Raw genomic sequence first — 72,089 nt, forward strand, 5'->3', positions numbered from 1 at the left:
TAAATGCAGTATAATACATTCACACTATCTATCCATCTTTGATTTTAATATTGGGCTTAGTTGTTTTAATTTATGACTCTTTTGGCTTTAGAACAACTAACTGCTCATATTTATGTTTAACTCTCAACTTCTGGTCTTTTTTTTAATCAGTCCATTTTTACATTATTTGGAAACATAAGTAATTATAGAGGCATGCAAAAGTATTCAGTCCCCTTAAAATTCATCATAATCGTCAGCACACGGGCCGGCTTCGGAAGTGTCATCAGCACAGGGGCCGGCTCCGGAAGTGATGTCTTCTGAGGCACTGGAACCTTGCAGGATTTCCTGGGAAAAGTCTGTAGGGATCTGAGAAAGACAGTCAGCGCACTTCGCCGCCCCCTGGTCAGATGTTTTATTAGAATTATTCAGACCTTTTAGCTGCCTCCTACTGGCACGTGTGTGACAGTATTTAAATATCTGTGCTTTGGAAGCTCTAGGTTTACACAAATGACAAATGATTCACAAATGACACAAAGGTGACAGTCATTTGACTATAATTAAACATAATTAGTTACTATTTGAGGGTCCTTTATAAGTCGCTGGATATAAAAAGGGCCATAGTCTTTGTTGGAAAATCACTGAAAAAAATAAGACAAAGGAGCATTCTTCCGATGTGAGAAACAAAGTCATTGAAACGCAACAGGCAGGAAATGGCTACACAAAATACTGAAGAGATTGAATGTCCTGTTAAGCACTGTTGGTTCCATCATCAGAAAATGGAAGGTTTATAACAGCACCCAGACTCTTACTAGAATAGGCCATCAAACTAGACATCAAAGCAAGATGTCATCTAGTGAGAGAGGTTACCAAAAATCCAACCATTCAGATCCATTCACTCTCAGAGGTCTAGAATGCTCTTTGGCTGAAACTGAAGTGAAGGCAAAGAGCCCTCCATAAAACAAAAAAAGCCTTTAGAAGTATAGAGGAATTTATTTATCTTACTGTTAAATAATATGTATTCAAAATGAGAAATAAGTATTATATTTTATTAAGCATGAGCACTGTACGAATTAAACTGGAAAGGCTTAGGCCTGTTATTTTTTATGTATCTGAAATAGCTATAGACCACCAATATATTATAGACTGAAGGTCAAGTGTGCATTGAAGGATGGGGAGAGTGAATTCCACTACTCCAGATAAAAGATATGAACTTAAGGTAATAAATAACAATATCTGATGACAATATTTTGTCATCATTTAACTCAGTTGGAATCATCATTAATTTTAATGAATCAGCCTGCAAACTCGGAGTTATCTTTGACTCTAGGATGTCATTTAAAGCGCATATTACAAAGTTGTCCAAATCATGTTTCTTCCATCTTAAAAATGTTGGGAAATTAAGGCGCTTTCTAAATAAACAGGATTCTGAGAAATTAATTCATGCATTTATTTCTAGTAGAATTGACTACTGCAATGCGGTGTTCACTGGATGTTCAAACTGTTCTTTATACAGCCTCTAGTTAATCCAAAATGCTGCTGCAAAATTATTGCAAGAACAAGAAAATATGATCACATAACTCCAGTTCTTAAATCCTTACACTGGCTCCCGGTTAAGTTTAGGGCAGATTTCAAAACCCTCCTATTAACATATAAAGGCCAAGGTCTGGCTTACTTGTCTGAACTTATCATGACTTACAACCCTGAGAGCACATTAAGACCTCAAGATGCCGGTCTACTTATGATTCCAAGGATTAATAAAATAACAGTGGGAAGTCAAGCTTTTAGTTACAGGGCACCTAAACTGTGGAATGGTCTTCCTGCTACTATAAGAGATGCCCCTTCAGTCTCAGCTTTTAAATCCTGGCTGAAGACTCACTACTTCAGTTTAGCATATCCTGACTAGAGCTGCTGATTAACTGTACAGACTGCATCTCTGTTGTTAGTCATTAGCACTAAAACATACGTAACATGACAGTTATAATTTGTTACTAACCCTCACCTATTCTCTTTCTCTTTGCGCTACTTAAATGTGTCACTTGGTGCTACGGCCAACCTGCCAAGTTGTTTTGCCTGTATACGGTAAAGTCATCCCTGATGGAGGATCACAAGAATTGTGGGGTAGAGGGATCCTTTCATCGGATTGGCTGGTCCAGCACTGTTTCAGCTGTGGAATGGCCAAATGGGGGAGGCAGCTTGATGGCTGAGGTCTCCAGGACTATAAACAAATCCAAATCATAAAATGTGATATCATCTACTGTTAAATTCTGCTCTGAACTTGTAAATATTTTATTTTTACACTGTATTAAGGATTTGTTCTGTTCTGTGTATTGTATTGTATTGACCCCCTTCTTTGTGACACCCACTGCACGCCCAACCTACCTGGTAAGGGGTCTCTTTTTGAACTGCCTTTCCCAAGGTTTCTTCCATTTTTTCCCTACAAGAGTTTTTTTTGGGAATTTTTCCTTGTCTTCTTAGTGAGACAAGGCTGGGGGGCTGTCAAGAGGCAGAGCATGTTAAAGCCCATTGCGGCACTTCTTGTGTGATTTTGGACTATACAAAAAAAAATTAAATTAAATAAAAAAATAATGTTGGTGGTAACAACTGGACCAGTACTAGGTGGGATTAGGCCCTGTCAAGCATATGTGATACATGGGAACAATGCTGCACCCAGTAAACTGGGAAATATTGGTGGAACCAGTTGGAAGCAGGATAGTGGGGAATAGAGTGTTAGGGAGTCAAATAACAGAGCAAATGTGTTGGGAGATAAGAATTGTAATAAAAGTATGGTTTGCCAATCCTTGGTCACTCATTTCACCTGATTTCAGTCCATGTATGCATCACGCAATAAAAGCTTGATTCTGCTGCCTTACTGAGACTCCATGTGCCTTCTCTCCATGGCCTCCGTGACCTCTGCCATGACAGAAGGTCCATATAAAAGCATGCATGGCATTTGCTACAAAGCATAAGAAAGACCCAGTTAAGATGTGGGAGAAGGTTTTACGGTCAGATGAGACTAGAATAGAACTTCTTAGCCAGATGTCAAAGGGCTATGTGTGGCCTAACACTAAAAGCCCATACTTCACGAAACATCACACCTATGGTGAAATATGCTGGTGACAGTATCATGCTTTAGGGATGCTTGTCATGTATTGGGATTGGGAACTTTGTCGGAGTTGAAGGGATAATTGATGAAAACAATTACAGCACAATATTGCAGGAGAACTTGTTCCAGTGTGTTATGAACCTATGGCTCGTGAGAGGTTTCATCTTTCAGCATGACAGTGGCCTTAAGCATAAGGCCAAAGCGACACAAGAATGGCTCAAAAACAGAAAAGTGAATGTTTTGGAATGGCCAAGTAAAAGCTCGGATCTTAAACCCATTCACAAACTGTGGTAATATTTGAAACCTTCTCTCCAGAGGTGCCATCCCACTAGCCTATATGTGGAAAGAGTCATATAGAGGATCTCTATAAATTCTGCCAAGATGAATGAGGAGGCATCACTCCTGAACAATGTGCAGAACTGGTACCTCATTACCCAAAAAGAATGAAGCCTCTTATTGCAGCAAAAGGGTTCTGGACAAAGTTTGAATGTGCAGGGCCTTAATACTTAGGCAAACAATAACTTTTGAGTTTTTCTTCTTTAATTAAACATCTGCAGAAAAATGTTTATTTGGACTTTGGAAATATATTGTTACAGCATAAGATTTCACATTACAAATGCTGAATGGATAAATATGTGTACAAACCTTTTGTCATACAGAAAAGTATGATGACTTTGAAAGTTATTGAATACTTTTGTACGCCACTGTATTCTCTGCCTCCCAAATTAATGTTTTGAACTTAGTCATTGTACTTAAGGGAGAACACTTTGCTACTGAAATTCTGAGCATTTTAAAATTTGCTTTAAACTGGTAATGCAGTTTTGTTTTACTACTCTTGTTTTAATGATGTGATAAAATTTTAGCTGTGAAAGAAACTCTGCCATTGTTAATATTCAGTTGTGAGAAGGGATGCTTAGCTTTCGTGATGACAGGGGGAACACAGAGCAGAGTTAACTCCCACAGGAAACCTACCAGGCCATTGAAAAACTGAGAAAGCAAGGGAGACGATGGCAGTAGGAAAGGTTTTGCACATGCCAGTGTGGAAAGGTAGGTTATGCTCTGTGTGTGTATGATGTGTGTCTTGTAAACACAATCAACAGGGACAGTAGCATGAGTGTAAGAGAGAGGTGGAAAATCACCCAGCAGTGGCCAGTTATACTTGACCTTGTCTTTGTAATAAGAAGGTTGACAGTTAGGAATAAACAGAGGTGACAGCATATCCTAGCTATATAAGGTCACACAATCCAATGAAAAGAGTGTGTGTGTGTGTGACTGTGCTACCTTTCTGACACAGGAGACAGCTGTTAAGAATATGATTACCAGAATCAGACTTATACAGGAACAACAGGAAATAAAGTACAGAAGGCTGAGGTAGTATCAAGGTCTGATAACAAGTTAGGGTCATGAGGCCAAAAGAAAAAAAAAACTATAAAGTTTGTCAAATGAAAACACAAAATTAAAGTCATAGTCATCAGAAAGAAATTTAAAGCCAGAAAATGCTACCTCTGACTTGGGTTCCTTTTTCCCTATCTAATGTTACAAAAAGACTTTGGAAAAATTTTGTTTCTTAATACAATACCCAGATATCAAAAGCTGAGTGCAGCCATGTTATATTGCTACCACTCTCCACCTGTATGTTACATTAGAGTAACATCTGTTTACAGTATGGCCATGACGAAGAAGAAAAAGTCACAAAATGGTGATGACCATCAAAAAACAGAACCTAAGATGTTCTCAACAGTCAGAAGCAATTACTTCATACATGATCTGTAACTCAGATTATGGTTATTTAAAGCCAACAGAAGGTTTGGAACTGCTAAATGTTTTGTCTTGGAGTGGGTTGCACATTCCACAAATCATTCTAGACCAAATATTTATGCTGTGCAAACTGCCAGTGGTCAGCCACAAACTCATAACATTTTGGCTACAAAGGACCTTTAAAGTTGCTCCTTTTACACTGTGAGCAATTGAAGAACTCCTACAGTGCTGTGTACTGTTACTACCTGTAAACACTGAAAACGGATTCATTCCTCCAGACATCAGCTAAGCTCTCACTCAGCCGCCACCTATTCTGCATAACACTGATGGACCAATCCAGAAACCAGCTACTATCAGACGAGGTTATAACCATGAAGGCAACCAGTTGCCCTACAAGTGGGTCTGGTTAGAAGGCACTCTAGAATTGCATTTAAAGTCATCTTGACAGTGCAGGCTGTTATGATCATATGAGAAGTGGCAGGTGATTGTGACAATTATTTTAAGTGGAGGAATAAAGGAAGATGGAAAATGTGAGGGTAATGACAGAAATACAGTATCCCCATTAAGTGCACACCAAATAGCAAAAAGGATTAAAGGCATTCAAAAGACCCACAAACCAGGCCTGCCTAAAGATAGGTCTCACCTATGGGCAGCCTGACTCCAAACTTCACAGGTAGGGTTCAGCTTGCACAGGCCCAAAATGGGAAGCTTGCTTTAAAAGTTCAACAAATACCTTAAATGTACCAAAATACATCAAAAATGTCTCTCTAGGGAAAGCATCCAAGCAAATAACCTTTAGAAATACAGGAATCTATTTAAATAACAAATAGAAGTGCAAAAAAGGTAAAAAAAGGGGCAAGGGTTTGCCTAAAAAGGTAATCCATAGCAAGAAAGTGATAATCTAAAATCCAAGAATTGAAAACCAAAAATAGAAAGAAAAAAAATCCAGAAACCAGAAAATCAGTACTCGCAATAATATACATTTTTCATAGATAATAAAACGCTGATGGTCCTACTCACAGTCAGAAATACAAAGGCTGAGGGCGGTCCTTTAGCGATTAGGACACAGTGGCCCCGTCTCATAAGGTTCCAAACATATAACACAAGGAAAGTATTCAAACACAAAAACAGCACAAAAGTACAAACAATAAACAAATACAGTAAACGTAACAGTGTTAACAGAAATAACATACATTAAAAACAAACAAATATATAAAAAAAATGCTCAAGAACAATTAAAAGAAAAAAGAAAACCTGCTTAAAACCTGGCTGAAACATAACACATTGTCAAAAACATAGCCTAAGTCTGAAAACCAAGTAATCTTCAAACGTGTCAATTATGGAAAACGCAGCAGTGTTTATCAAAAAATGGGTCGAGCTCAAAACAAATATTATTACTGCAAACTGCCTGCTACATAATTTGCATAATGCAGTAATACTTGCGACTGAAAAACTAGAAATTAGTGTTAAAATTGGTGTGCTCGAATTGTGTAGCTCTTTTAGCAGCTGAGCAAAATGAAACAACACAGCTAAAGTAATTATGTGACATTGTGGAAGCTGATCATTTCGATCTTTTATAGCATGGTGCGGCTAGATGGTTTTCTCTTTTTTGCCATTTGTTGACAAAATACTTAAGTGCTAGGAAATCCTAAAAACTTGTTTCCAAAGTCTAGATGAGAAGTGTTCCAAGGTACAGGAAGGGAATGCCTGTGATTTATCAGAGATCTAGTTATGTATTTTTCCACACTCTTAAATTGTTCTCAGACACTATTGAAGCAAAAGAAACCAAGTAATTCAGCATAATTTCAGTTCTTAATCTTTCTTTTACTGAAGTAAAAAAACAAACCTGAGGGAAGAGCAAAGGCATGTTTTTTTGCTTTGCAGTAAACACCAACTTAGCTTACTCCAAACGTGTCTACGGAATCTGAAGCAGCCTTCATTATTCTCTGTGAAACAGCCATAAAGTACATAAGCCACCGGTATGACTTCTTTGAAAACAGCTTTCATAACAAAGTGTCAAAACTGAGTTAATGTGATGCAGTCAATGCTTGTAACCTTCCAAATACAGATATGGATGTCTTATATGAAGACTATGGGATTATGGAGTCAATTATCAATACTTCTGAGATGGTAGATAGCCCTAGTGAGGAGCATTATCTGAAGCTGTCCAGTAAATGCAAGGTTCCTTTGACAGATCTGAAGAAGGTGAATCCCTAAATCTTTTTCAATCCATGCAGCAATACTCACACAGAATGTATTGTGTTTCCTGTGATGTTTTCATTGCGGGTTAAGTGTAGGTTGACAGATCTGCATTTTCCCAGATTCTCTAAAGATTGCAGTAGTTAAACTGATGCTCAAGAAAAATAATCTAGACTCCTCTGTCTTTGACAACTTTGATCACAGAGTGATAATAGTACACAAAATGTTTAAATTACTGCCTAAAGCATTCCTAACTCTATAGCACTGCATACATTAAACTCTCTAATGCAGTGAACGTGTCCCCAATGTTGCCATGCATATTCACTTGGGGATGTCTTTAAATAGCAGTTTTTCATGTGAAAAAACCCTTTAGGAATGTGCTGACTGTAAAAGGTGCTATATAATTACGACTCATTTGTGCCTCCTGCATGCATTTACAAGTAATTCGAAGAAGTCAAATTAATATGCCTCATGGTAAAACTCAAGAACTTTGGTATTAGGTAATATATAAGACCCTGATTTTGGTCAAGGCTCAATGACAAAGTAGCACATTATTCTGACATAGTTTGTAATTGCCTGTTCTGTTGGAAAATGCCATGATGCCATTAGATAAAGTTAGATTACTTTCCTAATGTTATGGCTATTCGGTTGCATTTCACACAGATCATTTAGGAAGTTATCTAAACATGTAACTTCACCCATCTAGCCATACAACTTGTTATATTTGTGGTTACTGGTTTTCATTCCATCTAAGCTGTTAATCAGAGGACAAGCTATGGTCTTATTTCTACTGTAGGTCCTTTGGATTCTTGCTGTGTAAAGATATAATTCCAGTCTATCAATGGTGTATTTCATTTATCTGATATTTGTCTTATATTGTACATTTCAACTGTTACATTTGTACAGTATTGTTGTGTCCGTGTGGGTTTCTCTGGGTGCTCCAGTTTCTTTCCACAGTCCAAAGACAGGCAGGTTGGGTGGACTGGCATTGCTAAATAGGCTCCTGATGTGTGTATGTGTGTGTGTTCACCTTGAGACGTACTGAAGCCCTCTCCAATGATTGATCCTGCCTTTTGACCACTGAATGCTGCAGTTGGCTCCATCTACCCCATGACTCTGCTCTGGATAAGTTGGTTAAGAAAATAGATACATGAATGGATGCAAACAAGTTAGCCCTGAAAAGTGCCTTGTGATGGTACATGTTCTGTAAAACAAAGGCAAATTGATTACTATTTTTAAGTCAGACTAAAAATACCAACCAGTCATAAAGGTTCAAATGTTCAATGTAGAGATCTAGATTGTGATTTTTTATTTAAAAAAAAAAAAAAGGAAATAGTGATTCTCTTTTATGTCCATCATCATTGTGGGTGCAATGAAAACAGACTAAAAGACGCTAGGCGATTTTTATACACTATGTTCTTTAGCACTTAATGGCCCTGCTCCACTCATAGACTTCCACCTCGTGGCTATGCTGCTTTTATAATTTGTTTTTTCTTTAATAATAGAGCTTACAATTGACTGGGTCCTATCTAACAGAGCAGAAATGTTACATTCTGACCTGCATCACTGGTGGCATCCTATGACAGTGCCACATTGAAGATATGACCTGCTCCACTGCCAATGCTTGTCAATGAAGATTTCATGGCAATGTTCTTCATTTAGTGTATCTGTTAACAATAGTAGTGGTCTGAAATACTTGAACTCAGTAATTTGGGGGCAGGGGGTTTGGGAGGGGTCGCGTCCATATACTGTTGACAATAGGCTATGCTTTCTTGATGTTATTTTAGAGAATCTAGAGGTCATTATTTAAACGTGTGAAACAACCATTCCTGCTAGAACTGTAGACTCTTGTTTTCATTCCAAATAATCTGTAAACCAGAAGGCAAATTTAGCCTAATGCAGCCATCTCTTTGTGCACATACTTATTTTTAAAAAGAATTAGAATTATCCATTGTGTTTTCTAAATAATTCATGTTTGTGATTTCCTCTTTTAATGTTCCACTTTATTTGAATGCCTAATTACACATAATATATGTAAAGATGGTGTTTTTCACACTTCAGTGTTACAGTTCCTCATTTTATAATTCTTCAAGCTTATTGTATAAAACTGGGCAGACTTGGAAAGAAGGTTTGAAGCACATTTTGGTTTGTCCCAGCTGTGTGGCTGGACTGAAACCACCCTTAGGTGTTGGTCCCTTTAAAAAAAGTGCGGCAGTCGGGGTTTCCCTGTTGAACTTCCAAAGGAACTCTTTTTTCTTTCCTTGTGCTGCACAGACTTTACAGTACGGTTATGAGTTAATGTGGGACAATCTGTAGGCGGAAATCCCCTCGTTAGGGTGGAGCTGAAAAGTGCTGCCTTTTGAGCAGGGAGTCCGCAAAGGGCTCAGTGTCGTCTGCGCTTCTTGCTGCAACCACGATCTAGCCATGGGCGTGCGCGTGCAATTCCCGCTGCTCCTTGTGCTGTTCTCTGCGGTCCCGCAGGTGAGTATTTGACAGATGACACTTTTCAAAGCGTATGATTGATCTGAGAATTACAGCAGGTATATACACGGTTTTGAAGTACATCCCAGAAGACGTGCAGCGCTGATGACTAAATGTGTAAGTGCGCGTAGCGATCAGGGTTCGTGCATGAGGGATGTAAAAATCGGCTGCGGCTCCTTGCGACACTATATGCAGTAGGAGGCATCGTACGCAGGAAATGTAGGAGGTGAATTGGACGTGGGCACTTTACGTATTTTACAAACTGGAAAAGCATAAGCACTTCAACAGAGCAATGGATCGACGCCCGTCGATTGAACATCTATCTATCTATCTATCTATCTATCTATCTATCTATCTATCTATCTATCTATCTATCTATACGCATTTCTGTTTTTTCTGCATTAAACATATTACGTTAGTCACGTTAGTTTCGGTTTCGCTTTTAACACCCTTTTTTCATGAGTAATGCCGCCCTGCTCCAGCAATAATAAATGATTGCCGCACTACCAGCCTGGAGTTGAGCCCGTTCAATCGGCTTCGCTTCCGATGCCACACATTCGTCTTCATTGTACGATGTAGCCATTGATATTGAAATCTTTCTGTAACTCTGCCCGGAGAAGACGGCCAGTTGGCTCTCTTGTGAAAGTGACAGGTGGTGGTGAGCTGTCAAGGCAGCAGCTGCTTGGAGAAGCGGGGTTTTCCAGCTATCGACTAGGTCTGTGATCAAATGGTTATTGGGCACAAAACGGTCCTAATTCTTGCCACTTTAAGACAGGGTTAGTAGTTTTCGCATTGTTTTCAGGTTAAGGTCAAGTTCAGGCTCTAATTCTCTCCTGCCGTTTTAAATCAAATATTACTCAAACACCGGCCTGCCTAGTAACCTCATAATCAGTCCGCCATTGCGACCTTCCAGCCTCCCCTGGAGCACTATTTGTTTAAAATATCACCTTTTTCTGTAAAACCCCAGGCATTAGCACACCCATTTAAAAGATGATCTCATTCCTATTATGTCTTTAGCACTGGGGCTTTCCCCTGATGTTTATTGTCCGTATAGTTCACCAAATGTTTACCTTTCCTCACATTTCTGCCATTCTAGACACTAGCATAATCATCCCCCCGCCAACATAACACATAATTCAGAATTTTTGGCTACCTACCCTACACCTGTCCAGTAGAAGATCTCCTTAGCTGCCATTGATGCAAACCTGGCATTTCCCTCTGCCTGGAAAGTTACCAGTGCCCTAACATTTACAGTTTAGTTCTTGAGCTCTCCACTTTAAGGATCAGTCTGCCATCCGGCAATGTTGTAAATAAGTGCACAACGTGAGCTGGTGAAGACTACTGAATGGGAATGTCTAACTTGCTGGCCTGCAATCTTGACACAGAAAACCAAAGACACATGGGATAAATTACCAAATACTGTGGTAGAGAGAAAGACTTTAGGAACCTTCAAAACTCAACTTGATGTTATTTTGGAGAAATTTATTGGATAGGATTGTTGAGCGTTATTAGGCTTTTCTAATAACATTTTTCTAATGTTCTAATATACAAACCTCTCGCTGGCACGGTCATGGACTCCTGCTGTTCTGTTTCCAGCTCTCTCCTATAATAATATTTGTAATTAGGGATGGAGTAGAAGGGGGGGGTCCTTCTTTCCTTTTTGTTTTCATATATAATGTGCAAACTTAATAGCTATTTTATTTCTACTCTATTCTACATTTATTTTACTCAATAAAAATGTGGCTGTAATAAAAGGTTTAGTTTATTGTGACAGTAAAATTCTCAACTAAATGTGTGAGCAGCATGTAACACGTCATCACTCCCTTGTGCTCTGATTAGCGAGTATTACTATTTAAACATCGACATCACCTCAAAACTAGTCAATTGCTACTTTTCCAAATTAAATTAAAAGTCAAAAGTTAACACGGTTCCACTGCAAAACTTATTCTCTGTTAATACGATTATTCCCAGGATCATTTCTTGGAATAAGCAAGCTTAGTGACTGCTTTATGCCCATGGTAAGCAGTGTCCACAACCCACACAGACGCAAAGGAGAGCTGCCTGAAAAGGGTGAGAAATGGCCCTGTTTTCTTGATTTGACAAATTACTGTTATTTTTTTATTTGACTTTTGATTTGATATACGGGGTTAATCCCCAGGGGAAATTGTCTGTTCACTTCACTTGAGTCTGCCATTGTACAGCACCCCTGGAGCAATTTTCAGGTTAAGGACCTTGGAGTAGCATCTCTTCTGGCAGTAACCTTCCACAATACTTTTAACAAACAGATAGAATGGTCACCAAGATCTCCAATATTTACTTGCATATCAAGTCTTTTTTACTCCACATATACATATCAAGATGTATTTACATGCAAAAGAAATCTTTAGTTTTCCATTGTAATCTTTGTTATGTTGTCAAATGTAGAAGTTATTTTATGTGCATTTTGCATCACAAAAGCTTAAAGAAACACATTTAAAAGCCATTGGACATGCTTGTAAAACTCCATTACATTCGAGTGAAGAATGCTTTACAGAAGTGAACTGAAATAAATTGAATTTCTTTGTAGGTTGGTACTTCGATAGGCAGAGTCTCCCAGCTTCTGGCTGTCTCCTCACACCGCATAGAACTTAGGCTCTGTTCTGATCCATTTTTATTTATTTAGAATCTATACATTCTCCTTGTATCCAGGTATTTCTGCTCCCAAATGGACATTATTTGAGATGACATCAATTAATTGTCATCTATAAACTGATGTCACATTATATGACTTCTAGTCGGTGGGGATATCAAACTTGGTGACTGCTGATGCTGATATTATCAACTGAGTATGCCAGTTTATCCACACATCCTTTATCCAACCCGCTATATCCTAACTACAGTGTCACGGGGGTCTGCTGGAGCCAATCCCAGCCAACACAGGGCACAAGGCAGGAAACAAACCCCGGACAGGGCGCCAGCTCACTGCAGGGCGTGTACACACACACACACACACACCAAGCACACACTAGAGACATTAGAATCGCCAGTGCACCTAACCTGCATGTCTTTGGGCTGTGGGAGGAAACTGGAGTACTCAGAGGAAACCCACGCAGACACAGGGAGAACATGCAAACTCCATGCAGGGAAGACCCAGGAAGCAAACCTGGGTCTCCTAACTGCAAGGCGGCAGCGCTTCCCACTGCGCCACCATGCCACCCATGCCAATTTATATGACAAGAAATTGTGGGGCATGTCAAATTGTGGATGATGACTTTTTAGCACGGTTTCACACCATCCAAGTGTGTATTTTCCCCTTTTTATGACAGCTAATAACATGCTGCCTGATGGAGCCGGTGGCCATCAAAGGGTTAATAGATACAGTGAGGTCAGCTTCAGTATTAAGTGAAAAGCAGTAATCGTTCTATCAAGAGGTCACACGTATTCTGCAAATTGTTTAGAGATTTGAGGAAAACTCATTTAGTGCAGAAGAAAAACGAATATAAACACAGTAAGAACATGCAGATTTCACACCAGTGGAGATCAAGCTGGGAGTTGAGTCCATTCTCTGGGAGGCCTGAGGCTGAGAGAATATTAACTACTGTAAATCTAAGGGAGCTTAGTCTGACATAGACAGTCACAAAGCTGAGCATGAGTACAATGCCATTTAGTGATACACTTATTATGTTTACATTTACGTAATAATTTATTTGACAAATTTAAATTGTCAATTAAACTGATACTTTTGGCTTTGGGATGTTCTAGGAAAAACAGAGATCACTGGGAAATTGTGCAGACCACATAAACAGTGACTGGGCTGGGAGTTAAACTAACCAACTGAGCCACCCTTTTACGATTCGGGCCACTTTGTAAATTAGTTTTTGCTTCAATCTAATTCATTTCTGCTGCTCCGTTGTAGTTTTTGGAAGTTTTACATATCAGGGAATGTTAATACATTGGTGTTTTTTATTACTAATTTAACTACAAGTTAATAGAATTTTTTTTTTATTTTTAAACCTCCTCATTTTGTAAACTTCAATACATAATATCTGCGTTTTCAAGACATTCTTGTCTTGTTAGTAGCGGCGTTACTAACAACAACCTTGATGCGCCATTACTGATGCTACTCTTTATAAACCCGCACCTCATTCAGTGCAGCGTCTGAGATTAAGGGTCCAGACCTTCAACAACTTCAGCGTGTGCTCTCAGTGGGGAACATCTTTAGAGTGTCGATTTATAGGAGTTCCCCCTTGCACCCTGTTAACAGTTTTGCATTGAGTTTTTGGTGAGAGCTTGTTTTTTGATTAATGACTCTTGGCAGATCACCTTTTGATATTATTGTTGGTTCTGTTGATTATGTGTCGTTTAGTAATGAAGTTCAGGCTATTCTCATTTTGACTTTGTCTATGGTTTATAACTTCTGCTTTGACAATAGTTTCTCTGACTTTTGATACTAACCCTGTGCACAAGGTGGGAAAATGCACTGAATAGAGTGCCAGTCCATCACCGTACCCACACCTTGCCTTGCTTACACTGGGGCCAGAAGAGCTTACATGGGAAGTAGTTTTATGTCATCGAGACTTATTCTTCAGGGTAATAATTCGACAGACAGACAGATAGATGTGAAAGGTACTATATTCGAAAGATAGATAGATAGATAGATAGATAGATAGATAGATAGATAGATAGATAGATAGATAGATAGATAGATAGATAGATAGATAGATAGATAGATAGATAGATAGATAGATACTGTATTAATCCCAAGGGGAAATTCACATAATCCAGCAGCAGTATACTGATACAAAAAAAAACAATATTAAATTAATTACAAATAAAAATGCATGTGAATAGATAGATAGATAGATAGATAGATAGATAGATAGATAGATAGATAGATAGATAGATAGATAGATAGATAATTTTGATGAGAACAGGTCATTGGGTCAACAATCTTGCCAATTAACATAATATTTTCAAAACAACAAATAATATATTTTCAAAAATAAAATAATTTCAAGTCAAGCTTTTAAGTCTCTAAAGCCACACTTTCTACCATACTGCTTGGTCACTGTCTGTATTCCATTTGTGTGTGGTTCCTCTAACCCTCCTGGGCAGTTGATAGAGGTGACTGCTCCTCTTACTCAATCTGACATATGGACCTTTGGCCTGTGAGTGCTCATCTTAACAGACTCACTTCGTTTGAGTCCTCATGTCCCTTGCTTTAACTCTTTTTGGGCGGATGTTGACTTTTGTCGAAAGTAAGGGTTGACGGTAGTAATCAACTCTAAATGGTGTCAAAACCCACTGTTATGTTTTAGTTGGACTCTCTTTGCTGGAAGGAATGTTAGCTTCATTGGTTTGACCAAGATTCCCTGCGAGCGTGTGAGTAGCAAGGAGCAAACAATGGCAAAAATGGCATCAACATCAGGCGAGAGGTTGGAACAAATGTATAAGGCAGTGGTTCTCAATCTGTGCGATGGGCCCCCCTAGGGGGGCGTGAAGTAACAAAAAGGGGGGTGCGAAGATGTGAAAAAAAGAAAGCAAGAATCAAAAATATGAAAAAAATATCTGTTGAAACCAAAACAAAGGAACTTAAACTACATTCTGATACTAGAACAATAAATATAGAGTTAGATAAATGTCGATAAAAGTTAAGTAGGTATAATAAAATATGCATCTACATTTTAAAAAAAATGTTAAGGAGGGCGCGATTAAAACTGTTATGAAAACTCGGGTCGCAAATACTTAAAGGTTGAGAAACGCTGGTGTAAGGCAAAATACTCTGTGGGTGACTTTTGCATATTATTGCTGATTTGGATTACAATTTTGACACAAGTGGTTGAAAACGAATGTGCGGTACTAGCATCAGCTGAACATGGTGCTGAACATGTTTGTGTAGCTGGTGTGCCAATGGCAACGTTCATCTAGGACAGCCATTTACAGTGACAAGAGGTACAAGCCAGATTGTGATGCACTGCGACTGCAACCACCGCTACCACCTGGCAGATGTTTTATGTGTATTTCTGTGTGAAACCATAGCTTTGTGTGCTTTTCAGAAAACAGAGTTAAACCAAAATGGCAGCACAGGCCACACGGTCTTGTGAGACAGGGTTTGGTTCATACAGATTATGCTTTTGTTTCCTCTCCTTGGACACAAACTTAGGGTTTGTCCTTCATGTGGGGGTGAAAAATAACAATCTTAGTCAGCAGAGGCAAAAGAACACCTGTTGACTATTCCGGCTTGTTTTCTGTAAGTGATAGGCTCACTTCCCTTAAATTGTGTTAAATGTGCTAACATTGAAATGATTGACTTAAGAAAACCCTTTAAAATTCAGGAAATGACAGACTAAACAGAAATATATTTAAAAACCATTATGTTTCAGTACATTGTTTCACTTGAACTAAAACATGTATAAATTTCCTAAAATTCATAGAGAAGTAAAACCTGTATTCTGACGTGTTAAAGAGAAGAAGGTTAGCAGCGATTCGGATGAAATATGAAAATGAACCAGTGACGAAGGAGTTAGTGCAGAAATCCCAAACCCAGGACAACTTCTGCTTTAGTGATTAGTACTAAAGCTGCTTGTCCAGATTGCTGAATGTGTAGGAGGCCTCTGAATTCCACTGCTGCATGTCTGTCATGGTGTGATTCCATGTGACTGCTGGGTAGCTAAGTGTTGTAATGGATTCCATAAGGACATTAAAGCAAACAATCTTTGTATAGGGCCTTTCATTGTGAATGAGCACCATTGTTAAATACCCAATTAGTTTAACTGAACACAGTGCATAATTATACCATTGGACTGTTTGGCAGAGTGAGTGAACATGCAGACTCTGACCTAGTAATCTTTTGGCTTCCAGCCCGACTTAGTCGGTATTGACATGGATTTTTATAACGCATATATATGCATCAATGAATTATCTAGCATACAAGTCTAAAGTCAACTGTACTATGATAGGCTTCATGATATGTAAATGCATAGAATCATCCATCCATCTGTTATGCCTTACAGGACTGGGACAAGCGTGTATAGAATCAGATACCCACAAAAATTCATATAACAAGCATTGCTTGCATCTTTAATTCATTCTTATTAACATTTACATGTACTTGCTTGGCGGATGCTTTTATGCAAAGTGGCGCACAAAAGAAGTTTATGATTAACAATGGTTTATACAGTACTACTTGTGATGGAAGCCATTCCACTGCTAGGGTAGAAGGGCTTTCTGGTATTTATTATGAGTTGCCCTTTTCTACAAAGACTGAGCTTATAGAAGAATTGTATGAATCCTTAATAAAAGTAAACAAACATGGAATAGAAAATGTTTATCAGATCCTGTACATAAATCAGAAATGTTTTAGACATATTGAACCTACTAATCCATTTTATACTCCAGTTTTGTGTTGTAAAAAGCTGGTGCCTACCTCAACAAGAGCAATCCTGGTGAGCTTATTAATCCATCGCAAGGTGCACTTAGAAGGATGGAATCAAACATATCTGTGGGAGAATTGAAGTACCTTCAAAAATATCTAACCTGGACTGACAGTAAGCAAGCTCCTGATTGGAGTAAACTGCCTACAGCCAAAACGTCTCCTAAAAAGAGCCATTTTTAACATTGAAATGTGTGTTACATGTGCATAAAGTACCTTGCACGTGTTAAAAATAAACAGAAGGAAAAAATCTTTCTTTAATATCTGTTTATACATTGGCATTCAGAGGTACTAGTGGTAAAAGCGAACAATGCGTAACTGTAGGTGCTGTGTGTGCTCTCTGTTGTTCAGTTCCGATAGTGTAGAAGTCAATGTGAGCTTGAAAGAATTGGCAGCTATTTTCATGAAAATATAAATTGGAAAATGTGCATGTGAAGTGAATGATCGTGGTCATTTCCCATCAAAGGATGGTTTAAAGGACTGTTGCTAAGAGAGTTGACAGTGAAGAGCCACAGGAGATGCAGATTTCAGTTCTCAACACTCCTGAAACAACAAATCTGTCTAACAACATCAGTAGAATCATCCAGCTTATGACTGCATGTTTAAACAAATAACTAAACATGCAGAATATAACTGCAGCGTTTTAACTATGAATATATCTGTAGACCACAATGCTTATCTAAACTTTATTTTCTGTTTTCATGCCATACAATGATGAAATACTCAAAATGAGAGAAATATGTCATACAGGCACAAGCTCTTCTGAAAAGCTTGGAGCCAAGCAGCGCTAATGGTGTGTGTGTGTGTGTGTGTGTGTGTGTGTGTACCTCTCTCTCTGTCTCTTCAGTTAATCATTAAGCTTCAGTTACCTTGTGCTCTTGAACTTGTGAATTGATGACAGCAGTTTTAGGCTTTTATTTTCAGGAAGGTTATTTATGCTCACTCACTACAAGCAGGCCCTTTCACATACAAGTGCATTTAGACTACAATCAATTGAAATACTAGACAAGTTAAAGTAATTCTGTGACTTTTAAAGTCAATTAGCTGCATCAATGATTATTTAGGTGTGCCATATTATAGAGAGTGCATAATGATGATTTTAGATATTATGTTGTTATATTTGTAATTATTTTAATTTTAGTCCACAGAAAAAGTGTCTTTCTGTTGATCAATTTCAGAAAAACCAAATTAAATCCACTGTGATGTTGTATAACAATTAAACATGAAAATTTCTAAATTGTTGAATACTTTTTATAAGCATTATATGTTAAGTGTGTAAAATTGAGCATTTTGAAAATCAATGATGTGCTGTTTGACTCAGAAATGTCACGCGGCTGGATGCATGCCTGCCGTCTTCTTAAGATGTTCTACATTTCTTCATTCAGTTTCTGGGGATTCCGCAACATATTTGTTGACCTTGTGCAGCTGCTTGGTCACTGGGGAGGCTGTGCTGTGTGGTTTCACTTTCTGTTCTGTTTGGGGCTATTAGGGACTTTCCACTGCACTGATGTAAAGAATCATTTTTTTATTTATTCATTCAGTTGAAACAACATTGCTTAACATGTCTACAGATTAAGAGCCTGTTGTAAATAGTATTTTGAATTACTCTGGATTAAAACCAAACAAAACTGATTGTAAAAAGGTCATCAGGCTAAAAAAAGGATGTGCCAGTAGCTTGATACCCAAGAGAATTGTCAGGAAGGGCTGTGCTACTGAGTTGTCAGCATATAAAACTTACAACTAACTAGAAAAGGAACTACTTTATTTTAGAATAAATTCTAGTTAATATTTCACAGTGTGTTGCCTTTAGCTCGAGCCTTTTTAAAAATAAACCTGGAAATACTCTACTATCTTTGTTGCAGTAATTTTTATATGTACAGTATATTACAGGAACTGATTGCTTTGTGCTAACCCTTATAGACAAGCGTCCCATCCTGGCCATGCAGTTACTTCTGGGGTCAAGGTGTCCATGCCTTTGCTCTAGAGAAACTAGGCTAAAACTCGCTCAAGCAGCTCTTAATTTCTCTTCACCGCTGTTCTTAAGGAGCTTTTCGTCCAGGGCAGCTTCCATTTTGCACTGGGACAACATGGTCCCATATATTCACTTTTGAGACTATGTGTCCTTTACCTGGCAAGAAGTGTTACCAACTTTGCTATTTCTTCCACAGTCTCACTGTCTTGGTTTGGGTCAGACATTAATGCCAGCAGTTGGGCTGCTTACCTCTTGTGTTTTTGGAAAGCATTACATGGTTCCATTCAGGCCACCTCTCTCTCTGCCCCTCCGGAGACACATATATAGGGCATACCACAGCTGATTACAGTACATTGTTCCTGCCATTGTTTGTCTCCTTATTGGATGGAGGTTTTATGTGATACCTAGATTCTGCAGTACTTAGAGTAGCCCTCTGCCATCCTGATGATACCCTAATTTCTAGCAGCTTCTTAACATGCATCCCCTTACATTGCACAGTGCTCTGAAATGTAATGCAATGCAGGGACATTATGCATACACTACATAATGCGCTAGGGCAGCCATATCTGGAATACTGTGCAGTTCTGGCTATAATCCTACAAAAAGACACTTGAAGCTGTGCAGAAGTGAGAAACCAAGTGATTCACAGGACTTCAGGACATGTCCTTCTCAAACTCAGACCTACTCAAAGAATTAAATCTGTTTAGTCTTGAGCAGAGGAGACTATGTGGGGACCTAATCCAGATCTTCAAACTTCTCAAAGGCATTGATAAAGCAGATCCATCAGAATTCTTTCAGCTTAAGGGTGAATCATGTATTGAAGAACAAGGTCTGGAAGCACTTCTTTATGCAAAGTGTTGTGGCATTCTGGGACAAACTACCGAGAAATGTAGTTGAAGCAGAAACCTTGACAAACATTAAAAAGTATGTGGATGAGATATTGGGACAGCTTATCTATTAGTTAAACAAACAAGCTTGATGGACCCAACACTCCAGCTGTAAACCCTTTATGAGGTGTGCAACTGAAAAGGAAAAAGCAGGTAACATATATATGAGGGGAAGGAGGGAAAAAGCTAGGGAAAATAAAAGCAGAAAAGGTGAGAGTAGGTGAGAAAAAGGTGCCATTATAGAAGATGAAGAGAACAATTAAAATGTTGCTGTAGTTGGTTTTTAAGATCTGGAGAAATATGTGATCCGAGGGTGAGAATGAACTTAGCTTCTTCTGTTTTTCTTTGCAACAATACAGAGATTGGATATCTTTCTGGTTATGATCAAGGGTTTGTGACGGTGCGGGTCGGCTCCACACTCCCACTCCTGTTTTGGGAGCCTCTTGAACCCGACACTGTTGATAACATAAGCGGCTGAGCTGTTACATGATGACTCAACACAAAGCAAGGCTGTATGTGCATAAACTGCAAAAGTGATTTTATTAAAACAAACGAATCCATTTTTGAAGTGTGCAGTGCAAATCCATAATAAATAATCGATAATCTATGTTTAGTTGAAGTAAAAAAAAACATTGAATAAATATTCCTTAAAAATGAGGTTTAAAACATGGCAGGAATCTATCCTTTACAATGCAGTCTCTGATACTTCTCCTTAAAATGGCCATCTCCACAGCTTAACCCCAAGAAGGTCCTTGCAGCTGGAGAGATGACTAATTAGCAGTTAAGCCCACCTTCTGTGCCTGCTCTTAGACACGGTCCCCTGCAGCCAACTGTGGCCCTGGCAGAGCACTATGCCAAGCCTATGACTTCCACTGCCAGGCTTGTGTCCTTGCGGTCCATGGCTCCCCCACAGGACACCTGCCTAAACCTTCGATTTCTCCTGTGGCCACGCTACCTCTCCATGGCCTTATGCTGCGAGTTGTTCCAACTGAGTAGCGCTACTGCCACTCCAGCTCTAAGGTCGCTCAACTGGAGTGGCCATCAGCCCACCAAGCACCAGCCACGCACTCTTCTAGGGGCTTTCTTCCCGGCTGCCTGTCTTCTCTGCCTTTCATTCGCTCACTTGCACTGGAATTCTCCGCCCCTGCCTTCCTCTACTTTTTTCTTAACCTCCTTCCTTTTTTCCATGTTCTTTTGTTTTTATTTGATCTGTCTTTTTCCTCTCTTTTCTTTGTTTTTCATTCTAACACTTGTGCTTGCTTTAATGTAGGGGTGAGGCAAAGCTGCGGTAATCAGCTCCAGCACTAATTAGGGTCACGGGTGATCCTGCAAGTGTGTACAAAATGCAGGTTTGCCTGGTCCCGCATCTCGCACTGAAGCCGCTCTTGCCATGCTACCACTCCCCACCTGAAGACACGAGTGTAAACGATTATTTATTTAAAATGGGCTCCTGATTCTTAAACTGTGGACCTGCCCTTCCAGAGGGTTGTGAATTGTTCTACAATAGGCTTTGTGAAGTCTTGATCTTAATGGCACAAACGTGCTCTCTGAAGCGGTCTGCTTGCAGTTTTGGTGTGGTAGTTGTTTAAGTGAACCACAGCCCCATTTTCGAGTGCCATCATTTATTTGGTGAATTGCTAGGATGCTCTGCACCAGCACTAAGGAATGCCTAACAACAGGTATTACCAGTGCCTGAAGTGGGCTGGTGCTTGCCAGTCCCCATTCTGACCTTATGAGTATTTAATTAATGTATACCAGTGTGCATGCACTCACCCCAAAACAAAAACATATTTAGAAAATCAATCTATCCTTTCACTGAGCTTTCACATTTTCAAGGGGAAACCCAGAACTCTGCAGTAGTGGTTTACATATATATATATATATATATGTGTGTGTGTGTGTAAAAATATCAGCACAAATTCATACCTCAAAGGCTACCCGTTAGCGGAAACAGTAATCTGTCAAAACAACATGACAGTACCGCAAATTCTCTGTTGCCACTTTGACCACCGGCCACTACATATCCTGCCACAAAGGCTCGGCTATAAAGCTCAGTGCAGCATTTCACCTCTCTTCCGAGATTATGGATTAAAATCTTGAACAGTTTTATTCTTGAGCTCATAGTGTCATGTATTCTGTTTAACAACCAATATTTTTCTGGGTTTATAGTCTTAGTGTTTTGATACTGGTCATATTCTTGTAATTGTTGTAACAAGTCTTGTTTTGACAGCACTTAGAGTTTAGCCCTCTGGATTTAGTATTTGTAACAGTACTTCAGTATTCAAATAAACTGTTTTTGTTCCTGTTTCTCAAAAACACACACATTTCTCAATCTGTATTTATCATATTTGTTGCTGCTCACAATTTACTGTACTAGAAGGCAAAATGGTGGGCTTGAATTAAATTAAAAAGAACAGACACAGCAAGACTGTGCTGCGGTCCAGCTGAACTGTTTTGAACATTCGCCACTGGTGTCGTAATTGTATGGTGAGGCTAAGGATGTCACAATACCAGAGTTTTTTTGTATTCAATGCCAGTACCAGTGAAAATGGACGATACTCGACACCTTTCAAAACCATGTCAGAAAGAGAAGTACCATTCAGTGGTTTTATTAAAGTACCTCCGTTTATTGAAGTGAACAATATTGTTCCTTATTCTGTAATGCAGTATAAATTTATAAATACTAACAGTAACAACGGCTTCAAAATACTGGTATATCCATCAAGCAGTTACCCAACTGTCACTTAAGTAAACTAGTATTGGCATTCATAAATATCAAAACACAATGCAAGACTTGAATTTTAATTAGTGGCAGAGATGGGGATCCCCACAGTGTAACAACAAATGGGGTTTATAATCTCGGGGAGATTTCAGCATTTGGTTTATCAAGAGTGACATATCATGCAGTACCTTATTTATCTTAACATGTGCGCATTCTCAATTTATTCTCTGACATTTTCTGTCCAGTAACTAAAAACTACTGTGTAAAATCTACTAAATATATAAAGCTGAAACATTACTATATATGTTCTGCTGACTGAGTAGATTTCAAGAAAATTCCAGATATTTATATTTAAATCAACTCTTTAAAGCTGTTTTTGTGACATCATGTTTTTAAAGACTGGTTTGTCAGTGAACCAATCAATTAGGTTTGTCCATCCATCCATTTTCCAACCCGTTGAATCCGAACACAGGGTCACGGAGGTCTGCTGGAGCCAATCCCAGCCATCACAGGGCGCAAGGCAGGAACCAATCCCGGGCAGGGCACCAACCCACACTACAGACAATTTAGAATCGCCAATCCACCTAACCTGCATGTCTTTGGACTGTGGGAGGAAACCGGAGTACCCAGAGGAAACCCACGCAGACACGGGGAGAACATGCAAACTCCACGCAGGGAGGACCCGGGAAGCGAACCCGGATCTCCTAACTGCGAGGCAGCAGCGCTACCACTGTGCCACCGTGCCGCCCCACTTAGGTTTGTAATATTTGTTATTGTAAGAATTATATTTGAATAATTAGGATGTTGAGGATAAAGCTGCTGGGGAAGTGGAAAAGAGGACGGCCTAAGAGGAGGTTTATGGATGTGGTGAGAGAGGACATGCAGATGATGGTGTAACAGAAAAAGATACAGGCGACAGAAAGATATGGAAGAAGATGATCCGCTGTGGCGACCCCTAACGGGAGCAGCCGGAAGAAGAAGATGAAGAAGCTGGTTATAAAAGTAAACTCATAGTGTTTTAATTTTCCAAATCTGTCACTCCTTTTTGTTTTTTTTTACATTAGCCCCCATTTTAAAGCTTCCTATGCGAAATCAGACCCATCGATTTTGCATTAATTCCTTTTTTTCAGAACTCCTGTTAAACAACCTTGCTGTTGGCAAAGTGGAGTGATCAGATGTTGGGATTTCTTATACGTGTGTTCATGTCCATAATTTTAAGATTAATTGGGCTGTCGTTACTTGCACTCTAAAAATGTGTAACTGTGAGGCGGCATTACATTCTTCAGTGTACCATTCAAATATATGATGTATGCTTTCACTTTCAGGTTATATTAATGAATGGTAGTTTGCCTTCAAAAGCCAAGTGAATTCTGTTTGGATTGTCCTACTACTGTGTTTTAGCAATTACATGTCTCTGTTAGTACAGTACAGTTGTATTAATAAAGAGATGCTTTGTCCTTCAAAGCATTTAAACTCTAAATGAAATTTATTTTGGTATTAGCGCATGGTGCTGCTCATGTCATTGCTGTTAAATACAAGCTAAATAGCCATTTCGGTTGAATCTTGCATCAGTGTTTACTTGCTACAGCTGTTGTTTGCACTGTCAGTCCTCCCACATCCCACAGTGCAGTAGGTGTAACTGTGGGCGCATGTAATTTGCACCAGAATGTGATCCTGAACCGTTCACTCCGATTAGGAAAAGGCCAGATGCTTGGACTAATGCACATCTGTAGAAGAGCTCATTACAATCAGAGAATGAATGCAAACCAGTGCTCTCTAGAACACTATTAAAAGCACCTAATCTTGTTATCTTTTCATCTCCTCTTACAAATGCGTGACAATACAAGTTAAACAATTACACCTCATTTGATCTGTAATGTTATTTTGCTCTCAAAGCAGGCAAAAGTCTGTTTCTGAATTGATTCCATGCGGTTGCATGTCCTCCCCGTGTCTGCGTGGGTTTCCTCCCACAGTCCAAAGACATGCAGGTTTGGTGCATTGACGATTCTGAATTGTCCCTTGTGTGTGTGTGTCCTGTGGTGCGCTGGCGTCCTGCCTGGGGTTTGTTTCCTGCCTTGTGCCCTGTGTTGGCTGGGATTGGCTCCAGCAGACCCCCGTGACCCTGTAGTTGGGATATAGAAGGTTGGATAATGGATGGATAGAATAAAAGTGGAAATAAGTCAAGCTTCTGGGTGTGTTTTGCTCTTTTTTCTTCCTCTTTTTTTTAAATAACAAATGCAATTTTCACGTGAATACCAAAGCATTTCCAGACATGACCTCTGCTGTTTTTTTTTAGACGTATGATGATGTGGTGCTGTTTTATCAACACAGTGAGCCATTTTATGACAGAGTGGACCATAGTTTGACAATGTGTCTTCACAGAATATGTGGAATCTCATGTACTTAAATATGGTAGTTCACAATTTCGGTCAGGCCAAGGAAAACCTAGGATTGTAAATAGTTACATGGTTGACACTTTAGCCACAAACAAACAATGCGGCATGAGGACCTAATGCAGATCGTCGAAATTCTCAAAAGACACCAATATGGTTGATCCAGCAGAAGTATTTTGATTAAGCAGTAAAGTGCACGCTCAAAGCCTCAAACTATAAGGCAATGTTCAATTAAGACTCAAGCCAGCAAGTACTTATTTGTAAAAAGACACGTGGGAGTTGGTAATAAATGACAGTTATATTATTGAATTGAAACAGACTACTTTTCAGAAGTACCTGGGTGAAATATTGGGGCAACTCAGCCTTTAGATAATGATAAGAACCTGATGGTCTGGTTTGCTCTCATTTGTTAAATATCTTATTTCTTATGTCACCTATTCTACTAACAGGTGTTTGTGTCAGGAACCATGAGGTATTCTAAGTAAAAAGCGGGATTTTTAATTTAGAAGTGGAATTCCCCATACATCTGAGTTACTGTATCTGATCTTGTCATGCTCGCGTGACCTTGCACATCAGTCCTCCTTTAGACTTAAAGCTTGCGCAGATCTGAGAATGGCTCACACTGGGAGCTGGCTGAAACTTTTAGAAAGCAAGAGGGAGTAGATTTAAAGTATCAGTCTGTCTGTAGCTGTCTAACCTCATAATTGAGGGGGGACAGACACAGGAAGTGGTTATAACTTTGGTTTTGCAAGTTGAAGCAGGACTGCACGTTCAATGTGTGAGTATTAGGTAGGACTCAGGTTGTTTCTATTCGGGTACTGCCATGAGTGGTATGAAACCTTTAGAAAGCAGGTGAGAGTCGTACTAAAAGACAAATCTCATGCAAGCCATAGGACATCTAGCTATAAACATAAATTGTTTTTCTTTTTCTGCTTTGTTGGAAGAAAAACACGTTCTTCTGAATTTCTAATGTTTGTCCATTAGCTTCTTATATTTTTCAGATGTTTGATTGTTGTGAAAAGTCATGTTCAGTATTAAAGCTGATCTCTCTGTTTGTTGTAACAGGTGATCAGCTGCTTTATTAAGTAATACTTTTTATCAGCTCTTGGTAGAAATGGGAAATCCCATGAGTGTTTAGACAAGGAAATCCCAGATACTTCTTGCAGTTCTGTGATACAGATGGAATTACTTAATACAAAAATGCACATCTAATTATTTCTTGCGGTGCCTTGGAATTTTCATAGTTGTTTGTAATTTCCTTAATTTTTTGATTCATTTTTAAACTAATTGTGTCTCTCAGCTGGCTTTTTACTGTATAAAGTGTCACATGTCCTGTCGTTACTTGGTTTTTCCCCAGATGCTTTTCATTGTCTTATGTATTTTGCTAAATACACCACTGTGTATTTTCTGTGCATATGGATTTAGAAGAAAAACAGTTCTTCTTTGGCATATAACCATTTTTTAAACTCATTGTGTGACCAGAATCAGTTCTGGCCTGCCTTGGCTATGGCCAAAAAGAAACAGGTAATAATAATAAAAAGATGTTTTTGTATAGTTCGTTATACTGTAAATGGCAGGCAGTAGGGCATAGTGATTAAGGCTTTGGGCTTCAATCCCTGAGGTTGTGGGTTCAAACCTGCCACTGACACGGTCTGACCATGAAAAAATGTAACCAATTGTATCATAAATGTTGTAAGTTACCTTGGATAGAGGTCTCAGCCATATAAATAACTGTAAATGACACATTAATGTCACTATTAGCAAAAACATATCACAATTATATGTGTTCAAAATTAGTTGTTGGAAATCCCACACTAGAATAATGATCATTAATATGGAATTGGGTGGCCCCATTTTAGGCTATACCAGCCTCCGCTCTTCTGGGAAGGTTTTTCACAGGATTTTGGAGGGGTGTCTGTGGGTGTTTGTGCCAAAGGAGCATTTCTGAGGTCAGGTACATAAATTAGACAAGAAGATCTGGCTGGCAAATGGTGTTAAAATTCATCCCAAATCTGTTTGACAGGGTTGAGATCAGGGCACAAGTTCCTCCATGACCTTTTGGACCGGGCTTTGTGGAAAGAGGCACAGTCATGCTGGACCATTAAAGGGTCATCACCAAGCTATTGCCACAAACGTGGAATAGTGCAATTGTCTAAAATGTCTTTGAATGCTGCTGGATTAACAGTACCCGTCACTGGAACCAAAAGAATATCCCAAACCCTGAAAAACAGACCCTGACTATTATTTCTATTCCACCAAACTTTACAGTAGGCCATCTGCAGACTGAAAGGTAGTGTTCTCTTGGTATCCACCATTCCTGGATTCGTCCATTAGATAGCTGTGTAGGTTTCCATGGTCTAGCACTTCGTGGCTGAGTTGAACCAAAAGCATATCCCAAACCCTGAAAAACAGCCCCTGACTATTATTCCTATTCCACCAAACTTTACAGTAGGCCATCTGCAGACTGAAAGGTAGTGTTCTCTTGGTATCCACCATTCCTGGATTTGTCCATTAGATAGCTGTGTAGGTTTCCATGGTCTAGCACTTCGTGGCTGAGTTGAACCAAAAATATATCCAAAACCCTGCAAAAACAGCCCCTATTATCCCTTTTCCACCAAACTTTACCATAGGCCATCTGCAGACTGAAAGGTAAAGTTCTCCTGGTATCCACCATATCTGGATTCGTCCATCAGAGAGCTCCGTAGGTTTCCATGGTCTAGCACTTCGTGGCTGAGTTGTTGTTGCTCCTAGATGCTTTCACTTCACAATAAAAGCACTTACAGTTGATCAGAACAGATCTAGCAGAGTAGAAATTTCATGTACTGACTTGTGACAAAGGTAACATTCTATGACAGTACCATGTTTAAAAATAACTTAGTATAACCCATTCTACTGTCAGTGTTTGTCAGTGGAGATTGCATGGCTTTCTATGTGCTTGACATGCACCTGTTGAAAATAGGATGTAGCTGAAAAGCATGAACTCTATAATTTGGAAGGGTATCCACATAATTTTGGCCATATAGTGTACAATGGGATTGCCCCCTATATATTACTTAGAAAAGAAATGCACCACCATTCACTGTTACACAGGGAGGATAGGAATGTGTCCCGTACCGGATGGAAAGTAAATGCAAAAGTAAATATTTTTAACTGGGGGCAGGAAAAGGGTGTCCAAGAATAATGGCTCTTTCGTGTCAAAAGTGAAGAAATAAAGCCTTTCAATGACATTTTACAAGCCTGTGAAGTACATTTTTTATTCAGTATGATAAAAAAAAGCATCCATCCAATTGCCCATTCACTTTTTGCTTTAAGTGGAGTGTGTACATGAAGCCTAATTTCATAGACTCAGAAACAGGGCAAGAAGTCACCTTAAATGGGATGCCAGTCTACCATTAAGCACACTCAGTAGATCTGCAGTGGGACAGTTTAAAATCACCAAGAAAACTGATACACATGTCTTGTGAATGATAATGGAATGTATTCAAGAGAGAAAAATTGCACATAGATTTGAGAAAAACATAAAAAAGTCACACAGCGACTGAGACAGTGATCAGACCATGTCCAGAGAGCTATTCTTGAAGCTATGCTATTGGTTCATCTGAAATTTAAACATCTCCATGAAAACTGCCTAATCTATGTACTGTATATGTGGTTTTGCATAAAATAACACCATAAGAAAGTCTATTTTTGTTCTTGGAACATTTTGTAAAATGTTTTCAACTTGCTTGGTCATTTCCTTGAGAGATTGATATGTTCTCTTTGCATCTGTGTGGAGTTTTCTTTCACTTTCACATCTCCACATACATGTGAGTGTGCGTGGGTGTGTGCATGTCTGTGCCCTCCCGCAGATGACTGGCACCTTGTCCAGAACTGTTTCCCACCGTGAAACCCAGTTTACCTAGTCACCCCAAAATGGATTATTGTATTTGCTGTATCTATGGATGTGTTTAGAGAATATTGACATTGAATGAGATCTGCACAGAAGGGAGGCATTGACAGTTTTTTTTTATTATTATTTTTAAATATAATTACTGATAGAACGGTTACCCCAGTGCTTCTGAGGTAGGAAGTACTAACTAAACTTCAGAGTGAAACATATCCTTCAGTTTTCTGTACAAAAGGGGCATGTGTCTAAAAAGATAGGTTTAACAGTTTGAAATTTTTTATACTGGACGAACAAACACATAATCAGATTTATATACATTGATCCCTCGCTATATCGCGCTTCGACTTTCGCGGCTTCACTCCATCGCGGATTTTAAATGTAAGCATATCTAAATATATATCACGGATTTTTTGCTGGTTCACGGATTTCTGCGGACAATGGGTCTTTTAATTTATGGTACAGTTTGTTTGCCCAGTTGATTTCATACTTGGGACACTATTGGCGGATGGCTGAGAAGCTACCCAATCAGAGCACGTATTACGTATTAAATAAAACTCCTCAATGATATACGATATGCTTCCTGTTTCGCACACTTAAAAGCTCTAACAGCACATATTGATTTTTGATTGTTTGCTTTTCTCTGTCTCTCTCATTCTCTCTGACATTCTCTGCTCCTGCCGGGGTTAGGGTGAGCAGGGGGTGAGCAGAGGGCTGTTTGCCTAGATGATACGGACGCTCCTCTCAAAAATGCTGAACGACTACCTTCACATTGATCCCTTTTTCTTTCAGCCGCTTCATCGTGGTGCTTCGCATACTTAAAAGCCCAACAGCTCGTATTGATTTTTGATTGTTTTCTTTTCTCTCTCTGTCTCTCTGTCTCTCTCTGACATTCTCTGCTTTTGACACGCACTCCTTTGAAGAGGAAGCTATGTTTGCATTCTTTAATTGTGAGAAAGAACTGTCATCTCTGTCTTGTCATGGAGCAAAGTTTAAACTTTTGACTAAAGGGTGTTCTTTCATGTCTAGAGGGCTCTAATAATGTTAAAAAAATGTATTTAGAAGGTAAACAGGCTTTCTATGCTCTAACTGCGAAAATATTAGATTTATAAATAAAGAATCCTACTTCGTGGAAATTCATTTATCGCGGTAGAGTCTGGAACGGATTAACCACAATAAACGAGGGTTTACTGTAATACATACAGTGCCTTCATAAAGTATTCAGATCTCTTCACATTTTTTTACATTTTATGTTGCACCCTTACTGTAAAACCATTTAAATACATTTTTTCACTCATCAAGAAATACTCCATAACCCAGAAAGACAAAGCAAAAACAGAATTTTGGGATTTTTTTTATAAATATATCTAATCTCTCTATATAAAGTCCTAAGCCTAAAAGTGCAACGATTTTGTGCAACAATTTTATGTGACTTTTTTGTTTGTGTTTTTTGTCATGCTTTAAATTGGGCTTTTTTTAAAACCTACATAAACTGGGATGCAAAAGTTTGGGCAACCTTGTTAATAGTCATTATTTTCCTGTATAAATCGTTGGTTGTTACAATAAAAAATGTCAGTTAAATATATCATATAGGAGACACACAGTGATATTTGAGAAGTGAAATGAAGTTTATTGGATTTACAGAAAGTGTGCAATAATTGTTCAAAAAAAAAATCAGGCAGGTGCATAAATTTGGGCACCACAAAAAAGAAATGAAATCAATATTTAGTAGATACGCCTTTTGCAGAAATTACAGCCTCTAAACGCTTCCTGTAGGTTCCAATGAGAGTCTGGATTGTGGTTGAAGGTATTTTGGACCATTCCTCTTTACAAAACATCTCTAGTTCATTCAGGTTTGATGGCTTCCGAGCATGGACAGCTCTCTTTAACTCACACCACAGATTTTCAGTTATATTCAGGTCTGGGGACTGAGATGGCCATTCCAGAACGTTGTACTTGTTCCTCTGCATGAATGCCTTAGTGGATTTTGAGCAGTGTTTCGGGTCGTTGTCTTGTTGAAAGATCCAGCCCCGGCGCAGCTTCAGCTTTGTCACTGATTCCTGGACATTGGTCTCCAGAATCTGCTGATACTGAGTGGAATCCATGCGTCCCTCAACTTTAAAAAGATTCCCAGTCCCTGCACTGAACGCACAGCCCCACAGCATGATGGAACCACCACCATATTTTACTGTAGGTAGCAGGTGTTTTTCTTGGAATGCTGTGTTCTTTTTCCTCCATGCATAACACCCCTTGTTATGCCCAAATAACTCAATTTTAGTTTCATCAGTCCACAGCACCTTATTCCAAAATGAAGCTGGCTTGTCCAAATGTGCTTGAGCATACCTCAAGCAGCTCTGTTTGTGCTGTGGGCGGAGAAAAGGCTTCCTCTGCATCACTCTTGCATACAGCATCTCCTTGTGTAAAGTGCGCCGAATGGTTGAACGATGCACAGTGACTCCATCTGCTGCAAGATGATGTTGTAGGTCTTTGGTGCTGGTCTGTGGGTCGACTCTGACTGTTCTCACCATTCGTCGCTTCTGTCTATCTGAAATCTTTCTTGGTCTGCCACTTCGAGCCTTAACTTGAACTGAGCCTGTGGTCTTCCATTTCCTCAATATGTTCCTAACTGTGGAAACAGACAGCTTAAATCTCTGGGACAGCTTTCTGTATCCTTCCCCTAAACCATGATGGTGAACAATCTTTGTCTTCAGGTCATTTGTGAGTTGTTTTGTGACCCCCATGTTGCTACTCTTCAGAGAAAATTAAAGGAGGAGGGAAACTTACAATTGACCCCCTTAAATACTCTTTCTCATTATAGGATTCACCTGTGTATGTAGGTCAGGGGTCACTGAGCTTACCAAGCCAATTTGAGTTCCAATAATTAGTTCTAAAAGTTTTGTAATCAATAAAATGACAATGGTGCCCAAATTTATGCACCTTTTATGCCTGATTTTGTTTGAACAATTACTGCACACTTTTTGTAAATCCACTAAACTTCATTTCACTTCTCAAATATCACTGTGTGTGTCTCCTATATGATATATATGTAACAACCAACGATTTATACAGGAAAATAATGACTATTAACAAGGTTGCCCACTGCCCAAGGTTTGCATCCCACTGTATATATGTTTGGTATCATTCTTTTCAGAATTTATCGAAATTTAATATGATGTTGTTAGATTTTCAGATTCTTATTCCGTTTTTAAATTATAAACTAAAATATCAAGAACTCATGTCCCACGAGACGAGACAAGACAAGACAAGACTTTCTGCCAAGACATTTAACCATCCCCGGGGCCGGAAATAAAAGACAAAGAGTAGATGACAAAGACAGCTCTGTACAGGCTTTCAAATGCTCGAAGTGCTGCACGAGATGCAGATCACATGGCACAGCAGCAGCTCTTTCAGCTGATCAAGCAGGATCAGAGGAAGTAAAAAAAAAACTGTATTTGTTTCCCATTGTATCATCGTTTAAGAGGGGGTTTCAGAGGAGCGACCGCATCTCCTTGGGGTGCATTCAAACCCCCTTCACAACACGAGCGGCAGAGATGTGAAGTGGCTGCCGTGTAGCGCAGGCCATAGGAATTGGCAAGCATAGTGAGCAGGGGGTAACCCTGTAGTTATGAATAAAAACACTGAAATACAACATTGAAACAAGTATTCTGGCCCTTTTCTATGACACTTAAAATCTGACTCAGGTAAATCCCATACTCTTTATAATTATTGAGCCATTTCTACTCCTTGTTTGGAGTCCACCTGTGGTCAATTTTTATTTTTAATAAATTTGCAGAAATTTCTAAAATGCTGTTTTCACTTTGTCATTGTGGGGTTGCTTGACTTCAGGAAGAACTATTTTAAATGATTTATGCAAAAACAATTGCATTTTAAACTGTCAACACCAGAAGGGATATTTGGAGCAAAGCTGTCAACAGGCAGCAGAATGACTTATGCCACACAATAAACATAACGTATATTAAATTGCGCTGTACACATTAATATTATGAATTGGAATTCCATGAGTTGGGCAAAATTGAAAGTTCTGATGAGTGGAGAAATATGTTGGTTTCATATCATTTATATCACAATGTCTTAGTGCACTTACACATTTTTACTGCCATAAAGCAAAAAACAGAAAAGCAACAAATCCTGTTACAAATATTGTAATTTATTGGTTGTGCAAATATGAAATATTTTTGTTTGCGCTGTTTAACACATGTTAACTAAATTGATTTTTGTTAGTATAAATTATAAAAAGAGTAAAGCAATATTAGTTTTGTGTATTTCAATTTCATAGTATTAGTTTTTTTTTTTTGTACTTTTAGATGGCAACAAAATCTTCTGTAAAAGACTGTGGCCCCGGGTTAATCTTTGCGGAGGAGGAAGAAGAGTGCTGTGCAATGTGTAAACCAGGTCAGTTATAAAAGAAGACGGCATTAAGTTTCTTTCAATATTACTTGTTTTTTTAAAGATGGTGACATTTTGATAATCTGAATAAATATAGCAATTCAGAATCACCTAGGCATCTAAAGAGTCAATTAAATACTTATTTCAAAAACCAAGACAGCCAAGTTGAAAGTTGTATTTATGTAAGACAATACATACAGAAACCTGTCCATTTTCTGCCTAATTCCCAATCCACGTTCTGTTCCTGTGTGACCTTGAATTACATTAAGTAGAATAGAGAAAAGTTATATAACACAAGATTATACAACCCCAAATCAGAAAAAGTTGGGACAGGCAGTCAAAGTCGATGAGTGGTTGAAAGACATTGAAGCTGCATCCCTTGAAATCATGAACTGTAGAATGTGCATTCAAGCTAAATGGTGTGTCTTCACACAGAATTAAAAGGAGGTGAAAAGATTTCTCATTAATAGGGAGACCCACAGGAAAAGCAGCATAATTGAGCTAACTTAAAATTACAGTCTACTTACAGTATAAATGTCATACCTGCCAAACAAAAAACTCTCTTGTATGAAGGTCCTAAAATGAACAGTCAGTTCTGTAGAGTGAACTAAACATACAGCACTCGCCTCAGAAGATCATTTGGTTTAGATGAAGTCTTTCTCATTAATATTTAAAATTTTAATATTAGGTTATAAGCACTGCCATCCATCATAGTGACAGTACAATGATGTTACCTCCTACAAACCACTCGACTAGCAGATTAGGGTACTACTATAAACAATGCAGCAGCAAAAATGCAAACCAACCTGTAAAGTGGAAGACAAACAAAATGGCAGCATAATGATTCCTATTAAATATATTAAATACAAAAATCGAAACACTTTTAGATTAAAACGAATTTGACAAAACAAATTATCTTTGTTGTCATTGGGAGGCACAAACGTGGCAAAAAGAGCATGAGGCCTCCAAAATAAAGCCACAAAGCAGACTGAGATGTTCCCTAGTTAGCCCAGTCTAGCCTACTCCTCACTGCATTCTGTCAGTTTCAATCTAGAAGGCTCCAAATAAAGAGAGCTGGTGAAATAATGAGAAAAGTCTCAAAATATAGCAAACAAAAAACACACTTTTGATCATAAACCGGGTGGCACAGTGGCACAGTGGTAGCACTGCTGCCTCGCCGTTAGGAGACCTGGGTTTCCCGGGTCCTCCCTGCGTGGAGTTTGTATGTTCTCCCCGTGTCTGCGTGGGTTTCCTCCGGGTACTCCAGTTTTCTCCCACAGTCCAAAGACATGCAGGTTAGGTGGATTGGCAATCCTAAATTGTCCCTCGTGTGTGCTTGCCCAGGATTGGTTCCTGCCTTGCGCCCTGTGTTAGCTGAGATTGGCTCCAGCAGACCCCCGTGACCCTGTGTTCGGATTCACCGGGTTGGAAAATGGATGGATGATCATAAACCCCCCAGTTTGTAGACAGAAAGGTGAACAAAGAATCTTTATAAATAGATTTATTCGTGAAAATAGCAAATGACAACAAAATGCTCAAAAAAGCAAAACCCTAACCCTAAAAAAAGTAATACTAAACTAAGGAAGACCAAATCACATCAAGAAAACAAAATCCTTAAGACAAAAAAAAAGTCACCAGAGCCAGAAAAATCCAAAGAAAAACAACAATACTTACAAAACTTCTAACAAACGCAATGGTCTCCTGAACCAAACTTTCTTTGCTCTAAAATAAATTGAAGCGTCAGGGTGGCCCGCACCTTCTGGGGCTCTCCCTACAAAGTGCAAAGAGGTGCATTTAAAGTAGCAGGACATAATTACAAACAATACATAAAACACATAAAATTGAAAAAAAAAAATTTTTAAAAATCAATTAAAAATATTAGTACATGTCAATCCATGACAAGCTTAAAGAATTATTAACAATAGTAAAAATCATGAATACTACTGTGTCCTGGAATTGAAATAAGGGTACTGCCCCTGTTGTGTCTCTGAAAAGGGTACTGCGGAGGTTGGCATTAGTAATCGTATTTGGCTATAAAAATTTCAGTTCTAATACCGCTTTGCTCTGAGGCCAATGCACTTGGGTGAACCTAGAAAATAGTTATTAAACTGGAAAAGAGTAAAATGTAAGTCCTGTAAAGTATGAAAAACGATGCTAATGGCCGGCTGGCAAAGTCATTTAATTTATTTTTTCAATTCAATAAATGTGTTAAACTTTGCAGAAATTAATACGTTTGTCTCACCTTGACACATGATGGCCACTTTGTAGAGTTAGTGGAGAATGTCAAGTTACTCATTTCACCTGTTATTGTAAAGAATGGTGGCCGGACAGTTAAAAAAGTTTACAGTGTTACAGGAAGCAATTGCCATTTTGTACGAGTCCATTTTTAAAAAGAATTACTGATCTTTTCTATCACACTGTAATATGAAATCTGTGTGTTGAGGATAGCTCACAGCTAAAAAATATGCCTTATAAATGTTGGTTGCCTCCTTCCCACTGTGAAATCACTGTATTGTTCTAGAAATTTAAAGCTATTGAGATCTTTACCAAAATGTCACTCCCTGAACACTATCTCTTCTTTTTTGTCTGGTAAGTGGCTTACATCAATGAAGACAACAACTACCAGATTTCAAAGTAGTGCTTAGCCTAAACTTGTAAGATTTTTGAACATAACATCTTGGCCTTAACTATCATTTGCAATAATTATGATGAGTACATCCAAATGTGTTTTTGCAAATTAGTTGTTTGGGAATGATTATTACTGTTCTCCTTATATTGTTGGTTAATATTAATGTTTTACTTGTATGCATTTCACAAAGTCCCATTCCATAGATCTAACATTGCTGTTGCAATAAAAAAATGAAAGAACACTGCTTACATGGGATTCCTATGTCATTTAAAGCGTTACAGCTTTCAAGTGTGAGAAATTAATTTAGGTCAAATGGTAGTTTAATATTTTTAGTTATATGTATATGTATCTGTGGTGGGCTGGTGCCCTGCCCGGGGTTTGTTTCCTGCCTTGTGCCCTGTGTTGGCTTGGGATTGGCTCCAGCAGACCCCCATGACCCAGTAGTTAGGATATAGCGGGTTGGATAATGGATGGATGGATGTATATGTATTCCTATGAAATGCTACATTATGGTAATTTTGTGATTTCTAAAGGAACAAAGTTAATTTCTGGGTGCAGAGAAGACATCATATGTCACCCATGTGAAGATTCTGAATATCAGAAAGAGTACAACAGGGAAAAAAGTTGTGTGCAGCGTAATTACTGTGATTCCAGTGAGTACAACATTTTTATATTGTTTTTAAATATTTGCTGTGACACTGAGTCTCCTTACTGAGATAAATATTTTTAAGATACATAAAAAGGTGGTATCATTTCACAAAAGGCAAAGCTACCACAGTTTTACTGTTTACTGGATATGTTCAACAGTTGTGTATACTTTTGTTATTTTTTTCTCGTGTGCCAACTCTTGGACATTTTCTTTGCTGTAAAAAGTCTCTGGGGGGAACAAGAATTCCTGGAGAAGATAAGAGCAATACACTTCTTGGAACTATTAAAAACAGGATGCCACAAAAGGGCAATAAAACTGCAAACTACAGCAGTTAGAAATATATATATATATATATCTTTGTGCTATGGACACAATGAGTTGCTTGTTAAAACATGGGGTGATGATATCAAAAACAGAAACGTAGTCAGATACAGAAAAGAGCTGAACCCTTGAGAACATGCCAAACCAAGCTTGAAATATGAAAGTCCGAGACACAAAAATGTTGAAACCAAAATACAAAGTCATACCACTAGGGCCTACCTGAAAAATAATAACTGACACTAAGAAACTTTGAGAAAATGTGTATCCACTGTCATATTTATAGCATCACTCTTTTACATCATCAGCGCAATCTTTAAAATAGTGTGTAAATAAAGAGAATTAAGCTGTTAGTGAAAATTTGTAGACTGAATTCCAAATGTAAAACAAACACCAGAGTCTGAATCCTCATGGGCAACAACCCAAAAATTCACAAAAACATTAATTCTGAAAATATTCAGACCCCTTTACCTTCTGTACAGTTTGTTGTGTTGTAGATTTCATTTGTATAAATGGATTAATTTGCCATGATTGCCCATCGAGTAAATATATGTTTTCAGAAAGGTTTGCAAATTTATTAAAAGTCATGGTTAAGCATATTATAACCAGTGCCTGGTCTTTGCAGGCATACCGCTTGAAGTTCAGAAAGAGCTCAATTCTTGTCTCATCGGGCCAGAGAAACTTATTCCTCATTCTCTCGGGTCATTTAAATGCCGTTTGGCAAACTCTAATTGGGAGTTAGCCGCTCCACCATAAACATCTGATTTATGGAGTGCTGCTGAGATGGTCATTATTCCAATAGGTTCTCTTATCTCACAGGGGAATTCTGAAACTCTATTAGTGACCATTGGGTTCTTGGTTACCTCCCTGACCCTAAGTTTTTATTAAGTTTGTAAGTTTTAATAAATCTGCAATTTTTTCTGAAAATGAGTTCTCCCATTGTCAATATGGACTATTAATTGTAGATTGATGGGCAAACAAAGCAAATTTATCCATTTAAAATTAAATCTACAATACAATAAAGTGTGTAGAAAGTGAAGGGGTCTGAGTGCTTTCTGAATCCATGGTACACACCCAATGTTTATGGCAAGTCAAGTTGGGGAGCATGCACTGGTACAGTGTGTTGCTGCACCACCTACATGACAGAACAACTCGGGATCCTGGTTGGCAACCCACCAGGACACGCGGCCCAGTCCCACCCTCCGGAAATGACCCTCAGTTTGCCGCAGTCAGGTGTTACGTGGGCAACCTCTTGGCCTGGTCCAGCCACTCGGGTCCCCAACAATGAGGATCTTACAAGCTGGATCACCCTTGGGGAAATGCGCCACATGGCCTTAGTGCCGTTACTGACGCTCCCTCACAATGAAGGTAAGTCCTCATTCGGGACTCCATGAGCAACCGCCAACCCAACGGTACCCAAGGAGAGACACAGTACCAAAGGAAACCAGTCTTTGTCTCAGGTCACTGGATAGCGTCCATATGATGTTTATGGCCATTTTCATAAAATTCAGATCTTACTGCTAAATCAAGGCATTCACATTATTGAAAGTATTACTGTATAATAGTATTTATGTACTGTATTAAAACTGAAGTTGGAATGAATAAAAGCTATATGATACTTAAATTAGCAAAACAGCTTAAAGTACATTTTCAGAGTTAAATGTAATTTGACTCCATACTGATGAAAGATTAAATCAGCAACAGTGAAACCGTTTAAAATGTCTCATACAGCAGTTAGATTTAAACAGACTGATAAACTAAAATGCCTGATGAAAGTAAATCAGTATTAATAAATGCTCAGAAACAGCAGGTTGCTACACTGTTCCATATTATATGCAGGCATTACAGTCTAAACAGAGTATAGTGTCTTGGTGAACTTTATATTGAAACTATTTTTGTATGAATTTATATCTGTTATTTTAATAATAACAGATATAATAATAACTGACTTTGTTGGTGAGGCTTAGAGGCTCTCAATAACCGTAGGCAGAGTATTGCCTTAGAAACTGCTGAATATTTTTTGTCTTCTTGTTGAATTGAAATTGTGCTTCCACAAGCTATATAAAATAGCACTTATTTAGAAAGCGTTTTAATCTGCTATTGTTCTTAGTGATAAAATAAGTTATTAATTCTGGAGCTCACTAGTAGTAGTTGTTATTAAAGAGGCATAATATTATACAGTATGGGAAATAAAAGTATATTCACTGAGAATTTACAATCCATAAATTAGGAAAATATAAATGACATTACTGTAATGCTGATTTTTACTGTCATCAGATCATTAATTTTAAGGGATAATATTATACATATTGATACAAGTTATATGAAATATATGATAGATGATGAATGTTTCTTTAGTACTCTTAGATTTTCCATCAATTACTTTCAGAGAGGTGTGCATTATATTTAACATTACTAACAGTGAATCACTATTGGCTATCTACCAAATGTTGTTCCTACACTTGCAAAAGTGAGTTGCCTTTCAGTGCTTGTGCATTGTGGCCATCAAAGCTCTTCACATTTAAGCCCCTGGTAATAATGGCATTCATTACGTTGCTGCTACACATCTACTGGCTCTTGATAATGAAAGTGATAACCATTAATAATTATTTTTCAATAAAGTAATAACCAACCCACTGGATGGAATAATCAGGCCTAGTTCCAGCGGTTGATTTATGATTTCAAGCCCACCCACCTACACTGTTCAGTATGCTGTTATTTTTCATTTATTTGGATGTTGTCACACCACGCTCCTGCTAGCATTTCAGACACCCCACTTATTGTTTTAGTCTGGATCCAGGACTGGGAATAATCAGTCTTTTAATTCTCGCAGAAACACCTCTTCATTTGGAAGAAACACAACTTTTCCCTGATGACAACACGAATTAGATGATCTACAAGTCTCCGACTTAAAGTTTAAAGCCGAACAGTAACTACATACTTCTGTCATATCACCTATGTCCATATATTTGATTTCTTTTCGCTCTTCCATAATTTCACTGAGTAATCATTTCCGTTTGTTAGCACTAATGTGATCTTTACTATCATTTTTTGAGACTTTCAAATTTTAGTACTTTCATAATCTCTAATCTGCTCTGCATGTTTATCGCTCCAACGTTTTTGAACCTCTTTACGACGTTCTACTTTGTTTTCTACTCTTTGTCTTTTATTTCCGACCCGCTTGGGTCTGAGAGTGCAGGAACTGTGTCTGACAATAGCAATCACATGAACGAGAAGTGATTGGACTGTGGGCATGGTTGTAAATGTTTGAGAGGAGGGCGGGACTTGTCAAAACTTTTTGGCTAAAAGTCTTGTCTCGCAGGACCTGAAATGATTTCTCGTGGGAGTTGAAATTATCTCTGCGAAAGTCTCGTCCCAGGATTTCCTTTTATAACAGAGAGATATATTTACACGTTTTTCCTTCTTATTTGTTTCAGATATTGGTTTTAAGACAGTATTTAGTGGGACTGCCACAGAAAATTCCAAATGTGAGTGTATTGAAGGCATGCACTGTGAACAAGGGAGCTGTGAATTGTGCAGGATGCACAAAGAGTGTCTAGTAGGGTATGGAGTTAAAGAAAATGGTAAATATATGATTGATTTATTTGAAATGTTTGAATTTATTTCGTTAACTATATATCTGATTTTCATTCTGAATTTTTTATATGTTTGTATGAAATATGGATTCAATAATAAAAGGAAGTTAAGCCTTAAGTGAGCGAATATGGGGAGAGAAACAAATGAAAAAGAAAATCAAAATGTCACAGCCATTGAGTGCTTCTCTGTCCAGGAATCACTCTTTTTAACACTCTGGCTGTTTACAATGTGCATTTGAAATGTAATCACTGCTAGCTATGACTCATGTTAGTAAATTATGTGTTATATATATTATAAAAGTCAGATTTACATGTTTGCTATATAAAAATAAATTGAGAAGGATCCAGTATAAATCTGCTTTGTATTCAATTCTTAGTAATTATTTGCCTTTCTATGATCAACAGGCACAAGTAAAACAGATACAGTGTGTGAACCTTGTCCAAAAGGGTACTTCTCAAATGTGTCATCTTCTACTGAGCCATGCCTTAAGTGGACGGAGTAAGTACAAATGTCTGTTTCAGTCAGTTTTTAATGAGTTATAATTAAGAGAAAAGTAAAATATAATGATGCTTTTATTTATTAATTTTATCAGATGTTCTTATGTGCAAGTCAATGGCAATGCATCAACCGATAACATCTGTGGTGAGTAAAATAAATTCTATAGATACTGCATCGATACTGCATATATGCTGTATTGCATAATAATACATTTACCAAAGTAAATGACAGGAAGTTGTGAAGCACACAACTGTAAGAGCCCACCCTCTCATCTTTGACAAGTGAAAGTGACAGATTTATTTCAAGCCATATTTCATTGCTTGCATTTTGAGGAATTTACTGACAACAACAAAAAGCATTTTTCATGACACATTTATTTATTTATTTATGCCCACATTTCATGACACATTTATTATTTTTCTAACATTTCACAATTCTTTTATTTATTTGTGTTCTATCTATCTATCTATCTATCTATCTATCTATCTATCTATCTATCTATCTATCTATCTATCTATCTATCTATCTATTATATTTGTCCTAAATATTACTGCATACTTGAACTAGTGAAAGAAAACAATATAAAAAACTTACAAGTTAAAATAACAACTCTCAAGGTAAAACTGAAACGATAAACTAATTCGTACTTAAAGTTGTATGAAGGTGTCTTTGTTTTAAAATAGAGTTTGCAAATTTGGAGATGCTTTTCTGTGATAGATATTGAAATTTTGAAAAGGTGTACAACACACTATATTTGAGTCCTCTCCTTGAAAAATGACCTATCGTGATAAATTTCCTTGAAGAATAAATGTGCTAAATTTCAGTAAAATATGCCAACTGGGAGGCGAGTTGTTTCATATAGGCCGATGGCTGCTGCATTAGGAGCTTTTTGCATTATATACAAATGCACCTAAAAGCCACACAGAATACGCGGAGGCCTAAATAATTAAATAAATAAATACAATAATCCAAAAACCCTCTTATCCAGAACAGGGTCATAGGGAACTTGGAACTAATCCCAGCAAGGATCTAGCCTAAGGCAGGAACAATTCTTAGACAAAGCACCAATCCATCACAGGGTGAACACACATATACATATACACACCTGCCTGGGCCTAATTTAGCATTGCCAATCCACCAAGCCTGCATATTTTTGGACTGTGGAAGGAAACCCGCATAGACACAGGGAGAACATTCAAACATCATTAAGGGTGCTCCCAGGGCATGAAACTCAGTCTCCTTCTTTTAAGACAGCAGAATTAACACTGCAGCACAATGTCTCCTTAAATACAATAAACTATTTTAAAAGTAAATACACTTTGTAAAATAGACACTTAGCTTCAAGTCTGTTCAATGTATAATACTCACCTATATAATCTAACACACCAGAGATCTTATTTTTGGATGCAGAAGAACCGTTTGACAGAGTCGAATGGAACTACCTGTTTACCAGATTGCACAAATTTGAGTTTGGCTACAATATATATGCATGGATAAAACTACTTTATATCAGTCCAGAAGCCCCTGTCTGTATTAACAACACGGTCTCAAACTACTTCAAGCTAGTATGTTGTACTCAATAAGGGTGCCCTCTGTCACCATTGCTTTTTTGCAATTGCCATTGAGCCATTAGCCATTCACTTTTGAAATGCATTTGAGATAAAGGGAATTATGAGAGAAGGACTTAAGCAGAAAATTTCACTATATGCAGATGACATGGTACTGTATATATCAGACTCACAAATATCTCTACCTGTTGTCCTTAATGCAGTAGCACAATGTCGAAAGATATCTGGATTCAAAGACAATTTGAATAAAAGTCAGCTTTTCCCAGTAAACTCTCTAGCACATACTGTAGTAATAGACTGGATGTCTATCCATTAATTTTATAAGAGCAGTTTATACATGTAGGCGTAAACATCACAAGTTAATATAAAGATCTTTTTCAACACAAATTTGCAATCATCATGTGAAAAATTAAACAAGATGGGAACAGATTATCTACCCCCTATCTCACATTACCAGAGAGAATCAATACTGTCAAGATTAATATTTTTCCCAAACTTCTTTTTCTATTTAAGAGCATCCCTATATAAATTAACAAATCATTCTTTAAGAAATTAGACTTAATTACAGTTTAACCTTATTTATTTGGAATTTGAGATGTCCACAAATTCAAAGGCGACTCTACAAAGACATAAAGTATGGGACTACATAACTTTCAGTTTTATTACTGGGTGACAAATATACAAGCGATAAAGACCGGGAAATTGACACAAAATGATAAATATACATATGCCTAATTTATAATAGAAATAAAATCTTGCTGTACATCTTTACTGTATATACTCTGCTTTGAGCTCCAGCAAATACAAATTATAGTAAATATACCAATAATCCAATTGTCTATTAATCACTCAGAATATGGAACAAATTGAGGATGAACTTTAAGGAAGAGAAGTTTTAATCTCTTTCTCCTCTACACTATACTCACCTTTTTCAACCCTCTTAAACATGCACAGTATTTAATCTTTGGAAAATGGCTGGGATTAAAACACTTAGAGAACTGTATATAGATAATGTTTTTGCCTTATGAATAATTACACTTCAAATGTAACATCCCAGGAACACTTTTCCACTACTTTCAAATCAGAAATTTTGCTAAAAGAAACATACCTAATTTTCCATACCTCCCAACCTTTCTATTCCAGAAGAAATACTGATAAGTCTTGAAGACTCAGACAGCATCCTAACTATATGTATATAAAAACCTCTCAAAGTCTCTTCCTTTCAAAGATTCTAGGGCACGGTGTGAAAAATGAGTGGAAGGAAGCCATGCATAGAATACACTCTTAACTACTGTATATATAACAATCAACTTAAAATCTTTTATCAATCACATTTATCTCTTTTAAAAATGTCCAAAGTTTATTTGGTGAAAGATCCAACCTGCAAACTTTGTTTTAGGATTGCACCAAATTAACATCATTTTGGAGAAAACACTTTGAATGCTTATCAGGCAACCTTGATGCCACAATCACTCCTAACCCATCAATAGCTATGTTTGGTGTATTGGAGAAGGAGAAATCGAGTGTAATTTGCTTATGCCACACTACTAGCATGTCTATTTTTCTTGCTCAATAGGAAGAATCACAACCCACCTTTATAAGTCGGTGGGTAACTGGTGTTCTGTATTTTTTGAAATTGCAAATAAATCTAAGGATCAGTTCAATTTTTTTTTTTTTTAAATGTGGCAAGATTTAAAAATAACATTTTAGAATAGCATTTATACTGTATCAGTGGAAAATTAAGTATCTATCTATCAATCTATTACATTTTCCTTTCTTAGTTTTTTTTTGTTGCTTTCCTTTTTTAACTTTTTGATATTTTTTTCAGCTTTGTTATGGTTTGACTATGAAGTCACTTGCTGTACAAGTACGACCTGATTGTGTGCAATGTTATTTTCTTCAAATAAAATAAACAAGTAAATATATTTCAGTGTTAAAATTTAACATTAAATGCAAATCAGCTGTACTATACCTCTATACCTACCAAAAGCCTTTGGTATCTGAGCATTCTAAAAAGTCTTTTAGTAGGATACCTGCTTCTCATGCACTATGTGAATCTCAGAAAGGGTGTCATAAATTGCAAATTGTTATTGACTTTTTGTTTTTTAGGTGGTAACAATGCTGCGATTATAACAGTAATCTGTATACTGTTGCTTCTTATCGTGGGTGTGGTTGTCTTGTATTACTTTAAAGGTAATGTTTTCATTTAAAAAAAGCATCGCTTTGAGCATTTTAAACTAAACCTATCAGTTTTAATATTTTAAACTGCTCTACTTTTTAATTTCCAAACGTTTATATTTTACAATGAGTTATGTAGATAAGTGAAAACAATCTGTGCTATTTTATCTTTGTAATATAAAAAATAAGTAAAATACAATGGGTATAAATGTGTATACTTTCTGAAGGAATTTGTATGCACTTTGATGTGTACTAATGTAAAAATAATCATATAAATAAAATGAAGAAGCATATAGTAAGTTCAGTTCAAAATGTTTATTAGTGGGCTGGCACTGGGTTGCTGACTTAGGGAACCATCTTAGAGGGTTGACACCAATAAATAATTAAATAATGCAAAGAATGCCTTTCTACAAAAAGCTAAAAAAATAAAAATGTTTGCTTCATTACAATAAAACATGACCCACAAAAAAGGCATACATATCATTTTTAATTGAGTTACATTTATGATGTGTTATAATAAGAAAAAGGTCATAACACTGCTCTTTGCTTGATATTCTAATATACATTTTTGAAAGGAAGTGAGAATTCTGGGACTGCTTTTGATTAGGGAGCAAGAGGGGTCATGTTATTGCCTAAAGGCATTGTGAGTTTTACATCTAGAAACAACTCACAATTTTGAGGTTTAAACTCAAACCATCTCACATTTAAAGACAGCAGCTGTCACCTTAAGTGAATTTCTGTTTGTGACTAACTACAAGGTTGCTTCTGAATTCTCACACTGATTCCAAGTTACATATTGAAAATAGCTTGTTCTTCCTCTTCATCTTGGGATTGATATGCACCACCTATCCATTCAAACCTTTTCCTTTCATCCATCCACTTCTGCTTTGAAATCACCATGCCCCCTACCACCCCCACCCCCAGCTTTCTCTTCTCCTCTACCTTGATTTGCATCACTCTTACGCCTACATTTTCATTGTCATTCCTCATAACATCTTTATAGAACTTCTCATGTCTCTCTATTATAATAAAAAAATCCTGGGATGAGACATGACTTTTTCAGAGAGATACTTTCATGTCCCGTGAGACGAGACTTTGTGCCAAGAAATTTAACCACACCCGGAGCCGGAAATAAAAGACAAAGAGTAGATGACAAAGGAGAATGTCATAAAGAATTTAGAAACGTTGGCGCGATACACATGCAAAGCAGGTTAGAAATAATGGAAGTACGAAAATTCGAAAGTCTCCAAAAAAATGATAGTAAAGATCGCATTAACACAAACAAACAGAAATTATTACTTGGTGAAATAACAGGACAGTGAAAAGAGACTGAATATATTGTTCAATTTAAACTTTAAGTTGGAGACTTGTAGATTGTCTAATTCGTTTTGCCATCAGGGAAAAGTAGTATTTCTTTCCAATGAAGAGGCGTATCTGAGAGAATTTAAAGATTTGTTGTTTGGTGAAAGTGAAATCCACATACGTGAGTGGCAGAGACGAAGTGACTGGCGTGTAGCACAGCCTGGGAGGTTGGCGAGCAAAGCCCCCTAGTACTTTCATAAACATTTCTCCTATTTCTGTTGTACATCTGATTGTTTCATTACTTATTCTGTCCTCCTTTGAACTTCACATATCCATCTCAACATTTTACACCACGTCCAACTTTTTCTTCTGTGCTGCCTTTACTGCACATGTCTGAGGTTTATACATCACTGCTAAGCTTACCACTGTTCTAAAAACCTTATGTTTGACCTTCATCGTAATTCTGTGATTGCACAATTCTACTGGTACTTTCATCCAATTATTCTATCCACACTGCACTCTCTGGGTTATCTTTGCATTCAATTCTCCATCTTGGGCTACTACTGATTCTAAGTTTTTAAACGTATTCACTCTTTTCAATAGCTCTCTCTAAAGGCTAACTTTGGAATACTAATCATCATTAAACCTCATTTATTCTGTCTTCTTCTAATTAATCTTCAGCCCTGTATCTTCTAGAGCTCTTCTCTATTCTTCCAATGTCCTCTCTGCTTCCACCTTTCTGTTGTTACACCACACAATGTCATCAGTACTTGTAATTTTTGTGTTTTCTGATAATTTTGACAATTCCTACCTCTGCATATATTTTGTTGTTGAAATTGACATTCCTATGTCATTTTACATGCAGCAAGAGTGTCTTATGCTAAGCCCCCATAATCTTGCTGCATGTAAGGTGATTAACATCATTTTTTTAACTTAAATCCTATGAACATAGTTTTGGGTTAAGGAAGGCAAAACTGATGCAGAATTAAAGAATGTATTTGTAAGATGGGTTTTGACAAGGCATTCCTTTAGAATTATAGTTAGTTTTGCTATTTCTTTTGGACTTTATTACAAATCACTAGTTACAAATTTGGGCCTGATTTTTTTGTCTTGCATTTTAGATAAAATCCAATCTCTTCATCTTGAATTAGGAAAGTAATTTGTATTTTAAGATCTGTGTAATGTATCAAATAGCTTAAGGTAAGGGCTTAATGGAAATTATGACTATTTAGCAGCCAAACATCTCCAAAGAGGTCTAACTGTGTTTTTGAAACTGAGGCGGCAGTAGTGATTTCTAGGATGAAGCCACTTGGTTGCTGCTGTCTAGTGGCCATCAGGAATGGACTGGTGGCTCGGGTCCTAGTCCTTCTTTTGACAAGGCTGTCTGATCCTGGTTTCTCTAATTACTGGTTGTGATTGGAACCAGGAGGCAACAGTTTGGCAAAGGCTTATTTGATGGGAATAAGGTAGGAAAATTGGGACTGGAGAGTGTTTATGACATTTTAAAGTGAATAGGGCACTGTTACTTGAACATTTGTGGTTAACTAAACTATCTGGCCCATATGATAGTCAAGGATACCAGCTGTATGGGCACTACCAGTTTAATTTGAGATCTTTTAATAATTGTGCTTCATAGCAGCTTGCATTTACACTTGATGGCTTTTTGAGTCTTCTTTGGCTCAAAAGTGTAATACTAAGCTTTTTTTTTTTTCTTTTTTTGCAGGAAGAATCGCAAGCATATGCAAGCAGGTATGTTACAGCTTAAGACAAAAGACACATATTGGCACCATAGTAAAGTGCATTATAATGATATGTTTGTTTAACTACTACAAATAATACTTTCTTTTTTAGCAGAATAAGCCACATCAGCCAAGATTAATACCAGTCATAGAACCTGAACCTAAAACTCCGATGGAGGAGACATTTTCTGAAGAGGGCCAGATTGTAATGCAGGAGACAGGCAAAGAAGACCACATGCCTGAGGAGGATTCTCAATGTGTATGAGATGCAAGACTTAAGTGTGCGCCATGGGAATTTAAAACACAGTCCTGCATGAACACCACTTTCTCTCTTGCATTTACAATAAAAAAAACTAAAAGTAATGGATCAAGAACAACCACCAAGAAGCACGTTTTTAGTGGTATAAAGAGCCATTTTTTAAGTGACCTTTGTGCAAAGAATGGACTTTTAAAATGAAGAACCACCTATTTGATAGGAGGACCACATAGCTACAAACTTCTTTTACAGAAGGACTAGCCAAACTAACAGTTGTGTTGATGTCATTTTGTTGATTATTTTGGAAAGAAAGTGTCGCTCTGTGCATGTGCTGTTCATCTTGTCTACTCCCTCTGCGCAGGTCTCGTTTACAGACGTGTCTCCAGCAATCAGGAGCCATGCAATTCTATTCTTCCAGCACTAAAACTGATTGTTACTCCTTTAACACTAGACGGAAAAAGGAATTGATACTGTGTTTGCTTGATTGGTACATCCTAAAGTGCACCTTTGATAGCAGTTGCTTCTTTAAGTACAGGATACTTAATTCTTTAACATCATTGTAAACGTTCCTGTGACTCTTTACCAAAATCGGGCAGTAGCAGTGGAGGCAGTCCACACAACAGACCCATGAACGTCTTACCACAGTTAATGAAACCTGATTCTCCATGGAGACCCTGACAAAGGAAGACTTTCTTACTTGTCCTTCGGAGAATTGATGGTCAAGTCTTGCTGTTTTTGTTCAGTTGCAGGTGGAGCAGTAGAACCGGAGTCTGAGGACTGTCCATTGATCGAGGTGTATAGGGTTAGGGAGACTGCTGGAATGGCCGAGAAGCCATGTCAGTTAAATGAAATCTACAAAGAGTCTGAAATGTGTCTCTTTTATGATTTCTGCCTGCAGTGGAGTAAAGTCGAGAGTTTTTTTGACAACAAGACTCCCACATTGGTCATAATATGTAATGTATAGACTTTTTTATTCTACTGTTACTGTAAAATTAAATTGATTTGTTTGTTTATGTGTATATGTTGCATAGCTTTGTACTTCTATTGTTTTTTTATTTGTTACATGGACTAAAATTATCTTTCTTTCCAAGAAGCCCTGTATATAAGAATAAATTGAATTAAATTTGATGTAACTGAATTGTGTATGTTATGTACATTTGTAAGATGCAATTGACCTTACTTGAGTGGGTGTGCCACTTGATAGATTGGCATTCTATCTGGGGCTTATTAGTGTCTCTCTTTAGCAGTTAACGAGATAAGCAAATAAATGGAATTGGATAAACCCATCTCAAAAATTATTATAACAATCCACTGTATAACATGTACAGCATCTGGAGAGAAGTGTATATTAATAGCTTGTGAAGATCAAGATCAGCCTTATAAATAGAAGGTACATGTTAGGTAAATTTGTAACTAACAGTTGGTTTGGTACGACTGAATGAGAGTATGTTTGAGAGTAAATGAGAAAAACAAGCCAGATTATTTTATACAGTTCTGTTTTTCAATAGCGCTACAGTTACTTATACGTCAGGTTGACTGATACATTATGCATTAAGATGTCCCCGTCAGTGATGATCTTTAGACCATTCTTTCTCTTTTATGTAGGTATAAGCATTCTTTATAATGGATTTATAAAAAGATGTCAGATTATTGTAAATCAAAGTCATTCATTTTTAAAATGACTTGACCATCAGGCCCTGAAGAAGAACACGTTTCTGAAATGAGTGCTCCCCTCCCATATCTTTGAGGTGTAAGCTTGTTGTATAACAATTAAAAGAAGATGTCCCACCATCTCAGGAGACCCCATATCCAACGGGACACAATTCAGTTATCAATATAGATGACCAGATACTTGGTGCTGTACAACATCTGTTAAATGATGCCATTTGTCAGCATTGGTCGCAGATCTGGTCAGATTGAGAAAAGACGCCTTCCAAGTGTTAAGAGAAACAGAATTTAATGATTTCCAACACAAAGCCAGAGTTAATTTGGCAGCAGTTATTCCAATGGAAAAGTCTGCAATTGATTCCAAGTGTGGAGTTTGCATTTTGAAGCTGTCACCTTGAACTTTCATTATGAGATCCAAAGAGCTGCCCATACAAGTAAAAAGAGTCCATCATTAGGCTGAAAAAAACAAAAAAAAAAAAACCCTTTAGAGAGAGAACAGAAACACAAGAACAACTTGGTATATTCTTAAAAAGAGTTCAGCAAAACACCAGAAGGTCTGGAAAGCCACAGAAGACAACTGAGTTCAATGCTTGCAGAATTCTGTCCTTGATTAAGAATGCCTTTATAACATTTAGCCAAACCAAGAACACTCTCCTATCATTGCCAAAGACTCCAATCAAGTGAAGATTTCATGAAAGCAAAGACAGGGTTTACCACAAGGTGTGTACCACTGGTAAGCCTCAGGCACAGGACAGACAGATTAGACTTTGCCCAAAAATATTTTTAAAAGCTTGTCCAGTTCTGGAACAATTTTCTTTAGACAAAGGCAATTAAGATCAATATATACCAGAATGTTGGAAAGCGAAGAGTATGAAGAAGAGAAGAAATGGCGAATGATCTAATGAATACCACATTATCTGTGACAAAAGGTGGAAGCAGTGTTATGGCATGGGCATGCCTGACTGCCAGTAGTAGTCATTCACTAGTGTTTCTTAGTGGTATGACTGCTGGCAGAAGTGGCAGGATGAATTGTGAAATGTATAGGGCTGTTGTGACTGCTCAGATTCAGCCACATGTTGCAAATATGATAAGATGATGCTGCACAGTAGAGATGGGCAATGATCCAAAACATAGTGCGAAAGCAAACCAAGTGCCTTTAAAGGCAAAGAAGTGGAATATTCTTCAATGGCAAAGTTAATCACCTGACCTCAACCCAATTGGACATTCATTTCACTTGCTGAAGACAAAACATGGGGGTAGAAAGTCCAACGAACAAACAGCAACTCAAGACAGCTGCAGTAAAGGCCTGGCAAAGCATCACTAGAGTGGAAAGCCAACACTTGGAGGTGGCCATGGGCTCCAAACTTCAGGCAGTGATTGACTGTAAAGGATTTTCAGCCAAATATTGAAACTGATCATTTTATTTATTATTGTTAGTTTGTCCAAATACTTTTGAGCCCCTGAAAACAGGTAGACCATATATATATATAAAACATTTGTCTTTTCGGAACAGCTCATACAATATTTTTTGTTAAACCCCTTGAATTAATACTGAAAGTTTATACTTCACATAATGATTGCTTAGTGTTGTTTAAGAATATGCAAGCTAATTGATTTTATCTTAAATAAATGTAGGTAAGACTACTTAGTATTACTAATAAATAAGCACTTTTAAAAGAAACTGAATTCCCAGTGGCACTTAGTTAAATGCCTGATGTTACAACTGCCACTTTATTGCCTCACAATACTGTATGTGGACCCAGCAGGAGTGTGCTACTCATGTGGGCTTTGTCTGCTTTCTATCCAAAGGGAGGTGAGTGAGTGGTCTGTGGTGTATGGATAATATTATGACATGTAAGTCCATCTGCCATTGATCCTGAGGACCAATTCCGTCCAATTTTGGCCTGTCCAGTTACTTCACTTACTTTACTTAATGGTAAAAGAGACTCTTCAAGAGAATCATCAATCCTGAGAATCTTGAATGGTTTTATCTGTAGCACCAAGAGATTTTTGTTCCCCGATTTGTTTTGCTCTTTGCAGATGCATTTTATCACCTAACCTTTCCTAATATTTTGCAATTTACTTATTTAGGGGCTCAAAAGTAATTTTAGCATTTTGAATCCTGAAAATCTGTGCATCCTAATGTTCTGTCTAATGGCGAGAAGTGTTATGTAAATATAAACTGAGTAAAACATATTTATTTTTATACATCCATCCATCCATCCATCCATTCTCTTCCGCTTATCCGAGGTCGGGTCGCGGGGGCAGCAGCTTAAGCAGAGAGGCCCAGACTTCCCTCTCCCCGCCACTTCTTCCAGCTCTTCCGGAGAATCCCATGCTCCCAGGCCAGCCGGGAGACATAGTCCCTCCAGCGTGTCCTGGGTCTTCCCCGGGGCCTCCTCCCGTTGGACGTGCCCGAACACCTCACCAGGGAGGCGTCCAGGAGGCATCCTGATCAGATGCCCGAGCCACCTCATCTGACTCCTCTCGATGCGGAGGAGCAGCGGCTCTACTCTGAGCCCCTCCCGGATGACTGAGCTTCTCACCCTATCTTTAAGGGAAAGCCCAGACACCCTGCGGAGGAAACTCATTTCAGCCGCTTGTATTCGCGATCTCGTTCTTTCGGTCACTACCCATAGCTCATGACCATAGGTGAGGGTAGGAAGGTAGATCGACTGGTAAATTGAGAGCTTTGCCTTACGGCTCAGCTCCTTTTTCACCACGACAGACCGATGCAGAGCCCGCATCACTGCGGATGCCGCACCGATCCGCCTGTCGATCTCACGCCCATTCTTCCCTCACTCGTGAACAAGACCCCGAGATACTTGAACTCCTCCACTTGGGGCAGGATCTCTCCCCCAACCCTGAGAGGGCACTCCACCCTTTTCCGGCTGAGGACCATGCTCTCGGATTTGGAGGTGCTGATTCTCATCCCAGCCGCTTCACACTCAGCTGCGAACCGATCCAGAGAGAGCTGAAGATCACGGCCTGATGAAGCAAACAGGACAACATCATCTGCAAAAGCAGTGACCCAATCCTGAGTCCACCAAACCGACCCCTTCAACACCCTGGTTGCGCTTAGAAATTCTGTCCATAAAAGTTATGAACAGAATCGGTGACAAAGGGCAGCCCTGGCGGAGTCCAACTCTCACTGGAAACGGGCTCGACTTACTGCCGCAATGCGGACCAAGCTCTGACACCGGTTGTACAGAGACCAACAGCTCTTATCAGGGGTCCGTACCCCATACTCCCGAGCACCCCCACAGGATTCCCGAGGGACACGGTCAATGCCTTTTCCAAGTCCACAAAACACATGTAGACCGGTCGGGCAAACTCCCATGCACCCTCCAGGACTCTGCTAAGGGTGAAGAGCTGGTCCATTGTTCCGCGACCAGGACTAAAACCACACTGTTCCTCCTGAATCCGAGGTTCACTATCCGACGGACCCTCCTCTCCAGAACCCCGAATAGACTTTTCCAGGGAGGCTGAGGAGTGTGATCCCTCTATAGTTGGAACACACCCTCCGTCCCCTTTTAAAGAGGGGACCACCACCCCGGTCTGCCAATCCAGAGGCACTGTCCCGATGTCCATGCGATGTTGCAGAGACGGTCAACCAAGACAGTCCTACAACATCCAGAGCCTTAAGGAACTCCGGCGATCTCATCCACCCCGGGCCCTGCCACCAAGGAGTTTTTGACCACCTCGGTGACTTCAGTCCCAGAGATGGGAGAGCCCACCTCAGAGTCCCCAGGCTCTGCTTCCTCATTGGAAGGCATGTTAGTGGGATTGAGGAGGTCTTGAAGTACTCCTCCCACCGACCCATAACGCCCGAAGTCGAGGTCAGCAGCGCACCATCCCCACTATATACGGTGTTGACACTGCACTGCTCTGACCTCCTGAGACGCCGGACGGTGGACCAGAATCTCCTCGAAGCCGTCCAAAGTCGCTCTCCATGGCCTCCAAACTCCTCCCATGCCCGAAGTTTTGCCTCAGCAACAACCGCCGCTTCGCTTGGCCTGCCGGTACCTATCAGCTGCCTCCAGAGACCCACAGGACAAAAAGTCCTATAGGACTCCTTCTTCAGCTTGACGGCATCCCTCACGCGGTGTCCACCAACGGGTTCGGGATTGCCGCCACGACAGGCACCACCACCTTGCGCCACAGCTCCGTCAGCCGCCTCAACAATAGAGGCACGGAACATGGCCCATTCGACTCAATGTCCCCACCTCCCTCGGGGCGGGTTGAAGTTCTGCCGGAGGTGGGAGTTGAAGCTACTTCTGACAGGGGACTCTGCCAGCCGCTCCCAGCAGACCCTCACAACACGCTTGGGCCTACCAGGTCTGACCGCATCTTCCCCACCATCGAAGCCAACTCACCACCAGGTGGTGATCAGTTGACAGCTCCGCCCCTCTCTTCACCCGAGTGTCCAAGACATATGGCCGCAAGTCCGACGACACGACCACAAAGTCGATCATCGACCTGAGGCCTAGGGTGTCCTGGTGCCAAGTGCACATATGAACACCCTTATGCTTGAACATGGTGTTCGTTATGGACAATCCGTGACGAGCACAGAAGTCCAATAACAAAACACCGCTCGGGTTCAGATCGGGGGAGCCATTCCTCCCAATCACGCCCTTCCAGGTCTCACTGTCATTGCCCACGTGAGCATTGAAGTCTCCCAGCAAAACGAGGGAATCCCCAGAAGGTATGCCCTCTAGCAACCCTCCAGAGACTCCAAAAAGGGTGGATACTCCAAACTGCTGTTCGGCGCATACGCACAAACAACAGTCAGGACCCTTCCCCACCCGGCGGAGGGAGGCCACCCTCTCGCCCACCGGGTAAACCCCAATGCACAGGCTCCAGTCGGGGCAATAAGTATGCCCACACCTGCTCGGCGCCTCTCACCGGGGGCAACTCCAGAGTGGTAGAGAGTCCAGCCCCTCTCAAGGAGATTGGTTCCAGAGTCCAAGCTGTGCGTCGAGGTGAGTCCACTATATCTAGCCGAACCTCTCACCTCGCACTAGCTCAGGCTCCTTCCCTTCAGAGAGGTGACATTCCACGTCCCAAGAGCCAGTTTCTGTAGCCGAGGATCAGACCGCCAAGGTCCCCGCCTTCGGCCACCACCCAACTCACATTGCACCCAACCTCCATGGCCCCTCCCATAGGTGGTATATTTTTATACAGTATTGTGTATTTTTATGGTGAACATCACAGAACATATACAACTTCATACAGGTTAAAGCATCAGCATGATAAAAATAGCTTGCTGCAGACATCTTAGTAAGCAGGATGGATTTTGAATGTGCAACTACGAAACTCATATAGAGTAGGGTATTAATCAATTTTAATTATCTTTTTTAATCTTTTTTATTTATGAAGCAAGACCTAATAACAAAGCACAAGCCAATCAAACGAAAATAACATAACAAGTATAACAGTCTATTGCCATGAAACTCAACAGTCAACGTAAAGACTTACATGACTGCAGCACCCAGTCTAAAGAAAATTTTCATACAGAATACAAAAGTGGGCAGCACAGTGGCGCAGTGGTAGTGCTGCTGCCTCGCATTTAGGAGACCCGGGTTTGCTTCCTGGGTCCTCCTTGCGTGGAGTTTGCATGTTCTCCCCGTGTCTGCAGGTTCTAAATTGTCCCTAGTGTGTGTGGGTGGGTGGGTGTGTGTGTGTGCACCCTGCCCAGGGTTTGTTTCCTGCCTTGCACCCTGTGTTGGCTGGGATTGGCTCCAGCAGACCTCCGTAACCGTGTAGTTAGTATTGTGGTTTGGGATTCTTCCAGATGAGCAAAAAAAGTCTATGGACAAGTAGTGTGGTGTAGGATCTTACTAGGGATTGACCAAAATTAAAATTACTGGCCAAAACAGAAACACTGGACCTAATACTGAAAGCCGAAAACCTTTTTTGCACATTTGTTTTTGTGCGATTGCATAAGGCCTAAATGAAATTAAAGTCACTTTTGATTTATTTTCAATGAAATTAAATTGTAAACTTTCAAGTGGATGAAAGATCCATTTCATGACTGAAATCAGATATTTCAAAGTTAGCTGAAAGTAGATACAAGAAGAAATACATCAATAAAACAAAAACAAAATATGATCAGAGTTGTCATGCTTGGTATATTCCTTGGCTGAAAACTTGTGTCTCATGTATAAAACTTGCTTACACTCAGAATTAAGCTAAGTAGTATAATGTCAGGCGGCTTCTGTCAAAATTTAATCCGAGTTTGATTGATGAGATTAAACCACGCCCCTTTTTAATCGAAGACCGGAAGTCCCACCCCCACCCACCATCTGTTGTTAGTTGACCTTGGATGACCTTTCAGGAAGTCCCCTCCCCCACCACCGGTTGTTTTGTTGACCTTGGATGACCTTGATCCGGGCCCCTGTTGATTAATGACAGGAAGTCCCCACCCCCAACCACCGGTTGTTTGTTGACCTTTAGCCCAGCCATCTGTTTTCCCCAGGAAACTGTCAAGGGCAATTTGATGGATGCCCCCACCCTCCTTGAACCCATCACCAACCCCACCACTTCCCAGCCCCCACTCCGCTTCCAAAGACAGGTTCAGGCATGCTGCAGCCGGTCCCTGGACAAGTTCAGGCATGTTCCTATCCATACCCACACTGAATGGCCTGCCGAAGCCTCACTGCAGCACATGATGTCTGGTCCCCTTCTTCCTGGGACATACACACACAGGCTCCGTTCGGACCGATCTAACTTGTCGCCGTTCCTGCCAATATTGCTTTGGGTAAGAATCCTTATATCTATGTAACAATTATTTTAAAAATATCTATCTATCTAATCGTTGCTATATCATTTGTAAACTCCCTTGTATTTTATCTAAGACAAAACAGTCTTTTCCTTCCCATCTCCGTGAAAATCCTTTCACAGACAGGCTCTGAGTTTAAAAGCATTCAGCAGCGCACAGAAAGACAAGCAGTCTAGCTTTTAGCACCCCCATGGCGTGTGATTGTAGTTCAAAGCACGTTGAAATACAAGCTGCCCGGCACCCTCTGCAGCCTGGCTTTTAGCAGTCCCTGCAGCATCCAGCGAGCTGGTCATTCCCAAAGCACACAGAAAGGATCTTTCTCTCTGTTCACACTGAGTCCGGAGCGCAGCTAGAGCCGTCAGTGCATGCCATATGGGTGGAGCTGTGTGTAAGTTCACCTCCTCCCCTGACAGCTCAGCTGATTCAGTCCAGGCGCGCAGGCTTGTCAACAGCTGGCGTAAGCCCCGTTCTTCCATCCCCATGCGCTTAGCACGCAGATACTTTTCTCCCAAAGGCGGATGGATGTTGAAAAGTTAAAGGCTTTCATGATAGCGTGTAAAACACGTGATAACTAGTTCGCTAAGTCCTTTAAAAATAACACAGTTAAATAAGATGCAGCAGTTCCCTTGTAAAGCACCTTGGAGACGTCTAAATGCTAAATGAATTAATATATTTATAATTTGTATTTAAATCGATCTAAAACAACCCTTTTTCTACCCCTGTTAATCCTCCCCTCATGAAGAAATCTGGATAGTTTTTTCTAAAAGTTTGAATGGCTTAATCAGAGCGGATATCTCGGGCTGTGGTCTTTGGGGAATCGGTGGCACTTCCGCAGTTTGGCTGGCTCAGGGCGTTGATGACCTTTAACCTCGAGCAAAACAGAATCGTCTGTTTAATCAAATCTACGAGTTACAACGGAATCTATTAGGCGAATTCGGATAACCATTAACTTTGTGACGGATCAAAATTTTTGCAAAGGTGAAAAGGTCTTGCGGAGATACGTACAGATGTTTAAACAAATCTATTAGGCGAATTCCGGACCACACTGGACAAAGGGCATTATCACGGATGTCCGATTTAAATGATTGGGCACATTGTAAAACACCCGCTTCTTGGATCTATAAATAAGCGCGGTCGGACCCCAAGCCCCATACCTCTACGCTTCCTTCAGAACTGCAAAGATGAATAAGCTCCCAATACGGTTTGTCAGCACGAATTTATTAGAATAATGTATTGTAATTTTAATGACTGCATCTAAATGAAATCTAATTATTCTTGATACAGACCAAACTGCAACAATCGTCACAACCGAGCACCCAGGTAAGACTATTTATGATTTTATTAGCGTTAAATGAAAATGTTTTAAAAACTGAGGTGTGAATTCTTATATTTTTTCCTTAGAGCTGTTCATACCCGTCGATTCGCAAAATGGTAAAACCTTTTTAATATATCTTGTTTAATACGCGCATGGCTTGCATATCAGTATTTAGGCTGCGTCGTTATATCGGCAAGGGACGGTTGGGATAGGTGATCGGTAGCTTCGCGTGCATGTATAAGCGCTTACGTGTTTGTCAATATAAAACTGTTTATAACATGTTTCTTCTGGGTTGATCCGCTCATGAAATGGGCTGAGGAGTCTATAAGCGTATCTTAACTAACCGCATGAGCGAAGTCGTGAGTGAATATTTGAGTATAATTACTGGGTTGTAATGGAAAATGTCTTGGAATACAATAAAGTTATTTCAAAGCGTGCGGTTGATTCATTTATTTTCTTTTCTTTAGAATTATTTATACAGATAGAGTCGCCAATCGATTTTAATCAGCCAGGTGAGATTTTTTATTAAAATACTAAAATGTTTACATCGTTTCTATGTGTACGTGTGCGCGCGCACTCTGGTGTGTGCACCGTCGTGCATGTCTTGGCGTGCATGTAATTACTAGCGTTGAAGCCCCGGCGTTGCTAAAATTAAATGTAAGGCGTACTAAGGTGCTTTAGACGTATCAAAAGTATTGTTGAATCATCGGGTAAATGAATATTATAACGTGTTTCTGTATTTATGTATATATTTATTTATATTTTATTACCTTGAGACCGATTATTTTGAAAATGATTTACCCAATTTAGTTTAGGGATTGCTCATGCAGTTTGTTAAAGTGCTTGGGTAGTTACAAGAAGCCTATCGGGTTGAATAGGGGTGATGCATATTAAAGCGTTGTGTGATAATTAACCGTTTGAGGGCGTGTGTGTGTGGGTGTGTGCGTGTGCGTGCATGCGTGCGTGCGTAAGCACGTGTAGAGCAGCTTGTGTATGTATGTGGGTGTCTGGATTGGTGCTTGGTCATTTGGTTCAGCTGCTGCAAGAGCACGTGTAGAGCAGCTTGTGTATGTATGTGGGTGTCTGGATTGGTGCTTGGTCATTTGGTTCAGCTGCTGCAAGAGCAGGGATTGGGAAATGTTATTTTAAATAGGGGTGTATTTTGTTTTGTAGACGAAAATTCTGTACAAAACCAAACAGATTCTCAAAGGGATTACGCTGATTTGTACAGTCACGGTAAGTGGCCTTTTCAATTTATGGATGAAACTTTGGGGATCACACTTATCTGCAGATTTTGTGTAAAGAGTCCTTTAACTGAGAAGGTTATAATTTTATTTTCAGATTCAACTTTCCCGGGTGTTTTAACACAATTGCTGCAAGGTTCAGACAATCTAGAACTCTACAAAAACTGGGAGGATCCACAACCAACCACAACTTCTCAGAGCATCAGGGGGTATTCTCCAACAGCCTCTCAGAGCAGCCGAGGGCAGCCTCGGAGCATCAGGGAGTATTCTCCAGCAGCCTCTCAGAGCAGCCGAGGGCATTCTCCGGCACCCAGCCAGAGCAGCCGTGGGTATTCTCCAGCAGCCTCTCAGAGCAGCCGAGGGCATTCTCCGACACCCAGCCAGAGCAGCCGTGGGTATTCTCCAGCGCAATGCGTCGGCGTCTTCTAATTCTAGGCGCCGTTCATCCCCAGGTGGGGAACTTTACCGACATCGCCTCACTCTGGCGAGGATCTCGGCGAAGAAGTCGTTATTCACCCGATATTCCCATCAGCCTGACCACGACCGGAGACATCGCGAAAGACTGGTTCTGTTGGGTGGCGTTCTTCGCTGGGCATTTGAACAATTTATAGAATTAGAGTCTCCTGGGTACAATTCCGTACCCGACATGAGTTTACATTTGCTGCATCTGTATACTTTTTCCAAGGTTCTACCCAGAAATTAAAGAATAGGTTTTATATTTACTTTTTTTCTTTCAATAAGAATAACATTGAATGCAAATTTTTATTTTCTGTGCTTATAACTGTAACCTTTGCTTAAATTTAGGTCATGCCTGAAAACGGGTCTAGCGCTAGCAGCAAAGAACGCGACAGCAGTGACAGCAGCAACGACAGTGGAACAGACAGCTTCCGTGAACATCCTGTAGGGCGCAAAGGTAGGAAAAGGCCGTCCAGTGAAAACCTGAGACTATTAAAAGAGATGTCTGATAACCTTGAATATTCTATAAAACCCCCTAAAATACCTACCCCTCCGATCACCTGAAATTGTTCATTCACCAACCCCAGTGACACATCCTATTGACAATTTTGATCTCATTGATACATCGCTCCAGGTTCTAAATTCTGATGAAATAGCCGTAGTTAGCGCTCTGTTGGAGCTTTTGAAGAATACCTCTTCTCAGGACAGAACGTCATCAGGCTCTTCACAACAACCAATTGCCCTAAACATGTATGTAGAATCCCCACAGCCTTCTACCTCAGGAATCTCGGGACCTAGTAAGGCCAGTCTTCAACACCCACCTGTTGACGACTTAAAGAGCGGATACTTCCTCCCACATCCTCAGACAGGATCAGGAGTGACTAATTCGTCCGGGGTAAACTTGAGTCTCGAAACCAACTCTCCACAGCCATCTACCTGCATACGGTGAATCCATCGTCTCCAGAGCCGCCAGTAAGTTCCCCACAACCCTCTACCCGCACACGGTGAATCCGTCAGTAATTTCCCCACAACCCTCTACCTCTCGATTAAATAATTTGTCTATAAAGGATCGTCCAAAATTTAACAATATCGAGATTAGACACCGCTTCAATTTTTCAGAGGCCTACACACTTGATTCATTAGCGAAGTTTTTAATCATATACACGAGACCCTTCAGCAAATATTAGACAGTTTTACGAACACTTTGAATCCTATGGATCTAGTTCAGTTAGAATTACGTGCCGAATCTCTCAACCCCAGTGTTTTCTCCCTAACCCCAGCTGGCCTGCTTTCTGTTGAAGACTTTTTTAATCAAATTGAATTACTTCTCCAGAGTCACGCTACTATTTTAGCGATTCCAGTCTGTTTTGCCAGGGTTTGCTAGCTGTATTAAGCGATAAGTTCAGAAACAATCAGAAATTGTGTGAACAAGAGGCCGCCGCCTGCACGCTAGTCGGTTTATCAACGGATCAGAAAGTGCGTTTTCTGGCGTTAATCGTTCAGGTGGTCAGGGTTCCATCTGGTGGCGGCGGGCTAGGCGTAAAGCCTGTTCCCTATTCAACGATGTAATCCTTCAAAAGAAACGGAAGCACCTATGGAACTCCTTTAACCGGGATGATCAGTGCTGTTTTGCCAGGGGTTTGCTAGCTGTATTAAACGATAAGTTCAGAAACAATCAGAAATTGTGTGAACAAGAGGCCCGCCGTCTGCACGTTGGGGTCGGTTTATCAACGGATCAGAAAGTAACGTTTTCAGATGTCGAAAAATTTGAGAGGCTACTAGGAATTAAAATCATCGTCTGGTACAGGGAACCGAACACCGTCACTCTATTATTTGAAGCAACCCAGGTTAGAAAAACAAAGACTGCATTCCTGTTTTTGCACCAGGATCATTATTACGGTATTTTGAATCTAAAAGGTTTTCTGGGGTTTTCCTACGTCTGCGATTTCTGTTACACGGGATATTCTATACCGTCACGGCATCGCTGCGAACAGCACTGTGATGTCTGTTTATCTACAAACTGTCTATTAGTTGACGAGGAGGCTTTACGATGTCCCGATTGTCGTCGTTTCGACAATAGTACGCCATTTCTTGTCTAAAGTTGAAGGTTCCGCTTTTAATAGAGTCGTACCAAGACAAAAACTCCTCTCTTCCTGGCTCATCATGTGTTGAATGCCGTAATATTTAGGCTCGGGGTATGGGCCGATGTAATTTTGATTTTCAGCGGTATTAAAGAAATGGAGAAAGTACCCTTTTTGAGCCTGGAATCCCAGGGCTTTGGGCATACTGCTCAATTTCATAGGTAAGAAGTTCAACGAGTCGATAAATCTCAAGTTGTAATCTTCTTCTATAAAGCACATTAATTTACAACCCTGAGATGTAACAAATGGAGTTTGCCCGCTTTCGATGAGATATTTCATGAGGAAATATCCGTCATACCCCTTAGAATTGTGAGCTATGAACGTGTAATCTTTGTATTTCGGACATCGATATCTGTGAAAGAATTTTGCTACGCAGTCCTCGCCGGCCCATCTCCATGATCGACCGTTCCAATGCATGCAGTGGATGTAATTGGGGATGTGTGTACCAGCATCTTGACGGCACTCAAAATCGTAGAACACGTATTTTCATGGTTTGGTCTTTGCGGTAAGCTTTGAATAAAACACTGATGGTTTTCATCCGACTCTTTTACGACTGCTCTACAAACGCGACAGTGTTTGGGTCGACACTTGTGAGGTTTTGAACCGGCTTTTAAGCTGTATCTCTCGTAACAGAGAACACAGACTTTAAGGACGCCGTGATATACTTTCAGACCGACGCGTCTTTTCATTCCATTTCGGGGTTTTGTGGATTTCGAAGCAAACCCCTGATCGACAGAAACGACGACAATCGGGACATCGTAAAGCCTCCTCGTCAACTAATAGACATTTTGTAGATAAACAGACATCACAGTGCTGTTCGAGCGATGCCGTGACTGTATAGAATATCCCGTGTAACAGAAATCGCAGACGTAGGAAAACCCCAGAAAACCTTTTAGATTCAAAATACCGTAATAATGATCCTGGTGCAAAACAGGAACGCAGTCTTTGTTTTTCTAACCTGGGTTGCTTCAAATTTTAATAGAGTGACGGTGTTCGGTTCCCTGTACCAGACGATGATTTTAATTCCTAGTAGCCTCTCAAATTTTTCGACATCTGAAAACGTTACTTTCTGATCCGTTGATAAACCGACCCCAACGCAGACGGCGGGCCTCTTGTTCACACAATTTCTGATTGTTTCTGAACTTATCGTTTAATACAGCTAGCAAACCCCTGGCAAAACAGCACTGATCATCCCGGTTAAAGGAGTTCCATAGGTGCTTCCGTTTTTGAAGGATTACATCGTTGAATAGGGAACAGGCTTTACGCCTAGCCCCGCCGCCACCAGATGGAACCCTGACCACCTGAACGATTAACGCCAGACTGGAATCGGCTAAAATAGTAGCGTGACTCTGGAGAAGTAATTCAATTTGATTAAAAAAGTCTTCAACAGAAAGCAGGCCAGCTGGGGTTAGGGAGAAAACACTGGGGTTGAGAGATTCGGCACGTAATTCTAACTGAACTAGATCCATAGGATTCAAAGTGTTCGTAAAACTGTCTAATATTTGCTGAAGGGTCTCGTGTATATGATTAAAAACTTCGGCGAATGAATCAAGTGTGTAGGCCTCTGAAAAATTGAAGCGGTGTCTAATCTCGATATTGTTAAATTTTGGACGATCCGTTATAGACAAATTATTTAATCGAGAGGTAGAGGGTTGTGGGGAAATTACTGACGGATTCACCGTGCGGTGTAGAGGGTTGTGGGGAACTTACTGGCGGCTCTGGAGACGATGGATTCACCGTATGCGAGGTAGATGGCTGTGGAGAGTTGGTTTCGAGACTCAAGTTTACCCCGGACGAATTAGTCACTCCTGATCCTGTCTGAGGATGTGGGGAGGAAGTATCCGGCTCTTTTAAGTCGTCAACAGGTGGGTGTTGAAGACTGGCCTTACTAGGTCCCGAGATTCCTGAGGTAGAAGGCTGTGGGATTCTACATACATGTTTAGGGCAATTGGTTGTTGTGAAGGGCCTGATGACGTTCTGTCCTGAGAAGAGGTATTCTTCAAAAGCTCCAACAGAGCGTTAACTACGGCTATTTCATCAGAATTTAGAACCTGGAGCGATGTATCAATGAGATCAAAATTGTCAATAGGATGTGTCACTGGGGTTGGTGAATGAACAATTTCAGGTGATCGCGAGGGGTAGGTATTTTAGGGGGTTTTATAGAATATTCAAGGTTATCAGACATCTCTTTTAATAGTCTCAGGTTTTCACTGGACGGCCTTTTCCTACCTTTGCGCCCTACAGGATGTTCACGGAAGCTGTCTGTTCCACTGTCGTTGCTGCTGTCACTGCTGTCGCGTTCTTTGCTGCTAGCGCTAGACCCGCTTTCAGGCATGACCTAAATTTAAGCAAAGGTTACAGTTATAAGCACAGAAAATAAAAATTTGCATTCAATGTTATTCTTATTGAAAGAAAAAAAGTAAATATAAAACCTATTCTTTAATTTCTGGGTAGAACCTTGGAAAAAGTATACAGATGCAGCAAATGTAAACTCATGTCGGTACGGAATTGTACCCAGGAGACTCTAATTCTATAAATTGTTCAAATGCCCAGCGAAGAACGCCACCCAACAGAACCAGTCTTTCGCGATGTCTCCGGTCGTGGTCAGGCTGATGGGAATATCGGGTGAATAACGACTTCTTCGCCGAGATCCTCGCCAGAGTGAGGCGATGTCGGTAAAGTTCCCCACCTGGGGATGAACGGCGCCTAGAATTAGAAGACGCCGACGCATTGCGCTGGAGAATACCCACGGCTGCTCTGGCTGGGTGCCGGAGAATGCCCTCGGCTGCTCTGAGAGGCTGCTGGAGAATACCCCTGATGCTCGAGGCTGCCCTCGGCTGCTCTGAGAGGCTGTTGGAGAATACCCCCTGATGCTCTGAGAAGTTGTGGTTGGTTGTGGATCCTCCCAGTTTTTGTAGAGTTCTAGATTGTCTGAACCTTGCAGCAATTGTGTTAAAACACCCGGGAAAGTTGAATCTGAAAATAAAATTATAACCTTCTCAGTTAAAGGACTCTTTACACAAAATCTGCAGATAAGTGTGATCCCCAAAGTTTCATCCATAAATTGAAAAGGCCACTTACCGTGACTGTACAAATCAGCGTAATCCCTTTGAGAATCTGTTTGGTTTTGTACAGAATTTTCGCTACAAAACAAAATACACCCCTATTTAAAATAACATTTCCCAATCCCTGCTCTTGCAGCAGCTGAACCAAATGACCAAGCACCAATCCAGACACCCACATACATACACAAGCTGCTCTACACGTGCTTACGCACGCATGCACGCACGCACACACCCACACACACACGCCCTCAAACGGTTAATTATCACACAACGCTTTAATATGCATCACCCCTATTCAACCCGATAGGCTTTTGTAACTACCAAGCACTTTAACAAACTGCATGAGCAATCCCTAAACTAAATTGGGTAAATCATTTTCAAAATAATCGGGTCTCAAGGTAATAAAATATAAATAAATATATACATAAATACAGAAACACGTTATAATATTCATTTACCCGATGATTCAACAATACTTTTGATACGCCTAAAGCACCTTAGTACGCCTTACATTTAATTTTAGCAACGCCGGGGCTTCCAACGCTAGTAATTACATGCACGCCGACATGCACGACGGTGCACACACCAGAGTGCGCGCGCACACGTAGCACATAGAAACGATGTAAACATTTTAGTATTTTAATAAAAATCTCACCTGGTTGATTAAAATCGATTGGCGACTCTATCTGTATAAATAATTCTAAAGAAAAGAAAATAAATGAATCAACCGCACGTTTTGAAATAACTTTATTGTATTCCAAGACATTTTCCATTACAACCCAGTAATTATACTCAAATATTCACTCACGCACTTCGCTCATGCGGTTAGTTAAGATACGCTTATAGACTCCTCAGCCCATTTCATGAGCGGATCAACCCAGAAGAAACATGTTATAAACAGTTTTATATTGACAAACACGTAGCGCTTATACATGCACGCGAGCTACCGATCACCTATCCCAACCGCCCCGTCCCTTGCCGATATACGCACGCCAAGCAGCCTAAATACTGATATGCAAGCCATGCGCAGATTAAACAAGATATATTAAAAAGGTTTTTACCATTTTGCTAATCGACGGTATGAACAGCTCTAAGGAAAAAATATAAGAATTCACACCTCAGTTTTTAAAACATTTTCATTTAACGCTAATAAAATCATAAATAGTCTTACCTGGGTGCTCGGTTGTGACGATTGTTGCAGTTTGGTCTGTATCAAGAATAATTAGATTTCATTTAGATGCAGTCATTAAAATTACAATACATTATTCTAATAAATTCGCTGACAAACCGTATTGGGAGCGATTCATCTTTGCAGTTCTGAAGGAAGCGTAGAGGTATGGGGCTTGGGGTCCGACCGGGGCTTATTTATAGATCCAAGAAGCGGGTGTTTTACAATGTGCCCCAATCATTTAAATCGGACATCCGTATAATGCCCTTTGTCCAGTGTGGTCCGGAATTCGCCTAATAGATTTGTTTAAACATCTGTACGTATCTCCGCAAAACCTTTTCACCTTTGCAAAAATTTTGATCCGGTCACAAAGTTAATGGTTATCCGGAATTCGCCTAATAGATTTGTTTAAACATCTGTACGTATCTCCGCAAGACCTTTTCACCTTTGCAAAAATTTTGATCCGTCACAAAGTTAATGGTTATCCGAATTCCTAATAGATTCCGTTGTAACTCGTAGATTTGATTAAACAGACGCATTCTGTTTTGCTCCGAGGTTAAAGGTCATCAACGCCCTGAGCCAGCCAAACTGCGGAAGTGCCACCGATTCCCCAAAGACCACAGCCCGAGATATCCGCTCTGATTAAGCCATTCAAACTTTTAGAAAACACTATCCAGATTTCTTCATGAGGGGAGGATTAACAGGGGTAGAAAAAGGGTTGTTTTAGATCGATTTAAATACAAATTATAAATATATTAATTCATTTAGCATTTAGACGCTCCAAGGTGCTTTACAAGGAACTGCTGCATCTTATTTAACTGTGTTATTTTTAAAGGACTTAGCGAACTAGTTATCACGTGTTTTACACGTTATCATGAAAGCCTTTAACTTTTCAACATCCATCCGTCTTTGGGAGAAAAGTATCTGCGCAAGCGCATGGGGATGGAAGAACGGGGCTTACGCCAGCTGTTGACAAGCCTGCGCGCCTGGACTGAATCAGCGCGGAGCTGTCAGGGGAGGAGGTGAACTTACACACAGCTCCACCCATATGGCATGCACTGACGGCTCTAGCTGCGCCCGACTCAGTGTGAACAGAGAGAAAGATCCTTTCTGTGTGCTTTGGGAATGACCAGCTCGTGGATGTGCGCAGGGACTGCTAAAAGCCAGGCTGCGCAGAGGGTGCCGGGCAGCTTGTATTTCAACGTGCTTTGAACTACAATCACACGCCTGCGGGGGTGCTAAAAGCTAGACTGCTTGTCTTTCTGTGCGCTGCTGAATGCTTTTAAACTCAGAGCCTGTCTGTGAAAGGATTTTCACGGAGATGGGAAGGAAAAGACTGTTTTGTCTTAGATAAAATACAAGGGAGTTTACAAATGATATAGCAACGATTAGATAGATAGATATTTTTAAAATAATTGTTACATAGATATAAGGATTCTTACCCAAAGCAATATTGGCAGGAACGGCGACAAGTTAGATCGGTCCGAACGGAGCCTGTGTGTGTATGTCCCAGGAAGAAGGGGACCAGACATCATGTGCTGCAGTGAGGCTTAGGCAGGCCATTCAGTGTGGGTATGGATAGGAACATGCCTGAACTTGTCCAGGGACCGGCTGCAGCATGCCTGAACCTGTCTTTGGAAGCGGAGTGGGGGCTGGGAAGTGGTGGGGTTGGTGATGGGTTCAAGGAGGGTGGGGGCATCCATCAAATTGCCCTTGACAGTTTCCTGGGGAAAACAGATGGCTGGGCTAAAGGTCAACAAACAACCGGTGGTTGGGGTGGGACTTCCTGTCATTAATCAACAGGGGCCCGGATCAAGGTCATCCAAGGTCAACAAAACAACCGGTGGTGGGGGAGGGGACTTCCTGAAAGGTCATCCAAGGTCAACTAACAACAGATGGTGGGTGGGGGTGGGACTTCCGGTCTTCGATTAAAAAGGGGCGTGGTTTAATCTCATCAATCAAACTCGGATTAAATTTTGACAGAAGCCGCCTGACATTATACTACTAAGCTATTTCTTAGGCAAAATTCTGGATTTATAAAATGCAAACTTGGCATTATACAGGGTGGGCCATTTATATGGATACACCTTAATAAAATGGGAATGGTTGGTGATATTAACTTCCTGTTTGTGGCACATTAGTATATGTGAGGGGGGAAACTTTTCAAGATGGGTGGTGACCATGGTGGCCATTCATCTAGGAATGCTCGGACCTGACACCCATAATGTGGTGGTGCACCATCTTGCTGGAAAAATTTAGGGAACGTGCCAGCTTCAGTGCATAAAGAGGGAAACACATCATCATGTAGCAATTTCGCATATCCAGTGGCCTTGAGGTTTCCATTGATGAAGAATGGCCCCACTATCTTTGTACCCCATATACCACACCATACCATCAATTTTTTTGTTCCAACAGTCTTGGAAGGATCTATCCAATGTGGGTTAGTGTCAGACCAATAGCGGTGGTTTTGTTTGTTAACTTCACCATTCACATAAAAGTTTGCCTCATCACTGAACAAAATCTTCTGCGTAAACTGAGGGTCCTGTTCCAATTTTTGTTTTGCCCATTCTGCAAATTCAGTGCGCCGATCTGGGTCATCCTCATTGAGATGCTGCAGTAGCTGGAGTTTGTAAGGGTGCCATTTGTGAGTAGCTAATATCCGCCGAAGGGATGTTCGACTAATGCCACTCTCCAGTGACATGCGGCGAGTGCTACGCTGTGGGCTCTTGCTGAATGAAGCTAAGACAGCCACTGATGTTTCTTCATTAGTGACAGTTTTCATGCGTCCACATTTTCGCAAATCCAACACTGAACCAGTTTCACGAAACTTAGCAAGCAGTTTGCTAACTGTAGCATGGGAGATGGGTGGTCTCGTAGGGTGTCTTGCACTGAAATCTGCTGCAATGACCCGGTTACTGCGTTCACCAGACATCAACACAATTTCTATCCGCTCCTCACGTGTTAACCTCTGCGACATATCAATGGCTGTAAACAAATAGAAACTGTAAATAACTCATGAAAGAATAAAGTTACGTTAAAACCAAGCACATCATTGTTTTTCTTGTGAAATTCCCAATAAGTTTGATGTGTCACATGACCCTCTTCCTATTGAAAAAACAAAAGTTGGATCCAAAATGGCCGACTTCCAAATGGCCACCATGGTCACCACCCATTTTGAAAAGTTTCCCCCCTCACATATACTAATGTGCCACAAACAGGAAGTTAATATCACCAACCATTCCCATTTTATTAAGGTGTATCCATATAAATGGCCCACCCTGTAGTTGGCAACGTTGCCACCATCCATAGGTCCTATGCAAACTTTTTGGTCGCAGCAGGACAATGAAATTAACCTCAAATAATATTTTATTGTGCATCTGAATGATAAACCAGCCACACTCCTAAGTTCTTTAACTAATTGTATCACAATGAACTAATATATTCTCTCAATACAGCTGTCTTCAATGTTGGTAATAACGCCTACTACATATTCTTCTTGCCTCACTGTGTAACTAATCTGATTTTCCATTAAAAGGGTGTGCAGTATTAGCTCTTTTGGAGGATACTGCCAATGGCAAGTTGCGCAAGACACATATTTTTAGATTGTGATGAGTTTTTGGCTCATGACGGTCCATGGCTAATAAACCAGTTTAGACCTCCTACAGCCATCCTCTTGGAGTTGTGCACTGAATTGGAGGCTATACTACAGTGGCCATCATGCAGAAATCACACAATCCTTGTCCAGGTGCAGGTTTTAACAACCGTGAGTTATTTGGCAACAGCTGAATTTCTGTGTGAAGCGGCTAACCGTTCAGAAATCTCAGTTATTACAGAGCCGTGTCATGCCATTTGTGTGGGATGGTTTAATTGTGATGCTACCCAGATACATCCAGTTTCCTTACTGTCAGGGGGAGCAAGCTGAAAACAAAAGGCAAAGTGCACTGATTGCTAATTTCCCCAATGTTGTACATAAGTTGAGACGAGGGTGCCATCACAGAATTAATTTGTTTCCGGTGACAGCACTTTCATCTCTTAATATCCAGCTAATATGTGATGCTCAAATGTTTCTCACATTGTTGCAAGGGAGCCTGGCTTATCCCTAATTATTATCAAACAGTAATGTGGGATGCAGACTTCAGGGTCATCATGCTATGTGAGATGGTTGGCTTTTTGGTAAGTAAGACTAATTGAGTGGAGTGCAATGAAGTACATTGCAGACAACGTGTATCATCTTTTCTTCTTGTGATAGTGGATACCTATGGTGTTATGGGTCCACAGCTCACTGAGCAAAGGTCATTTTTTAAATAAATGATCACCACGCTCGCGGATTAGTGAGGGAGCGTTGGGCCATAGCAAGCCACGGGGCGATCTGCGGTGAGGGCGTTTCTCGCTGAGGGCACAGGTGAGGAACTGTCCACATCCATGATTGTTCCCGTGGCTAATGTGCTGCAGCTGCTATGGCCCCTCGCTGTATATAGGAAGCACGAGTCGGTTGGGAGAGGATGAGGAAAAGATCAAGAAAGAACGAGAGAGAAAAGGAAAAGGAGAAGGAGATGGAGGTTATAGGGAAGCATGTCAGTGCAAGAGGGAGAGCCACGAAGAGCGTGTGGGTGAGCAAGCGAAAGAGCGCTTGCGGGCAGCTGCGAGGGCCTGGGTGTTAGGCCTACACCCAGGGGTCGGAGTTGTTGTTGCTCCCGCTGAGAGACCAGGTAGTGGGAGTGACTAGGGAAAGGCGACTGGCCACGGAAGGCCGGAAAGGCAGCGGGAGTCGGGAGGCTTGGACGGGGAATGTCCAATGTGAGCGTCCTGGCCGTTGAATTGAACCAAGTCTCGAGGCTGGGATGAGTGCCAGACCGAAGCCAGGGATCGGGAGGTCTCCAGTCTCGTGTGTGTGATTGGAAAAGGGCAGCTGCAGAGAGAGTGTCTCGCCTGCTGCAAAGCCTAGTCGGGAGAAGCAGGTGAGACGCCAGTATAGAAGAAGCACCGAGCTTGTCATTGTTTTAATAACTGCTTCCTGAGGAACGTTTTAAATTCGTTTTTAAAGGATTGTTTTTTCTATTTATTGGTTTTAACCTCCACATTTTCTTATTGGATTATTTATTTAATGAAGAATTTGAATTACTGAACTTTATTTGAACACTGTTTTTGTTGACTCTTTTAAATAAAAGCACTTTGCACTTTTTGAACCATCCTCTTGCTCAATTTATTGCCTCAACTGTCTAGCTCAACTCAGTTATATCTATCGGCGGTGTTGGGTTCAAGGGCTCCTGAACAGCAATGGGAGCATGGAGTCGAACCCGCATCGTCACAATACCCCCTCAGAGACTCACACCATTCACCAACACGCAAACACCACAGGACAGGAGGTATAATAAAAGATACTCCCACACACAATCAGTGATAGAACTGACCCTTGGTTCATTATAAGGTAGATGGCAGTGTTTGGACTCATCAGGTCCCACAAAGGTTTGCCATGTTGTGATGGCTTGTGCAGTACTGCGCAACCTAGCAGGGAAACATGGACTGCCTCAGCCAACATAGACAAGCCAAGACGAGCGAATGCATGACCCAGGTCTGGTCTCACAGGACATCAATGCAATGGCAATTCTAAGACGTGTACAAGTTTTACATCACATGCAATGAGAATAAACTACTGGATGTATTGCAACATTGACATTTACTTATTTTTTCACAAGTTAATTGAGAATGTTCTTAATATATTGCAGCTCTGCTCAGAGTGTCTGCACCTTTTCACACTGCGTTTGACAAAAGGCATGAACAGCCTGAATCAATTCATAGTGTGTCTGTAGCACCTCACCAGTCAAGTCATGTCTCGTGGGGATCCTGACACTGGCAGAGGTCTGGGTACTGGATAATGGCACATTACTCTTGGTGTCTCCACTTGGAAAATTACAATCTACAAAATGATAAAATAAATATGTAAGAGCACATTTTGGTCATGTGTCTCCATTGGCAACTTGTGCAATTATGCTGTGCCTCATTAGGTCTGGGTTAGTGTAATACAGGGTGGTCCAGAACGAATTATGCAGATCCAGATCATCTGGATGACTTTGAATTACGCGGGGATGATTCCAGTTCGGCGCAAAGATGATTCTTCATGTCATCAGTTTGCACACTTCTCGGTGATCCGGGATCTTTCGGGTGATTTTCTATGTAATAAACTTAATAAGTTAAACCGTAATGAAATTTGCATAATTAGATCTGGACCACCCTATAGATTATAGGACTGTGATACCGAATGTTGCAAAACGAATGCACTCAACCGTATCATCTTGATACATTACACCAGAATCTCTGACAC

The 72,089-nt window shown here is 39.9% G+C and overlaps 1 protein-coding gene across 4 annotated transcripts; it reads left to right on the forward strand.

Annotated features, from left to right (window-relative positions):
* Positions 1–9,367: 9,367 nt before the first annotated feature.
* LOC120514468 (tumor necrosis factor receptor superfamily member 5-like) lies at positions 9,368–49,067 on the forward strand. Of its 4 annotated transcripts, none has more exons than XM_039734864.1 (9): positions 9,368–9,520; positions 33,114–33,201; positions 36,358–36,477; positions 40,229–40,375; positions 40,793–40,886; positions 40,981–41,030; positions 44,564–44,647; positions 47,658–47,683; positions 47,789–49,067. In XM_039734864.1, exons 1-9 carry the CDS (start codon positions 9,464–9,466, stop codon positions 47,936–47,938), a joined length of 816 nt encoding a protein of 271 aa, XP_039590798.1. In that variant the 5' UTR covers positions 9,368–9,463; the 3' UTR covers positions 47,939–49,067. The 4 variants fall into 4 exon arrangements, with proteins under 4 accessions (XP_039590798.1, XP_039590800.1, XP_039590799.1 ...); XM_039734863.1 differs by having other exon boundaries at positions 9,372–9,520; positions 47,786–49,067; XM_039734866.1 differs by lacking the exon at positions 44,564–44,647.
* The last annotated feature ends 23,022 nt before the right edge of the window (positions 49,068–72,089 follow it).

This window comes from Polypterus senegalus, chromosome 14, assembly GCF_016835505.1.
Source record: "Polypterus senegalus isolate Bchr_013 chromosome 14, ASM1683550v1, whole genome shotgun sequence".
Classification (NCBI taxonomy): domain Eukaryota; kingdom Metazoa; phylum Chordata; class Cladistia; order Polypteriformes; family Polypteridae; genus Polypterus; species Polypterus senegalus.

Excerpts from the sequence above, each read along its gene's own strand:
- LOC120514468 (XM_039734863.1), top strand. The coding sequence starts at position 9,464 with ATGGGCGTGCGCGTGCAATTCCCGCTGCTCCTTGTGCTGTTCTCTGCG. Across the intron at positions 9,521-33,113 it reads TGTTCTCTGCGGTCCCGCAG|ATGGCAACAAAATCTTCTGT; the intron begins GTGAGTATTTGA and ends TTGTACTTTTAG. Across the intron at positions 40,887-40,980 it reads CCATGCCTTAAGTGGACGGA|ATGTTCTTATGTGCAAGTCA; the intron begins GTAAGTACAAAT and ends TAATTTTATCAG.